The sequence below is a fragment of the Schistocerca cancellata genome, chromosome 2 (genome assembly GCF_023864275.1).
Source record: "Schistocerca cancellata isolate TAMUIC-IGC-003103 chromosome 2, iqSchCanc2.1, whole genome shotgun sequence".
Taxonomy (NCBI): Eukaryota; Metazoa; Arthropoda; class Insecta; order Orthoptera; family Acrididae; genus Schistocerca; species Schistocerca cancellata.
In genome coordinates, this window is record NC_064627.1 from 361,181,408 (window position 1) to 361,253,496 (window position 72,089).

The following is a 72,089-nucleotide window of genomic DNA, read 5'->3' on the forward strand; positions in this document are numbered from 1 at the left end:
TTTTTCCTGTATTGTGCGTTGCTTGGTAGTGGCAATAGTACATCGACTGGAGCCAATGATGACCTCTCAGAATGATCATCTTGTGACACACACAGACCGGCAGCTGAAAATTCTTGAGCTAATGCTATTCGGCTCCCTGGTTCTGTTTCCAATGACAAGGAACTGTGCATAGCTCTTGGAATGAAGCTACCTTTTAAGAAATTCGGGTGATGAAACCAAGGCCAAGTGGAGCTGCATTTCGATGGACTTTTCCCTCGATCCCCGGATCTCATTTTGCCAAGATTTTAAAGTTCGTCTCTGTAACTGTCTCTAAGGTGTTACCATTTCAGTTTCACCATCTGAATTTGAAAAATAATAAACGAATGCAACAAAATATGCCTCTTCAGTTTTCTATTTTTACAGATACTCAAAAATTATTGGACTAAATAAATGTAGATGGTCTGAGTAACTGTGCATGTATCATTACAACATTTGTAGTTTTCATCACTGATTGCGACATGTGAAAAAATCTTCTTGTTTAACACACACATTCTACAATTAGTAAAATATACATTTCGTATTTCGAACTGGGACAGAAGACTAATATAATGTGATAATGTAAGATGAGACTTTGCTGTGATAATAAAAGCCTGAACATTTCACTTAATTGCTTTCTAATTGGAGATGAAAAACACCAAGTGACAAAAGACAGAATTACATTTATAGATGTTTTTACTTCTAAATTGACTAATATGTAAAATGTTTCTTTTCACTTTCATGGTTTGCAAGATGTTCCTTTTCAATTCCATATTTATGTGGGAGTATAGAAACATACGTTATAAAAAGTATTTTGTCGTTTTTGAGTTGCAAAAAATGTTCAATTTCTTCCCCAACATTTTTTTTTCTTTTCTCTTAACGATGTGGTGCTTGGCAGCGGTGATACGTCATCTACGATAACAATGATGACCTCTCAGAACTGTGACACATACAGTTCTGCAAGGTTCGCAAGAGAGCTTCTGTGAAGTTTGGAAGATAGGAGACGAGGTACTGGCGGAATTAAAGCTGTGAGGATGGGGCGTGAGTCGTACTTGGGTAGCTCAGTTGGTAAAGCACTTGCCCGCGAAAGGCGAGGGTCCCGAGTTCGAGTATCGGTCTGGAACACAGTTTTAATCTGCCAGGAAATTTCATATGTTATAAATAATTACGTACTTTAGTTCGACCCTACATTCACTTTCATAGAACTGTGGATAGCTCTTACTAACAATGTTTCTTTTAAGAAATTCATTTGATGAAAACAAGGGCAAGTGGAACTACGTTTCGGTGGACTTTTCTGTGAACTGCTTGATCTCACTTTGTCAAATTTTTAAATTCTCCTCTCTGTCTCTAAGAAGCGTCCAGTCCGATTTTTCAGAGTTAACAGAAGGACGGAAGAAACATTAGGGTTTAAAGTTCCATCGACTTCGAGGACATTAGAAACGATTCACTGAAAGAATAATGGGCAGGTTCAGCATTCTCTCAAACACTGTAAAACAGGTAAACAAATTATTATTGTACCTGCCATTGTTCTTTCTTTTTCTTTTTCCCCTTGGTGGGCTGGTCTGCACCTGCAAGGAAATCTTCTCTCTTCGACAGCTGACGTACAAAGTTATAGATACCACAGGTGAAGCCATCGGTTCTTCACCGCTTGTCAGTTGTGTTATCGTATACAACAATAACTTTATTATTTTATTGGTAATATTTTGACAATGCAGTGACTCGTCTAGTTGTGAAGAGCAGAAGAAACATGTATATATGGACGCATCCCGTAAATAGCGAAGGACATCTAGGAAAGCCTTTTTCTTTTCCTGAAAAACTGTTCATATCACAGAATGAATCACAATACATTTTAGACTGTCTTTCAGAAGATTCAGGACAAAACTTCGAAACAGGACACAAATTTTCGCAGGAGTATAAAAGCAGAAGAAAAATCGTGTGTAATGATAGGGTATTATAAATTTGTGCACATTGATTGTTTTGGAATAGAACTTCGCATAGAGCTCATTGCCTCCAATTCACTACAGTCAGGCTCTTATATTTTCAGTTTTAAAAACGCCTGTCTTTGAAGAAGAAGGAAGTCTATTGGTCGTCTGACGTATCAGAAAGTAACTAGCGTCGTCCTCTTCAACAGTGTCTTGCTGTGCCTTCATCAAAAGCATTTTGTCCTTTTCGAGTTGCAAAAATTCAGTATATTTACTACTAATTTTCTTTCTTTTTCCTTAATGATGCGATGCATGACAATGGCAATAGTTCATCGACTGGAGCCAACGACGACCTCTCAAAATGATCATCTCGTGACACATACGGACTGACAGATGAAAATTCTGGAGATAGTACGTGGCTCACTGGTTCTGTTTCCACTGACAAGGAACTGTGCATAGCTCTTGAAATTAAGATACCTTTTGAGTAAGTCATGTGATGCAACCAAGGCCTAGTGGAGACTTTTCATTGAATCATGTGTCCTCGTTTTGCGGAGTTTTCTTAAGTTTTTCCCTGCAACTATCTCTAAGGTGTTTCTATTCAGATTTCATCAATTTAATTTGGAGCATAATAGAGTATATATTATAGCAGAATTTATGTCAAAATAAGAAAGAATATTCATGTTGACAATAAAGTGCAAGAATAAAACCTATAACAACTGCCATGCTCCAATAAACAATGATAGCAGAAGAAATATGCAGAAAGTAAATCAGTTTTAGCATGTTAGAATGTGAAATCTCTGACATACCTAAACATGCTGTTCAAATGCTTCTCAACAACTTCAGTGTGCAAGATGAGAAATAAAAGAGATTTAGTAATACTGTAGGTGAATGTGCAGAACACTTAAGAACCAACAGAAATGGCGAAAAAATGATTAATAGGTGAAAAATGGCCCATTTAAAACTGATGTCCACACATTTTCGCAAACTACTGAGGAAAGCTAAAACTTGGATATTTCTTCATCTGAACCAAGGGGAATTTCAACTGGATCACTTACCCTTATCTAAAAGGAATACCATGGAAATTATAAATGTTAAAATGATCGGAAATGGGGAATTTATTCACATCATCATCTCTCTAAGATTAAAATACAATTACTCCTTTCTTAAACAAAAATGCAAACAAGAAAGTAATCAGATACAACTCCACTACTGATAATATGATAATAGAAAATATAGAAAAATTTAGAGAAGGAAATGAGACAACAAGAAAGGTGACTGGCATGAACTAACATTTAGAATAATTCAGACAACAAAGAAAAGAAACATCAAATTGCAGAGTATAAAAAGAACATTTGAAATATCTCAATTTACAGAAATACGAGAAAATTTTCCAAAAATAATACTTGAAATTATTACCAAACTTTTAACCATGTACTTACAGGGTACAAACACTAAGTATTTGTTTCAAAGATGAAAAGGGCGAAACAGCATTAAATAACAACGAAAATTGTGAAATACTACCAAAAGTTTTTGACCAGCTCTTAAAGTTAAATTGTAATGCCCAGAAATAACGCAAAATCTGCAGGAAGATCTCCCACCAACAGAGCAAGAAATTCATGAAGCCTTCAAATCACTCAAAAACAATAAAGCAAGTTGTGAGAATACCATTATAGCAGAATTATTTAAATAGTCAGAACCAAAGACAACAGTTTTTTGAGAACATTTGGATATAAAGACGACTCCAGAAGAGTGGAAAATAGCGTTACTTCTCCTGATAAATAAGAAAAGAAGACAAAGAAAATATTAACAATTACAGAGGAGTGTCATTTATGCTAGAAGCATACAAAATATTATCAAGAATTCTCCTGAACAGAATTGTAGAAATTTAAGACATACAACTGGGAGAATATCAGGATGGCTTTCGAAAGAGAAAATCTTGCACAGAACAGATTCTTAACTTAAAAACAATATTTCGGCCCAGAATATTAACCAACAAACCTATAATAGTCTCATTTATTGATTTCAAGGTAACATTTGATTCTGTAGATAGAGAAACAACAGATAAAATCAATAAGAGTTTGGTGTGAAAGCAAAATTTGCCTACTTAATTCCTGAAACTCTGAATACGACATCTGAAGTTCAGTTTATTAAAGAAGTGTTTCAGGCATTTGAAATAAAAACCATTATTAGATAATGTGGTGTTGTATCATCTTTACTGTTTAACTGCATTCTAGAAAAAAACAATGTAAGGATCTGGAATTTGGAGATAAAAAGTCACAAAATTGAACCACTACTTCTAGTAAGCAAATCAAATGGAACTGCCTGGCGTTTGCAGACGATTTTGCAATACTTTCAGAAAATCTAACATATGCAGGTCTTAAAATTTCAGTTGAAAAAAATATTCACCACAAATATAAAAAATACATCAAAATTCATAGAAACACAAACAGGTGAAATAAAGTGAGTAAGTGAATTTAATTATCTTGGAGGAACTATACAACAGAATGGATTAGAAAAATTTGCAGTAGATATAAAAGTTAATAAAATAGAGGGAGAGCATATGCTTTGACAAAAAATATTTACAACAACAAATGCATATCTAGAAAAACTAAACTAAAACACTATACCACAGTGGTACAGCCAAAATATTTGTGTGGATGTGAGTACCTAACGATGAACTATAAGCTGGACAGAACAGAGGTACTTTCCTTTCCGCATGCTCTTTAGTGCTGATTCTACCTCACACCATGTTAATGGTAATCCGTTGGTTTGGACTTCATTAATGACTCTACAGTCGTTCATGGTTGTGTTGTCCCCATTTTCATTTAGCAGCATGTTGGAGTACTTTTTCATGTCATCCCTGATCCGTACCTCTGTTTGTATTAAGTTACCGTCATCTGTTTCCAAGGAAAGGATATTTACATATTCATTTAGTTTTATCTTCAATACTTTGTGCAGTAATTTCCTACTTCCCTGACAGTCTTTCTCTATCCTTGTAGTAAAGTCTTCCCAGCATTTTTGTTTTCTCCTTGGATCAGTCTTTTTACAAGTAATTTCTTTCTCCGGTATTCCTGAGCTAGATTTCAATTGCTAATTCATTTCATCTATCACCTGTTTTCTGTTTTTCATGGTCTAATTTTCTTTTCAGTACATTCCTATCTTTTACTTCTGTCTTTACCCAATCATTCTATTAAGGTGTTTCCTTCTCTTTCGTTTTTCCTCAGATGTCTGTGGCTTTTCTAACAAGGGTTTCTTTGAATAAGGACCATTCTTTTTTTACTCCCACTTTCTCAGTTTTGGTTAATGTGGCTGTTATTCGTGTTTCATAGTTTCTATTCTTTTCCATGTCCTCTAACAACAAGTCTTAATCTTTGGCATTCTCTTTTGTTTTAATTTTGGCAGTCAGCAGTTAATAGCCAGTGGTCGCTATCTAGGCACTCAAAGGGTATGACTAACATCTGTAACTTACTGACCATCTTTTCTATCAGTGATTATGAAGTCTATCATAGTGTTGAGCTTACCATTCCACCTGTATCTCGTTATTTTATGACTTTCCCTCTTCTGATACCGCATGTTCTGTACGGCTGTTTCACACACAGAAATCAATTAGGTTCTCTCCTTCCGGGTTTCTGTTCCCATGACCATGAGGATTGATGATGTTTTCACATCCCAGTCTTTCTTTAGCAACGTGAGCACCGTAACGATGGTGTTCTCTTCTGCTATTCGTTCTTCAAGCTCATTAAGGAAATGCTCTTTCTCCTCCATGGCGCATCCTATCTGTGGTCCGTGTACTTGCAAAGCAGTACGCTGTGTATTACCAGCCCTTAGTCTCATCTTGATGATCCTGTCACTCACGTATTTGATGTGCGCATGTCTATATCTTTATGGAGGACGACACCAACTCCATTTTTGGATTCACTGTTGTTACCACCCCAGTATAGTACATATCCATTTCTCAGTGATTTCTTTGCACAGCTTTTCCACTTTGTCTCACTTAACCAATATCCTGAGCTTACGCCTGCCCATAAGATCTACTAGTTCTTGACATTTGTTGGTGAGTGAAGATATTGAGTGTACCAATTTTCAATCGTTCCTTTTCGGGAGGATTTTGTGAACACGCCCTTAAAGAAAATGCCAGTACGAAGATCTAAGTAACGTTGCAGTTCCACATGATAATGTTACGCATTACTGGTGACTACAGTTTATATTTAAAAAGTGGGTGCTTTCAGTCAGTGAATGGCTGCAGCATGTCGACGAATCGAAAACTATGGCTGACTTTATTACTTAAGCTGCAAGTACTTTCAAAGTCAGGCTAATAATCATGGGTAAGTGAAACGCAGTTTGGCAAGTGTCACACAAGCAAAAAGATAGAAATCATGCAAAACTGCGCCCGATACTCGTGACTGTGTTCTGGAATGTGAAAGATCAATGCTGCAGAAGTCCCAAGTACGTTAAAATACACCTCATCTTCAACCAGAACTGCTACATGTAACACCTACATCGCATTGGCTTGGCCACGTTCTCACTATGTGACTGTGATAAAGAAGAGGATACCAAGCAATCGTAAATCTGACCTACTAGCATAATAAATAGATTCACTTATATCTGTTGCTATGTTTTCCAACATCACGCTTATAAAATTTCATTACAGGTGCAGTAATGGTATTAGTAGTAGCAGCGGTAGTAGTAGTAGCAGTAGTAGTAGTAGTAGTAGCAGTAATAGTAGTAGTAATTTTAAAATTACAAACAGCCGGCCAGTTGCAATGGATAAAGAAATTCTTTACCTAGGTTTCGACAAATATAAGTTTGTCTTCTTCAGAAGGTAGCAATTTTACAACAGTAAGGACTCGTGTTGTGAGCTCTGCAAGATCCATGAGCTATTTTATATTTACGTGACAAACCCTAATTCTATGGCTATATTTTATTTTTGACACATGGATCTATGCCGAAAATTGTAAAAACGGCGATGGTACATTAGTTCTTACAAATGTAAAATTGCCGCCTTCTGAAGAAGATAAATTTATATTTGTCGAAACCTAGGTAAAGAATTTCTTTATCCATTGCAGCTGGTTGGCTGTTTAAATTTTATTACGTGAAACCATTGCTGTTGTGCAGCTATGTTTAAAATATAGTAGTAATTTTATTAATCGGTAGTTCATTTTTACAAGAGTACTGGACATGTTATTGTCTTAAAGTTTTAGAAGAAAAGTTCATACATACAGGCATTTACATTCTTAAAGGTTGATTTGACAGGAATGAAGCAGGTCATCGGCCACTACCTTATGCAAGGAACCATCCCAGTCTTTGAAGTATTTCAAGGAAACCACGAAAAACGAAAATAAAAAAAACTGGAGATTAGAGCCACAGTCATCCCAAAAACAAGGCCAGTCTGCTGAAAACTCCACAATATCAATCTGGTTATCTGATGTGTTAAATACAGTCTTGTTTATACTCTCTTTCGTATAAGTTATTTCGTTATCTAAAAAGTTAATCCTGAACTGTACATTCGTATCACAACACCGCGTACCAGACACACCACCTACAGAAACTGTTTCAACTACAACATGTTATCAATATGTATTGTTCTCTGTTGACTTGTGTAACTGTGCCACTATTCTTAGCAATTACGCTTATTTAAATAGAAGTACAGGTCACCTTTTAATGTGAAGCAACTGTATTTACAATTTTGCTCTTTATCTTGATGTTGAAAACAGTACCTAAAACATGTATGTGCGAGTACATGGGTGAATACGTCCCATGTGTGTGTTTGTGTGTGAGAGAGAGAGAGAGAGAGAGAGAGAGAGAGAGTATGTGTGTCTGTGTATGTAGATGAAGAGGTAGCAGAATGTATATCGATGACTGTGTATGTCCTTACTTAGATGCGAAACAAACAATGAAAAAAGCTTCAAATGGCTCTAAGCACTATGGGACTGGTTGAAATGGCTCTGAGCACTATGGGACTTAACATCTGATGTCATCAGTCCCCCAGACTTAGAACTACTTAAACCTAACTAACCTAAGGACATCACACACATGTATGCGCAAAGCAGAATTCGACCTGCGATCATAGCAGCAGTGCGGTTCCGGACTGAAGCTCCTAGAACCGCTCGGCCAAACTATGAAAGAAGGAAAAAAATTTCGGCGAAGATGTAGTTTGATATTTTTGCATGACATCATGCCTGAAAGTTAAATTAGAGTGACACCTGTTATCTGTAAGGAATCTACAAAATATATGCACATGCCTGATGTGAATTTCAGCATTTTAACTACCGAAATTCATCCCTGATTGTTAAAGGGTTCCAATGGCCACCAAGGCGAACAACACGCAGTCTGCCACACTTCCTCCCCCCCCTCCCTGTCTCCCTCTCTCTCTCTCTCTCTTTCTCTCTCTCTTTCTCTCTGTATGTCTCTCTCTCTTTCTCTCAGCTCTCCCTGACACCCAACAATACCATTTTAGGGACAATAAAGTCTAACAAATGTGACGTCATTGGCCTAGTGACACCATTAGAAGAACTTTTGTCCTGAAATACCCACCTCCCAGCTAATTTATTAATGCGCTGAGGAAGGCTATTGCAACCCGATCGACATCTCAGTTTATTTTATTATTTTAAATATTCTGTGAGACGACGTGGCAGTATGCTCAGAAAGTTTTCACTGAGATTGACAACTGCTGCAGAAACCTTACAGGATGAACATACTTATAAAGTCTTTCTGTGATTACAAAAATTACTTCTAAGGAACTGTATGAGATACAGCTATACGCTTTTTTGCATTTGGCAGTTTAACTCACGAAGCTTTTATGGATACATTTCCACACATGCTCTGTTAGCATATTAGTTGTTTTCTCTCTCCCTCTTGTTACAGGCAGAAGTACATATATGTAGGAGGAAGCGAAACGTATTTTGTGATTTCATGAAACATGCTCATCTATTACAGTTGAGCAACGGTCCCGAAGTGCACGTGGTCGATAGCTTCCTAAGGTGAAGAGCATCAAAGAATGGCATGAAGAGTTAAAAGAGACTGGCAGTGTTGGTGACAAGTCAAATAGCGGCGGACTTGGAGCGAGATACACAGGAGAGAAAGGCCGTGAAGCGTACGCCACAGCACGTAACACTGCAGTTCTTATGAGTGTTATTGGGCAAATACTCAACAAGTTCACACTACACTCCTCTCAAATACTGATACATATGACACAGTCTGTCAGTGGCAATGATAATACACAATACAAATCTTTCACTTTAACGACACTGGGATGTTTTAGACATATGTATGTTATCCAAGGAGCGAGTACCAAACATAATTACGTACATGAAAGATCATCCACAGCATAAGAGACAGGAACTGAAATTGAGGGTAACAAAGCAAAACCTGAAATGCTTAATTCGGTTTTCAAATGTTTCTTTACAAAGGAAAACCCAGGAGCATTGCTCCAGTTTAATCCTTGTACCACTGAAAAGATGAATGACATAATTATTAGTGTCAGTGATGTTGAGGGACAGCTGAAATCATTAAAATTTAACAAGGCTCCAAGCCCCAATGCAATCGCCATCGGATTCTATACTGAATATGCGGCTGACTCAGCCCCTCAGCTAAGTATGAATCTATGGTAGATCCCTCAAAACAAAACAAAAAAGACTGGGCCCAGTTCTTGGAAAAAGTCACAGGTCACACCCATCTACAACAAGGTAGTAGAAGTGATCCACGAAACTATCATCCAGTATCCTTGCCATCGATTTCTTGTAGTATCTTATGACATATTCTGAGCTCAAAGTTAATGAGGTAGCTCGAACAGAATAACCTCTATGGCAACCAGCATGGTCTACGAAAACGTCAATCATGTGAAACACAACTTTCACTTTTCTCACATAACTTACTGAAAGCTTTGGATTAAAGCAACCAGGTGTATGCAGTGTTTCTTGATTTCTGAAAAGCATTTGACTCAGTACTGCACCTACACTTATTGTCAAAAGTACGATCATGTGGGGTATCAAGCGAGATTTGTGACTGGTTTGAGGACTTTTTGCTAAGGAAGGCACGGCATGTTATCTTGGATGGAGAGTCATCGCCAGATGTGGGAGTAGCTTTGGGTGTGCCGCAAGGAAGCCTGTTGCGACTCTTACTGTTCATGTTGTATATTAATGATCTTGCAGACAATATTAACAGTAAAATCAGGCTTTTTGAAGATGATGCAGTTATCTATAACGAAGTACTATCTGAGAGAATCTGCATAAATGTTCAGTCGGATCTTGATAAGATTTCAAGATGGTGCAGAGATTGGCAGCTTGCTCTAAATGTTCAGAAGTGTAAAGTTCTGCGCTTCACAAAACGAAAAAAAACGCAGTATCCTGTGACCATAATATCAATGAGTCACTATTGGAATCAGACAACTAATAGAAATACCTAGGTGTAACACTTTATAGAGATATGAAATGGAATGATCACATAGGTTCAGTCATGGGTAAAACAGGTGGTAGACTTGCTTTTATTGGTAAAATACTGGGGAAGTGCAATCAGTCTACAAAAGAGATTGCTTACAAATAACTTGTGTGACCCATCCTAGAATATTGCTCTGGTGTGTGAGACCCATTCCACCAAAGGACTAACAGGGGATATGGAGTGAATACAGAGAAGGATAGCACATATGTTCACAGGTTTGTCTAATTCATGGAAGAGAAATACTGAAGGAACTGAAATGGCCGACTCTAGAAGACAGATGTAAACTATCCTTAGAAAGTCTATTACCAAGTTTCAAGAACCAGCTTTAAGTGATTACTCAAGGGATATACTACAACCCCCTATGTACTGAACACAGAGGGATCGTATGGGCAAGATTAGAATAATTACTGAATGCACAGAGGCATTCAGACAATCATTCTTCCCATGCTTGATATGCAAGTGGAACAGGAAGAAACCCTAATAACTGGTACAGTGGGATGTACCCTCTGCCATGCACCTCATGATGCTTTGTAGCTTTAGATGTAGATGTAGATAGTAGAAAAAGAATTATGAACAGATTTCGAATGAGTCCCCAGCAATATGACCATATGAACAAATATTCAAGAGAGGACAAGGCACATTTGTTCCAAAAACTGGTGTTAGCTTGCTTCAAGAATTCTCGTTACAGTTTACAGGATGTGCTTGATAGTGACTTACTAAGTTACACTCATCAAACTGCGTGTGACATAGATTACAGTGATTTGAAAGGAAGCAGTGGATGGTTGCATAACTTCAAACATAACTACAGAATTGGAAGACATAAGATAACGAAATTTCAGACAAAGAGGCAAGGGTGATAATGTACAGCAAACTGCGGAATCGGCCCGATAACTTGTAGTGAGATAAACAAGCGTATCCTGTAGTTCAGTAAGGAATTTGTTTTCAACTCCGACCAATCAGGATTTGAAGAGGAAAAGCGTATGCCTGGAACATAGAGGTACCAAGAAAGTACCAACTAACACCAATGCCTCAATCATCATGTACAGTTATGACCACTGATAATGTGGATGGTAAATTGGCTGGAAAGTTGTTTATTGTGCTGTTAGAAGTTGGAGGTGCTCAGCTCCCTACCATTGTTTCTCATGTGCTTGATCTTGCAAGGGCAGTAGGGAATATTTACATCAGGCCAAGCTAGAGTGGTCTGTGTATAAAAATCATATTCCTTTAGAGCAAACTATCCCTCATGAAAAGTGTGACATTGCAGTTCACACCACTGGACAAATTCAGCTTCTGGATATTTGTTTTTTCCTTACCTATAAACCATATTATAACACTATCTGCAGCTACACCTTGAAGGATATGCAGGTTCATGATAAGCTCTACAACAGATTTTTTACATTTGTTTGAATGCCATCATATTCCATCAGTTCTATTCGCCCCATTACGCCAATGTGATTCGATATGCATTCTTTAAGAGTGGATACTAGCTGAACGCCCTGCACAGTTTGTAACTCCTAAGGAGTTCACCTTCGGTCTTGAAAGGAGTTCACCTTCGGTCTTGATGGTGCGAACTTTTCTGTTCACTGTTGCTCACCATTTTTCATTCTGTGTTCATGGCTCAAGATAATGGTTTGTTTGGAACGTTTCTTGTTGTCAACGATGTCCATTTTGTGAAGTGTAATACACACATCCCATAGAAGGTTGATCTCTGCATCTCCTGGACACCCATTTTCTGTCGTCCTCCAGATGTACAGGGTGAGTCATTAGCAGCCAATATTTTTCCTGGCATAGTTGTTGCTGTCTGGTGTGGCTGAGTGGTTCTAGGCGCTTCAGTTTGGAATCGCGCGACCGCAAGGGTTGCAGGTTCGAATCCTGCCTCGGGCATGGATGTGTGTGATGTCCTTAGTTTGGTTAGATTTAAGTAGTTCTAAGTTCTAGGGGACTGATGACCTCAGATGTTAAGTCCCATAGTGCTCAGAGCCGTTTCAACCATTTTTGAACATAATTATTAACACAACACTTTCAAATGAGCCCTGATAAAGATTGAACTTGCGAGCTCACACTCAAGGGGTTTCTTCTTAGTCGAGCGCAAAACAGATTAGTGTATACAGGAAAGCCACCCACATTGATCTGTATCTCCACACTGTCACCACCTTCACAGCTAGTGGCTGTGATATGCAAAGTGGTACACAGAGCCCATACATTATCTGACTAAGAAAGCCAAGCAAGGCAGCTCAATAACATTCAACATGTATTCAAGAGGAACGAATAAGGCCACTGACCAACACGACGTGCTTTCAAGCAAAAGGTACTGGCCCAGCAAATAGATCACGACGAGAAGGGTAAGATAATGGTGTATCTGTCGTATGCTAGCGAAGTATGGAACAAAATCGTCAGAATCCTGGCTCGAAGTAACATTAAATATGTTTTCCGTCCACCTCCGAGAATGCGAGCACTATTAGGTGTGATAAAAGACGAATTGGGGCTCCATGACCAGGTATTTACTCTAGGCCATGTAATTCTGTAAGAGATACATCGGGCCGACTGTGCCGACAATGAAAGAGAGATGGAAGGAACATAGAAGAGCCACCAAACCTAAACTGCGGGTGCAGAACATTCTGGGCTACAAGGGATTGAATGAAGTACCAAGAAGCGGAAGTGTTAAGACAGACCTCGTCGTTTTGGGACTATATTCTGAAGGAGGGCATTGAAATACGAGTGGCCAGTGATTTGACCAATAGAGACAGTGGCTACATCATTAGGGAAGCTTGGGACTTAGCGCTCAGCCAACTAAAACCAAAGCATCAGCCATCACCCACTTCCAATGGACCTACAGAAGCACTGAGGGACAGGAGTTTGCGTGCAGCTTTTGGTGATAACATCGCCCCACCACTCCATCCAACATTCCATTGCCCTAGAACTCGTCCATAGGATACTGATATATGAAACTAAAATATAAAGTCAGCTACCATTTCCTATTAATAGCTGTGACTATTTTATGTCACAGAACATCTTTTATGGTTAGCCAATATTTCTGAAATAATATCAGTAGATCTGGAGAAATCTGATGTTAAAATACTTTTCTACAAAATCCTGTCCTATGCAGTAATTCGGGGAGACAGAATGACAGTGAAGCAAAAAAGGCCGTTTCATGTAGATAAACGTCTGAACTTTAGATTCTGAAAGGGAACTGTACGACCTCCGATATGTGACAGAAGACTAAGAACATATACTTTCCTAGTACCAGTACTGCGGCATTCTGTAGCTCAGCATACTTTCATAATTTGTCTGTAAATGTATTTCCGTTGTTATAACATTCGAAGTGTGCGTATACATCGAAAACTGAACTTAATTGAACTTTCAGCTCATTAATTATTAGAGCAATGGCTAGCAGATGGCTTGCAAGTAATGTCATATGCAGAATGAACTTAGATTCATCCTCCTGACTGCAGTGCTTAATTTCAAAAAATGTTGGTGCCTTATCGCACCTCTTCAACCATACAATTCCCCTCCCCCACCCCAAGCATAAAAAAATCAAGTTTCGATTTTTGAAAACTTTTGATAAAACTTACAATGAGAAATCATTTTTTTTTTACAAAATACTGTCCAAGTTTTTAAAACATAATTTCTTGTAATCAAAACAATGAATGTAAACAACAGGTGTGTCACGTTGGTCACCAGCTGGCGGCAAATTATAAGCAGTTACACTGCGATTTGATACCTATGTACTATTTTGAATCCCCGATGCCGACCTTTTCCAGTCTGTCCAAGAAAAATTTCCTGGGAGGTGCCGGAACGTCATTTCGGTGCTTTCCGACCGAATGTCTTACTGGCACATCGTTGTTTCTTTTTGATCTGAGACAGGAAGCTTTATCCATGTGCAAGTTTTCAATGCCTGTGGAATTGAGCATGAACTGTCAAATTCACGTAGACGTTACGCAAAGAATCAATGCATTCGTCAGAGATTTACGTTGTTGTTGGTGCTTCGGTATGCGATTGTGAAAACCGCCAAAATGTTGGACGAAGAAACGGAAAATTTATATATACAGAATATTGAAGAATTTGTTCTCGATGAAAATAAAGTGGTAAGTTAAGAGGATCGCCAATATTTCAGCCGTATTTTTCGAATTATGTCACTGTATTCTATGAAGTTTATTTTATGGCGAGACTTACAGAATTGTTTATAAACAACTCTTCTTTTTCAGGTTACCTACAAATGGCTTAGTAAGACTTTGGGTGTGCATGTGAACACGGCGAAGCAGTAAGTGTGTTATACTGACACTGATTACGATAATGATGCGAAATTGTTTACTGAAAACTAACATGGAACGCTGCTTGCACATTTTTGTGTGACAGTTCAGCAATTTCTAAATTCAGAATTGTAATTAATTCCCTCAAGAAAGTGGAAAAAAGTGCATTTAAGTTATGAGTTTCTTCACACACTTTGTTGCATGTGTTTTACATCAAGTTTAGTACACATTCAGATCTACGCACCGTTTAGTGAGTTTGCGTTAATGGCAAAATAATTTCCACTGATTTAATGAATCAGTTAGTACCAATGTCTGAGCGTAGTGACTCCGAAACGGATAGTTACGAAAACCGACCAGTGATCAACAGTTTTTTAGATTGTTTACTGTAGGTGCTTCCTGATCAACAGTTTTTTAGATTGTTTACTGTAGATGCTTCCTGATCAGACTTGTTAGAATCGTAAATAACATTTACTGTACATTTTTCCTATTTATTTTAGACAGTTATTGTAACATGCTTGTAATTATCACTAGTTTTCACCATACACTGACCATGTGTTACGGTTTCTGAAGATAGCTGCAACTGGTCATCATTTAATAGTGAAGAGTCAATATTAATTATGTATTGATTTTGGTTTTTTTTTCATTATAAGAAATTGCATAATCTAAAGGTAATAAATATGTGTAATCAAGCAGACTATTAACTGTGTTAAAGTAGATAACCACAACACTTCTATTGAAGGACATTTAACCTTTGTAAATCACAAGTAGTATCACTCCTCTAGATATTGTTCAGCAAATGGCCTTATGTTAACAATGCAGATGGTCTAATTAATAACTCACAAAACAAATGCAACATGTTTCTGCTGTAAGTAGAGACAACTATAAGTTGAGAGTTGAATAGTGTAGTTGAGTTACACCTCTGTGCTTGCTGCTGTTTTGAGTTTTCTGGCTTTGACCGGATGTTTGATCTAGTCTGTTTCAGCAATAGGCTTTCACTTTTATTGTTTGAAATGTGTTCAGTGTGATTCATCATGAGTTACAGTGATGATGACAGTATTGGGGAATGAATTATTTGGGATGGTAATGGATCCAGAGATGAATAACTTCCAGAACATTCAGAGCCATCCAGTTCCAATCAGTATGTTCTATTTTCTTATCACTTGAAGTCAGAAGTAATAGTGCCTTGCATTTGATACTTTTACTAATGTAAAGCACAAGAAGTTAGATGTTACAGATGTAAATGAATCCTACATTGTTATTCAAGATATCTGCTCGTAGAATGAAGTGATCTTAAGGAATTGGTGCTTGTTTGACCATACACTAGAAACAAAAACGAAGTCCGCAGAACTTGTAATGTACAGTGATATTCGCACAGAACGAAAGATGAATTGGAAAATAATCATGAAACTAGTTTTAAATGTATAGAATAACATTGAAATTGTAGACCAAATGTTCATGGAAAGTAGCCCTTCCTATTTCCTTGGTGACGGTGAATTTATGTCAATATGAAACTGCAGAAGACGCAACAGATATTATGTCCAACTGATCGGTACAATATTATTTGTCAATTCAAGGAAAATATCCCTTTCATGTCACTGTAACAGCAAACCATTACTACTTGTCTGTGGAAAGATTGCTAAAAGTTGGTCACTAAGAGGAAGACATTGAATACCATGAGTGTTATGGCTAAAGATGCAGTGGATTCAGTAACAAAAGAGTGACCCATTCACAGTTTTTCAAGAAAATTGTTTCTACTGACGTGGGATTTTGCAAATTGGACTTGAAGACGGTATGTAGAAAAAGGAATAACTATTTCTCTGTCTAATATACCTAAGGGAAACATGTACACAGCCGGTTGCAGAAGAGAAAAAGAACAAGGACATGTAAGAACTTTTGCCCTTCATTCCACCTGTTCATCACCACTGCTGCGAGTCTTCTTTCTTTTCACACCGCTGAAAACATTGGGCCACTGAGAGGAAATGATTTTATTGGTGATGAGTAACAGACATTATGAAAACTTATGTAAATACGGCATTATTGTTTGCCATGTATATTTTCATAGTAAATAAATTCCTTTACCTGTTTGTCACAAGTGGTGTAACTTCATTTGGGCCCTTGTATTAGGTCTATAACTGGCTCAGGTTTATTGTAATTGCTAATTTGAGTTAGAAAAATCGATTCTGACGATGTATATGATCAAAAAGTGACAAAAAGTAATTATAAATTTTGTATCACAATCATGGTACACCATTAAATATCTCAAAACAAGAGTAATGAGAGTTACACCACTTTGCTTTGAGGGGCTCATTTGTTAAGTCATGTTGTTTGAAGGAGGAAAGCTTAGCACACACAGGCCGTCCCAGTTATAGCCATTGACATGTACAGCCTAAAACATGTCATAATTGATTTATGTATTAATAAAGTTGATATTAGACCACTTAATTAATATTATCTTTCAAGTTTGTATAGTTATTGAGATACTTGGATCTAGACATGGTGTCTTGAACTTAATCATTAAATTTGACCAATGTTTGGGGGCAAATATCCAAAAATTGTGACGAGTCAGTAGCTCTATTAAAAACAGCAGATTTTTATCTCCTAGGCACTTGTTTTCACTTATTGGTATCTTTTGTTTTAGGAATAATATTTAGGTCCAAAGGTAAGTTTTTGAGAGAATACATAACCATTTCACTTTACATTAGTGTATTTTTCTTCTGTGCAATCTAGATTTGGGCTGACTTGACCAGATACAGTATGTTAATGGTCTAAGAACTTCTAGATTTGTCCTCAATAATGGTATAAAAACTGAAATTTTGATTATACAAAAGAAAATACTGTATTTTTCTTCGGTACAACCAAAATTCAAATCTTTTAAAAAAATGCCGTATAACTGTGGCTCAGCAGCATCGAAAACTTTGTCGTGGTAAATGCTTATTTGATGTAAATGAATTAATGAGAATCAGTTTATTTTTAAGATTATTGTATAAACTGGAATTTATATAATTCCAGTTTATATGGACTTGAAATATAAATTGTTGGACTTGAAATATAAATTGTTCTGCATTGCGAAGCAACAAAGCCAACACTTGAATATGATCAGGGACAGTTCAAAAATGGGAGAAATTGTTGCTTCAATGGATTTAGCAGAAAACTGTTCATTTGTGGCGCAACCCTTCCACTGGCAAAATAGGCAAGCCACTTAACAGCCATTTGTTGTTTATTATAAAGGTGCTGAAGCTCTCAAAAATTTGAATATTTGCATAATCAGTGATTCCCTCAGTCATAACGTTATTGCTGTGCACGTTTATGTGGAAAGGTTGATCAAACACCTATAAAATACAGCTGGGTGAATCACTGTTGGTTCTGTTGCCCTACAAAAAAATTTAAAGAACTCCATCAACATACGTAATAAAAAAAATGTTGATACTGCAAGAAGAAAGGTTTGAAAATGGCCAAATGATTTTAGGAGTGAGAGATATTCACCAATTTGCGTGGACTGATAAACGAATTCAAATCAGCAAGTTTCAGATGATACAGCATCTTTTATTGCTAACCCTGACCAATATATTGCAAACTGCTTTGATGCAAAGATTTTGAATCTCCAACCTACATACTATGTAGCATGTATTTATGACAATAAATGATGGCTTGGGAATATTTATGACATCTCACTTGAACAGAGTGATGTTTTAATGGACTTCATGCGTGCTGGGGGTCCTGCACGTTCATTCTCTTGGCCATATAGAAAAGACCGTTACAGAGTTCCAGAGCAGCATATTATCACCAACATTCCTGCTCCATCCCTAACATTGTGACAGGACACCGGTATAACTTCTCCTTAGCAAACTTTATCCAGTATTGAGAAAAATTTAAAGTCAGGTCAATTGTAAGGAGCAGCTTGGGCTTGGAAATGTGATAAGAAACCTAGTGTAGGCTTAGGAACGTGCCAGACACATGTGATGCTTGGCAACCTGATTAGAAGCACTGTAACAGGCTTGTGAACCTGGTAAGCAACCCAATTCAGGCTTGGGAACTTCTACGAAGAGACCCACCAGTGGATGTTGCGTGACTATCAGGTGAGGCCCCTTGGTGATGGCATTACCTTTTTTTTTTTTTTAATTGGTAGTAGCATCCCTTAAACAAAAGATACCAACAATCAAAGTCAGGTGCCTAGAAGATAAAAATCTGTTCTCGCCAGCAGAACTAGTTGTAAACAAAATTGATTGGCTAACATTTTGAGATATTTGACCCCAGACATTGGTCAAATTTGATGATTAAGTGTAAGGTACACTAAAATTTGAGTAGAAACATCAGTTTGCAGGTTTCTCACTATAATAGTCAATTCATAAAAAGAGTTGTCAAACATGATGATTTATTTATGATAATACCCTCACTGGCAGAGTGGCCTGGAAGCTGATGGCTGTGGTGACAGAAGTACAACATATCTGAGCTAAAGCTTTACAGGGCTTCATTTGCGTTGTGGCTGCCGCTATGGTAAAAGTTTTAACAAAATTGTAGATGATCAGGTGGGGACCAGTTTTACATTAGACTGATTTGATGTGGAATGACCCAGTTTTGTTCTTTTCCAGATTGCTGTATGCGTTTGCGACACAGAGTGCAGAGGCAAAGACCGCAGGGATTAAGAAAACCTTCCTTATCAGTGGGGTTTTGTTGAATGATGGTGGGTGCAAAGTTGCTGTTGTGCAGGAAGAAAACTTGCAGAAATTAAAAGACCAGTTCAAAACTATAACTTCGGAACACATATACAGTGTGCAGAAAGTGAAGAATGACACAGCCCTTTGTGACCTGTATAAAGTTGATAGTTTCCAGAAGGATGACAGTAGTCCGTAAGTTACTTGAAATATGTGTATCATTGTTGTAACTAATATAATATAGAACATGAAGGAAAGCAAGAGATCTCAAAGCTGAAGTGAGATAGGATTAAGAATTAAACTAAAGTGCACTTACGCTGTACTTGGCTCTTCATTTGCATGCTGCTGTTATCGATTTATCGTTGGTCATAGCCAATCGGGTGATAGTATATGATAGTCAGTGAGAATTGCTCAGTCTCATAACCTCAGTTGTCGTAGTTATTTGTCCCATATATCACAGTTTTTGAGCTTGTAGTTAGTTGGTACTTAATAGCATCTTGAGAATCAGTGAAGTTTATAATCTTGGTTATCTGAAATACTTGGTTGTTTCTTCTGAATATGTTACAATTCTGAGGCTGTGGTTAGGGTGGGGCAAATGCCCCAGCTTAAACAAAATATGAACTAATTTCATTTAAGAAGAAAAGGAAATTACGAATGAGCACTATCATTGGCTACCCACATCCTTGTTCGCTCCCCAACAGTCATTGCGCAGACAGTTACTAATTGCAGCAAGCAAGCATAAGAAAATCCAGGTATGCCATAAGTGCACTTGTACAAGGAATTACCTCATTTCCTGCTGAGAAACTGCTTGTTAATTATTTGCACAAATTATCAGACGGCCTGTTTAAGAAAGTGATAATGTGGGCTGTTGCCTCTATGTCGTGGTTATGTTTAACAGTGTTACATTACTGTTAACATATGATTATCTGTTCCCTACTTTATTTGCTTAATAGAGTGTGATAAGTGCCCATAAATCTGCACATTTATTCTTTGGAGGGTATTTTCCTTATTGTTGTATCAACTAAAATAATCAATTTTTGAAAATATAATATAATGAGGTGATAAAGTCTATGCACAAAGCTATTGCAGGAGAAAATGTATAGAAGTTAAGGAAATGTGCAAGTTTTCGGAACCAGCATCTCCTGGTAGAAAGGGAAGGTAAAGAACCAGAGAGATTTGGGAAATGGGACTGTTGTTCTTTGTACTGCATCACATGAATGAGTCAGTTACACCAAGCATAAAGTTTCTCATTGACGAGATTTGATGCATTCGCCAACTGGAAACTACCATCTAGATTGATCTTGTCATCAGGTGGCTGTATTTCCACAGATTCCTTGATTCTGGAGGCCCAGAAGTTCAATGTGTAGGCTACAACTTTAATTTCATTATAATCCATGCATAGCCAATAGAAATATCTCCCAGGGGGATCACAGCTCTTTTTTGGGTACGTGTGTAGTGTGCATGGGGCTCGAGCTATTGCAGCCTTTCTTCTCTCCTAGGCTACATCCCTTCCCCTTATCCTGTCCTTCCTATCCTTGTGCCTCCCTCTCCACACACACCCCCCCCCCCCCCCCCACACACACACACTTACTCTTTCTACCTCAGTGTTTCCTTTTATGACAACTCGGCCATTCCCTTGGTTCTGCTTTCACTCTTGTATCTCGTGTTTCCACTCTCCCTTTGTTGTCACCTGGGATTTGACCTCCCTTTCTAAATCAATTTTGTAGTGTGAGCCATTTGGGTCTCCAACATGGTTCCTCTTCCCTCCCTTCTTCCTTCCTTGCCTTAGATCCCCCCTCCCCATTGCTAGGTCTCCTGCACACGTAGCCAGTCCGTGTGACGGGGATGTTATGTACCCATCTGGCTCAGCCCTCTGACAACACAGGGATCACACTTCTTGTACCTTAGCTGCCACCACCTTGTATATGCCAAGGAGGGGTTGCTTGCTCTTCATTGGGCATCGGCACTGCCTGCAGCAATCACCCATCACAATCTCATTGGAAAACATATACTACTTAACACATCTGTTGGTTGTTTTATCTACCTGGTGTGTAACAGACATGGGCATAAATTGAACAGAATAGGAAGCCTCAGTTCTAAGTAGATATATCTAGAATGAGCCATATGATGTAATTACAAGCATATACAAGTTTTAGCATTAACTGTCATATCAAACCAGTCTTAGGGCTGAAGACCACACCACCACCACGTATACATTTAATGGACCAAAGATGTGAAGACCATTTCTGAAACGCAATGTAATAAATAGTAATGAAATTTGCACATAGATTACTGTGGTGCCCATTAAAAATAGCATATTGAAGTCTAAATGCCGCAGTAGACATAATGTAGTAGCCGACACATTATCATAGTTTTATTTACTGTGATTGAATGTAGGAATGTTCCCTGATTTCTTTATCTTTTTAAATAATTGTTAATGACTTTTGCATATTTTAGGGTACCTGCCATATCATGTAGCAAGTGCCTGCCAAGAACGGATTCTGAACTATCGAAGTTAAGGATAAAGGCAGAGGCTGCAACAGTGACCTGTGATTCCAAACAGTGGCCAACAGGCCCTACAAAGAAAGCTCCATCATCCAAATCACCAACCAAAAATGTAATTACTTTGACAAAAAATACCTTCCATTAGATCCTCTACATTACTCATGCCACCATGGTGTTTGGTTTTTGATAATATAGTTTTTGTAACTTTGTTATGTTATGCAGGATGTCCCAGGAGGAAAGTTCAGTATTTTGAGAGGCGACAAAAATGATATTTTGAAGCAACTCAGACATACATATATTTTGCTTTGAATGAGCCCTGACTATGTGCTTGTAAATTTTTTTCATTATGAAGTTGTTTTATTTTCTCATTTTTAGATGTTAGTTAACATTTATTTATCAAGTTACAAATTTCTGACAGTTGTAAATAAAATACCACAGCCCCCATATTGTGTTTGCTAGAAAGTGGTTTCTGCACCACAGTCATTCCCCCCCCCCCAGTCCCGATCAAGTTGCAAATGGTTTACAGGAAGAACAATTGTTGATAAATCTCCGTTTGAGCTGGAATCTTTCTAATTTCATCTTCAAGTTCTTTTTTGTGAGATATACATAGGAGAAAGCAGTATTGGTTGACTCTTCTAGGAAAGTACGCTCTCGGAACTTTAACAGTAAACACACCTTGATGCAGGACATGTCTCTTTCAGCATTTGGCACTGAAATTGGCTGTGCTCACTATGATGCTTTTGCACTTACTAAATGAATCTGTATTGAAACCTGCTGCTATTCATTAGATGCTCTGTATTTCCTCTATCAGTCCCGTCTGGTACAGTACCTGCAAAAAAAGCAGTACACATTAGTGAAGTGCCTCCATGAGATAAAGAGGTTTGATGGCTGTCGATTAACAATGAGGGCCAGTGTGCCGGTCAGACTGGATGTTGTCATTAGGTGGTTTCCCAAATCCAAGTACATGAATACCAGGCTGATGCCCACATCCCCCTTCAGTTCCATGATTCGCAAACATTTAGAAAATGTTCACACAGTTGCACATGGGGTAACACTAGACACAGACCATTAAGATAGACAGAATCTGTGCCAGGGAGGGGGTGGGGGGTGATATGAAGAGCATCCAGCCACCCTCTACCACAACTAGATCTGCTCATTAAGATGCCCCATTAATTAATAAGCAGACCTTGTGAAGATAATGTCTTGTACCAACCCCAGACTGATGAGCAGTATTCAAGTGCAGTTTCAACCAGGATTTTGCGAGCTTTGTCCTTTGTGGGCGGACTGCACTTCTTGACAATTCTTCCAATGAATCTCATTCTGGCATCTGCCTTACTGCAGTTAGTTTTATGCTGTTGTTCCATTATAAATCGCTCCATACATGTTAAGGTTGTGACTGTTTCCAGCTATTGCTCTGCAATTGTGTTATCTGCCTATTTATGCACAATACATTACATTTGCTTATGTTGAGGGCCAACTGCCAATCCCTGCACCAGTGTTGATTGTCTGCAAGTCTTACTGCATTTCCCTACAATTTTCTGGTGTTGTGACTTCCGTGCACATAACAGCATAATCCACAGAAAACTCATCTAACTTCTTATGTTGTCTACTATGTCTTTATATTTGTTGTAAAAAAAAAAATAGACTTATAACACTCCTTTAGTATATGCCGAAGTCACTTTTATGTCTGGAGATTTATCTCAATTGAGAATGGCAACCTATGTTATTTTGTTAGGAATGATTCAGTCTAATCACACAGCTGGTTAGACATTCTGTATGCTCATATTTTGTTTATTAGAGGGCAGTATAGAACTGTATTGAATGCCGCTTGGAAGTCAAGGATCATGGCACCATCCTGGGCTCCTGTATCTACTGCTTCCTGGGTTTGGTGGGCAAACAGAGTGAGCTGGGTTTCACACTATCGTTGTCTTTGGAACCCATGTTGATTCTAGAGACGAGATTTTTTGGTCACCAGAAATATCATAAACTGCAAGCTTGAACAGATATAGGCCTATACTTGTTTGTGTGTGTGTGTGTGTGTGTGTGTGTGTGTGTGTGTGTGTGATGACCCTTCTTTAAACTAGGTGTGACGTGTGCTTTTTTCCAATCATTAGGAATGCTTCACTCCTCCAGAGGCTAATGGTACGCTGCTCCTAGAAGAGAGGCAAGTTCTGTCGCATACTCTTGTGTAGAATGGAAGTAGTATCCTACCAGGTTCATGTTGTACATAACTAAATGACAGGCCATACATTATTGTATATGAAATGTAACCAATATATCTAAATTGTATTTTAAGTTGAGACCAGAATGATATATATTTTCATTCTTGAGATATTGGTTGTTATATCTGCGGACGGTTCACACACGGTGCGCCCGAACCTTTCCTGTGCTTCGGGAATCAAGTGGCGTAAAAATTGTTGTATCTCATAAAAAGTTCAAGATACTGAAACGATGAATTTTGGAAATGACAGCATGCAGAAAGGACTATTTTATCATATGATTAACACTAGAAAAGCATGGGGTTTTGTCCAAATTTTCATAGCCAAACAAAGGGAGAGAAACAGGTAAATGGGGTATCAAAGTGACCAGCATGAAGTCTAATTTGGCACAAAAATATTTAAATTCTTGAAAGTAATCAGGGTAATTAATGAAGACTTAATTAATGAGCTGAGGAAAAATTGAAATGTTTCACGAAAAGCTGCTGCAAATGCAATGTCAAAAAGAGTTCATCAGTTCAAGACCTAGCTATTTTGCACATAGAAAGATACATTGGAGCAGTATTTAAATGTCAAAAAGGCTTCCTTTGAATCAAGTACGTTAGGAAGGCAAACGAGGAGTCAGTAAGATCATGCTTTCTGAATAAAACTTGAAAATAAAAAATGAAAGAAATCAGTCAAATATTTTATTAAATGAGTAGATCAGAGAAACGTTCTACGTGCCTTTGAAGGATGTTCAAAATCATGAACAGAAAATTAGGTGCACCAAACGTTTCCCTAATATTTTTTTATTTCATACTTTTAGACAAATCATTACACAAAATGTTTGACTTTCTTTTCAAAAAATTGTTATGCTTTACTTTTACAGACTATTTAGAGTAATTGCAGCGCTTGGCGTTAACATTGACTGCTGATGAATTACGTGCACAACATCAAGTATCTGTAAAATTTCATGGTTCATTGTAATTTATTAGGAATTAAGTGAGTGTGATATACTGGGATAGGTGTGAAGATCAAGTTCTTTGGCAAGATCTTAAAAATATACTTAGCAATGCAGTGTAAACAGTATACATAAAACTTGTATACAGAATTGTTACGGAGTCAGTAAAAATATAAGGACTCGCAATCGAACCCAGGACTATTTCCTACCATGTAATCACAAACTGTATACGCTACCCCTACACCACAGCTAGCTTTTGTTCACTGGTATCAATCTCGTACTTATGTTTGTATTTAGCATAGTCAGTCATGTAGTAGTCATTCCTCCGCATTTATTGGCTGTTAAAAGTTATTGATCATGTAAAAAACATTTGTACTTAATTTATTGATGAGATGGTCAAATACTCCTCTGCTCATTCACGTGTATTTGAAGAATTTGTCTAGTGATCTTCGTAGTTGATGATATTTATGAAATTCTCCATGGAGATTCCTCCCTTTGTAAATTTCATGCAAAGCATTGCTTTTCGCTTAATTTTCTTTGGTAAACCTAATTCTGTAGCCTTACTCTCCAGCTACAGTATTCTACAGGTTAGGAATGCTGTTGTATAGAAACAGCTGGTTGGCTCTAAACAACCATCTTGTAACGGGACATGGTTGCTCGCACGCACGCAGGACACCCGAGCTTTTCGCCTGATGCCGCTGCACTTCTGTTGCTCACATACGACACGGCCTTACTGCAGAACTTCCATGTAAGTGCTTTATGTACATCCCAATTTTCTGCTGTCGCATGTATAGAGGATCATAAAATGTCTAATCACATTAATGTAAACACCTGTCAAAAACCTGAATAACCACCTTTTTGCAGTGTGGCCCAGTGTGAGATGTGCAGGAAGAGAGTCATTGAGGTTCTGGAAGGTACTGACAGAGATTTGGAGCCATGTCAACTCCAGTGCCGAGGCCAGCTGCGCTAGGTTTCTCGGTTGAGGATCCGTGGTGCAGAGAGACCATTTGAGGTGGACCCACAGATTGTCGATTTGGCTTCAATCCAGGGAGTTTTATAGTGAAGGGAGAACAGTAGCTCATCCTGATGCTCTTCGAACCATGCATGTACAAAAACAAACAGCATGCAGATGTGGACATGGTCCCCAAAAATAGATCTGTACATGTGTTGATCCATTGGTTCACCTGGGCAGTCATTTGCTCAATAGTTGCACATCTTTTCAACTGGTACACATTTCCATAGCCGTTCAGCCCTCTCATCTATGACGTGTGATGCACCACAGTTGCCTCGATGTCGGTTTTGGATAACACCATTTTACCATGCACAGTATACCTTATTTCTAAATGAATAAGTTGATTTTTGAATGTGTGTATAGTGTACGTGATGTCTCTGCCACAGGAATTTCTGCCGTGTCTAGAAATAAACTTTGCTGCAGAGAGAAGGGGACAGGGCTATATGAGATGAGCGGAATAAAGCAGAATGGGTGAATGCCAATCGCTGTTTGTGTGGTTGACTGGGTTTGCGAATGATCAGCATTGTTATAATTACTAGCGAAATCCACAGATTCAGACTACCAGAGTGGAAATAAATGACTAACAGGAATAACAGATAAGAAAGGTTACATATTATCTTCTCATTGTATCCAAGAAAATGAAATTTTGGCAGAAAATATTTGGCCAGACCTCTACTCTAGTAAGGGCCAGTTGGACTGTCCCCGGCTAGCAGCTGCTAAAGTTCTGTTCTGGGAGTAGCACGAAAATGCGTTGTGAGAACATGTAACAACACCTAACCAGATAATAAACGCATTATAGCTAAACCAGTGATTGTGGCAGGATTAGTGAAGTTAAACGGAGAATAAGTTTTGACACTGGTAGGAATAGTTCCAGAATTAGTGATGACAATATTGATTGTTAGAACGAGGAAGGAGAAGAAACGGGGACATCACACATATTATGGAAGACTATGACGATTCCAAATTTATATAAAAATTTTGTACTACTGCTTGTCGATCACATGCTTCAGAAACTAGAGCTTATAGATGAAATGTGGAAGTATTTCCAACATAAGACATTTTGCTTGCAGTAGGCCTAATAGGCATTTGATATTGGTACTTCATGAATTATACTCTGTCTTATTATAAAAATGACCATTTGTGCCAAAACAGTCTCGTTTATTTAGTGTGTGTTACGATTGCTGCAATATTAGGCAGGCCTATTTCATTTTATCTAGCAGGCAGTGACAGAATACACGCAGTGAGATCGAGAAACCACACCACACCACACTATTTGTATTAACTGTTTTTTCAGTATTAGAGAGCTGCATTTTGTTTTTTCATGTAGCAAAACATTTGGCGAACTTTGAGGTAACAGATTCTTTCCCAGAAAGGAAAGCACGCCATGTAAAGCTGTAGCAACATCATGGAGAAACAAATGCCAAGACTTAACAATTGAAGAAATGTGTACTGTCCTGTTTCTCTCTTGTCTTTACTGGTTTAATGTATCCTATATTTAATTTTATATCACAAAATGACAAGTTATTAGCTAGTAGGCAATAAAGAGTGCAAATTTTCTAAAGAGTTCTTGTTCTCATGGTTACAAATAATCCCATCCAGTATTAATTGTGAGGTTTTTTGTTTTAAAAAAGAGGGGCAGGACATCAAACTGGCTGACTGGGAGTAGGAGAGGCACCACTGGACATTTTAATTTCTACTGTCCTGAATATAGTTTGATGGCATCCATTACAAAATATTACACGTTTGAATTGCACAAAACTAAATACAGTGACGTGCTATAGAAGAATGCTGTGCGAAAGATGTGGCACTGCACTTTGGCACACTTAAGACCAAGTAACATGTCTTACATTTCTTCCAACACACGTTTTATGTATCGGACTCTTCAGGAAGATGTGCACTACAAAATGAACATATTTTTGAAAAGTTGATTTTTTAAAGTTTTTGGTGTCATGCCTCAAATGCTCGAGGGAGGGGAGGCGCCACTATCTAGTATTGTCCCGGTTCGGACATATAGTAGATCCGTGCCTGATGCACAGAGCTGTCTGAGTTTTAGTGGGAAGGTGCGTAATCTCCACGTGCCCCGTGTTTACGTTTAGTGTTTTTGCTGTTTCCTCTTCGTTTAGTGCTCTCACGTCAAATGGAAACAAAATGGATTTCTGAGGCCGGGAGCTATCAAGTGAATTAAAATACATTCAAATAATTATGGAAAGTGAAAATATGTTACTAGTTTAAGATTTTATTTTATTTCCACCATTCTGACAGTCGAGCATTAATCACCTTGCAGAACAATGAAGTTATTTTTGTCGATTTGTTAAAGACATTTAGCTCTTATTAATCTTTCCCGCTCAGGCAGTCAATTTACTTGAAACAAAATGTTTAATTCCACACTATTGGCTAGTTTCACCTGTTCGCTGTATTTCAAGTGCACATTTTCATCTTCTAGCAACTATGGCATTATGCCATAATAAAGAACCAAACATGAAGTAATATAGTACTGATACTCCAAAAAAATTTACAACTGAATCTGGACATACGAATGTGCACTTTAAGCCCAATTGTGTATTTTCGCATGCTTCATGAAATTCCAATGCTCCTGAAGTATCCTCTAATATCTTGTTTCTTTTATGAAATAATGGGAGATCTTTTAATGTTTTACACAAGGGCTTCCTGCGTCGTCGTAGATGCGCAAGTGTGGCAATGCCTGTTATGTGGTGCTCTCTGGCAACTACTGAAACGAACCTATTTCTAACAGGTCGTGGGAAAATATTACGAATGGTTGTTTGAAAAGTGTTACTTTCAAAGTAAATTTCCTTTTACACAAGGTGAACTATGTGTGAGAATGTACAATGAATTTCTTAAATCACAGAGTGTTTGACTCTCATTTAAAAATCAACTATTTGAGGACAACTATTTAGAATAATTTCAAGCCCAGAAGATCAGACATTTATGTCATTGTTAAAAATTTTACTGGCACATTTGTGTGATGTATCTTAATGTGTAACACACGTAAAACGATCAAAATTATATGTGAAAGCTTAGCTTCTCTTGCAGCTTATTATTCTTCGAGACCAATATCATATGTGAAAGCTTTTCTTTTCTTGTAGCAACACTATGTATATTAATTTAAACGGTTAACTTTTCCTATTTGTGTGTTCACACTACTTAATAGTTATGTTGCTATTGGGTGACTACATCACATGTCCTATGCTCTGAATATCCGCTGTCATTGGCTGGTGAGATCACATGACATGAACTATGGCTGGCTTACAAAAGTGCATCACAATCTTGATTTCAGTGCTTTGGAAAGTAACATGCGGTATTTGGTGAATTCGAATTTAAACTTTCTTAATACGAAAATATGCAGTGTACATGTTGCTGAACAACAGACATCTTTCCAAAACGTGTTTCTTCCCCTGAGTTTTGCTTTAAAGTGTCGAGGATTTCTATGTCAGTGTATAAAACCATAACCATTCAAAGTATTGATAAGTTTCACAGTTCTGAAGAAAAGTATACTGTTACTTAATACGGAGAAAGTGTATTTTCATCCAGAAAGTTTTTTCCTCATCCCCATATACACCCTGAGAGGGAGTGACCTGCTCATCAGTTTGCAAACCTACGGAGGAGGAAAGTGTTTGAACACAATCCAGTTACCTACCTTCCTTAGTGCTTTTACCCCACACACCTCCCCATTCCATCCTGTTAAACCCCTGGAAAACAATTTATCCCTTAATATGGATCTACTGCACTTACAAGGGGAGGCCACGATGTTTGAAGCGCGGATTTACTGCAAATTTCGTACACTCGTAGTACTCCATGAGGACAACAAAATGTGCAAACAGTAGCGCGTACTTCTCAAGCGTTATTGAGAAAATTGCAAGATAATTTCGGTCGTCAAATATGTACCAGTGCATTTCGTTACTATTTATATTACAGTTGATATAACGGGAAAAATACGTGTAGTCAGATGAACTTTTATTAAATTTACAATGTTATTTGGCAGTCTACAAATATTTATCACAAATAATATAATACTCATAACTGCCAACTAGTAAATGACCAAACGCATAAAGTTATACTGAAAATGTTTGCTTGCCCATGATTTGAGAAATCCCTTGTGCCTGAAAGGAGCCCGAAACTACTTGTTACCTGCAAGTTTTAACCGCCACAGACGGCTTTTGAAAGATGTACAACTATGTGTTGCTTTCGACATTACGAGTACAAGTTGCAGGATGGTATTTTTCATAAAAACATGGAAAACATAAAGTTAAATGGTACCAACTGCATTGAGTAAATGCTATGTTTACGTCTAGGCAAGGTGTTTTGAGATTTTCCATGGAAAAACAAACCTTGCTAACATTTTTAAAAACCTCCCTTTCATCCGATAATTTGTAAGCAAACCATGCATAACGCAGCATTTCCTTAAATATCAGTGCTGGTAATTGGTCATGCAGTATCGAGCGTATTTTAATATGTCTTAACAAGAAGCAATTTCTCATTCTCTTTCTATTAAATAAGAACAATTTTGAAGACGCTTAAGGAGATGTTTAACTTGCCTGTAGAAATAAACATTGCACGGTTGGCAAACTGGCGTGCATTTCAGAGGTACGACTTGAACCGTACATGTTCCAAGTCCTTCGTCATCGGTGAAAATTCCGTTGTACAAACCAGGATTCGTTTGACCCCTGCAAGAATCTGTTATTAATCAGAATTTTTTCTTTCTTCACGTAGGGAAGCATGGCACTAGGCAAAAATGAACAATATAATTGTGTGGTAAGTTTCCCGGATTTCGAACTCGCTGTGATGACATTCAGAAGATCTTTAGTTAATTTGTCAAAAGTGTTCTGAACCTTTGGTCCAAAGTTCCTCGTGGCTTTTCGCAAACAAAGAAACACGTGCGGCAATAATTCGCCACACAATGTTGTTGCATATTGGGCCATGTACGAGTGCGTCACCTTATTCATATTGCGCCTTCTGACAAACACAGTCTTCGAATTTCTTTCGGCGAGAGTTCTGTTGTATGTGGACTGGTACGGGCAACCTGTCTGGTCTGTATTGATAACAAATTATTTTTTGAAATTCCGGATGATTGCCTTCGTCTGCAATTGAAACTTTCTTGCGGCTTCCAGCGTTTCTTCTGCACACACACATTCCCTCAAACTCACATACTGCGTGATCTTCCTCTGCCGAATTCTGTGCCTTAGTCTGACTTTTTTTGTCCATGAAAGCAATGCTTTGAAGATGAAGTCCTCCGATTGGAATTGGCCTGCAGCAGCCAAAGCCCACTGCTGTAGGTTTCTGGTTGTTACCTGAAAAGTAAAATCAAAGTTTCATTTTATTAATATAATTATTTCTTCGCATGAGGTTTTTGAAGATATAGAAAATTAGATGTAGAGTGATAAAAATGAACACTTACTTGCAAATAATTTTGGCGAGACTCCACGAAACGGTCATACGTCCATGAATTAATTATCGAATATTTATCAATCGTTAATCCTCTAGATTTTATGTTTTCTTCCCATCTCTTCAATTCTACTTTTCTTGTCATCTCTTCAATTCTACTGTTCTTGTCAAACTTCTAGACCCTTTTATCTGGAGAGTTTGAAGACTCCATTTGGGGTGTTCTTTCGCCAGTTTAACAACTTTTATTTTGGTCTGCAACGGAACATAATTGCCGTTTGATGCCTTTTCTGCTGGCTCATAATCTTCATCGTTGGACGAATTTTCTTCGACTTTACGGAATTGATCTTCTTTGTCTACTTCATCAAAATGAATAAGGTCCTCGTCAGTGATGAGTATTTTTTCTCCTAACATTTCCATAGTAGCCCAATACAGTTCTTCTCCAATTACCATAGAATTGGCAGAAATCATTGCTGATGCTTCTGTTTCAATGACATCTGCTTCTTGAAGAAGACTCTCACAATATACGAACGCATCTTTCAATTCGCAACTGCCCTATGGATTCAATATTCATGATATTCCTTGTCCGCAGTTCTCGACGAACCGGCTGTCACTTCCATTTTTCTAGTCACGATGTAAGGTTTTATACTTCATGAACAGTTTGCACGTATGTTATTTCTTCGTGCTACATAAGCAAGGTCTCACCGCTATGCGAGTTAACCGTCGAATGAGCCCCATTCTACCCCATTTCGAGCATGGCCTTCCCCTCGTTGGTCGTTTACTAGTCGGTAGTTATGAATATTATATTATTTGTGATAATAAAACTTTGTAGACTGCCAAATAACATTGTAAATTTAATAGAAGTTCATCTGATTACACGTATTTTTCCCATTATATCAATTGTAATATAAATAGTAAAGAATATGACTGAGTTTGAAAACAAGAAAAAATGACGAACGGGACTCGATCCAGCGACCAACGATTACAGGGCTTGGACGTTAACCACTTGGCTGCCACCGCTTGATGATGATAACGCCCACGCACAGGTGCATATTTGACAACCAAAACGATCTTGCAATTTTCTCAATAACCCTCGAGAAGTACGCGCTACTGCTTACACTTTTTGTTGTCCTCATGGAGTACTGTACGAAGTTTGCAGTAAATCCGAATTCCAAATGTCGTTACGTTAGACGTCGTACACACATTTAAAATTTGTTTTTACCGCACTGCATTTAAAGACAAATATTAATCTTGTACTGTTAGAACAATATTTTTAATAATCTGCAATTTTCCGTCCCCTACAGTGGATAAATAATGAGTCTTAGTGGGGGAAAAAAAAATTAATGTAGTTTAGTTTTGTATGGGAAACATTTTTCACTAGAAGCTACAGTTTTTGAGTTATTACGAGAAAAACATAAAGTGACCTTAAAACGTCTGCATCCCCATCCTGCACCCACCCCAACGGTCACACCCCACCGGACAGGATTCTTAGCATTCTGTTCTGGACACTGCCTCCTTGCAGTGTGCAAAAACTTGTGACTATGTCTTCATTGATTGAGCTAGTAGCTATAAATTATTGTTCATGTCAAGTCGGAAGGTGACCCTGTTTTAGCCATTTTGTCTCTCTTCCTTCATTAATCAGTATCAGCCAATAAGTCTTAGTCCCCTTCCAATCACATCGGCATTAGCTGCCCTAGATGGCGGTAGCAGCTCTCCTTCAGACAGTGCTGTTGCAGGCCACAGTTTCATTCGTAGAGCAACAACATTATTTGTTGGAGCTGAACTGTCACTGATTTGTGGTAATGATGTAGTTGTGGATCTGCAACTGTAAGCACTCAAGTGTGATCTATATATAAATATGTCACATGAGGGCAATGAATATGAAGTGCTTCACAATCAGGCAAGTGGGTTTATTCACTGTTTTCATTGACTTTTTGTAATGTGAATCTGAAAGCAGGACTTCTGTTAATTTTTTTGAAGTTAAAAATGGACTGCAGAAGCTTGCAACATCATCGAAAGAACTGTATACTGGATTGTAAATGAAATTATCAGAGTTGTAAAAATTTAGGAAACATTAATTTTCTGTTGCCAGGAAAGCACTCAAATCACAAGAAAGTGAATGTTACTGTGTTCCATCCCTGTCTCTGTGATAACAGTAATCCATGGTTTTCAAAATGCACAGTTTAATAAAAAGTTGCTGTTTGTTAAAGTAATTGATTGGATAATCACTGTATGAGAACTTATTACCTTTTATTGAATTTGTTTCATTATTTCCAATTTGAGATCACAGAAAATTGCCTTCAGACTATCAGTTTCCATATTTATTGAATTTTTACCCCAATAAATTTGCAGGTATAGACATTTATGAGTGGCATTTCTATCGTTTTGGGAAAATTGCTCAAATAGAAACAGCAATTTTGTATTACTGTAATACAGTCCACATGGCACTAAAACTAAAAAGTAGTAACTGGTTTAGATAACTTTGTCATCAGGCAACCGTCTACTTGGGAAAAATCATGTCTTCATAATACCATGTCAACTATTCAGTGTCTCCTGTTAAGCTCAGTGTAAAGCATCTAGTCCTATAACTGTGCAGCATCTAATGCAGCACCATAAATACAAGAAGTACCTGAAAATTTGTTTGAAACAATTTCCATCATTTGTAATTTTCTCCTAAACTTGAATATAAACATGATGTAACATATCCATTTGAATCTGATTGTTGACTACAATAACATGTTGTATTATTTGGCAATGTGGAAGGTGTCTTTCTCTTCCTGTACATGGCAGCTTACCAATATCACATGCATTATTGTTCACCATGGTATGTCCTTTAGGAAATAATGAGTTATTGTACTGAAAATAATCATACAGTTATAAATGTCCCCGTTCATAGTCTCTAATTATAATAATAATAGGTTTACTTTTGTGCTGTAAAATATAGCTATAATCAGCGGTGTAAATATATTTGTGAATGCAGACCGTATGCGGCTGTTTCTTGTTGGATCGTCTGATCAGTCAGAAGTTGCATTGCAGAGGAGAGTAAATGCCTATTCAAAATATAATTATTTTTGGATAGCTCAACATGAATTTCCTAAGGGACCATAGTTTATCATGCATTTATCAGTAGAATATGGCACGGAGAAAATATTTCGCCGCATGCAACTTCCGTCAGATTTTGACGAAAGAATTCGTGGCTGTGAACTCTCTATTTGGCAGAAACATAAAGAAAATTAAATAACTTCATGAAGGAGTGAGACATAGATTCTATACTAAATAAATAGTCCATACACCAGTTCCATTTAACTCTGAATTTATGCCAATTAATAGATGAACTTACACTGCAATCAAGGATTTAACATGGATGCCGTTTTGACTGGCACTTCCCTTCTCGTAATGAAAATAATTATTTTTAACAATAATAATACGGCGGCAAGACATGCGCGTCCAACACAAATTACAAGAGACAAGAGAAAATGAGTTACTGAGAAACTGTTCATCGAGAATATCTCGCACACCAAAAGAGTGTGTAAAAGTGTTCTTCTTCTGTCCGTTTTTCGAGCCGCTGTTTTGAAAGTCATTAACTTGCTGCATCTCTGACAGTGCTTCGACAATAAACACATTACGTCACAGGACGTTCACCTTTTACATTCTCGCAACATTATTTGCTAACTGTAGCTGTTGCCGAGTGACTGCTCAATTAGTGAATGATTTAAAATGATAAGGCAATCGCATAATGTTACAATCTATTCTGTAACATGGTTGTTGAACAGAAAAAAAACAGCAGATTAGCTGATTAGTCTGCAGAAAAGAGAATGGAAGTTTAGAAAATATTACAGGAATAAATGTAGTAATATTGAGTATTTTGTATGTGCTTTGGGAAAGTCTTTCTAACTGTTCCATTGATTTTAAAGAAGCAATGTTAGGCACTTCCCTTAAGGGGAACAGGAGAGGAAAAAATAAATGTCTGGAAACTGAAAGAAGAAGAAGAAACCAGAGTAAAGTATTAGGAAATAAGATACTTGTAAGTGAACATGGGCCAATGGAACAGGAATAGGGGAAGATTAAGACAAAAAATTGCCCTGCAATTTGTTTTTGGAAAAACAAGCAACCTTAAAAGATGTAAACTAATACTTCAGTGAAGCGATAGAGTTAAAGGAGCACTTCAGGAAATGAACAGAGCATGTAGCATGTAGTTTTAGCAAAGGAAACCGGATGCAAAGGATGAATACAATACCAAGAAGATAGTAGCAGAGGTGGGGAGGAAATTGGTGGTAAAATGGACAGGTGTGATGAAGGAAAACAGCAAGGGCAACAGGAAAGTACTATATGGGTTGTGAAGACAGTGAGAAAATGTGTGAATGAAAACTCCACTATAATTATGTAAATGGGAAAGAAATAAACGATGATAAAAAATTTAAGTATTGTGGAAAGAGCTCCTGCAAGCCCTTTTAAATCCACATTAGATAGTTGAGGAGGAGACCAAATGAAGAGATGGATAAACCAAGGAAAATATACTGAAAAGGATTTGACTTGGGCAGAAGTAGAATCAGCACAGGAAAGTATGAAACGAGGGAAGGCACCAAATGTAAATGAGGTGTCAACACAAATGGTAGAAGCAGCTGGAGTTACAGGGAAGCAGTGGCTATACTAGTTGATGAGGAAAGTTCAGAGGGAAAGTGATTTACTAACAGTAAACATAAGTATAGTGCACACATTGTGATTTGACTGATTTTAAATGGGAGTGCTGGGTGTGGTTGAAGAAAGTGTTGCTAGAGAGAGGAATGTTGGATAGAAAGCATGTTTTCTACGGAGTGTCTACCCTCATTGTAGATAGTTAGCTTTCTTTTCTGAGAAGTAGTTTTAGGTAACATTCGGAATGCACTGAGGATTACATCATTCTAGAAAAAGGCTGTTAAAAATGAGCTGTATTAGTTGTCTCATTGACTCATTAGTCTGTGGTTTAACAGAACACGTACAAAAGCTAAATTTCATTTATTTTTTGTCATTTTGAAAATGAAATTGTTCAAAGAATATTCTGTATTATCCTGCAGTGTAGTTAGCTTTTAATGTTTTTGAGTTTTTGATGATTTGTATGGGGGGGGGGGGGGGGTGGAGGAAACTCGCTAATATTTGATTGCACTCAGGGGTAATGGTTTCAGGATGTTTGGGAACCACTCTGTTAAACTGTGGCATTTTCTGGTCACATTGGGCTCTACTATCACAGAATATAAACATGGAGTGAGTGTATAGGCCAAAGAGTCTGTATTACAGATCTGTTTTTATCCCAGGAATCATATCTAGATACATCTGTGCCACGCACTCACATATGTATTAAATACAATGTTTGCACAACTAGTATAAAAGGGCAGAATATATACAGTATGTCAGTTTACACACAATCTGCTGCTCGACTCGTTGTGGCTCACTTCACTATCGTCACTCGCCTACATCACTAGCTGAACGATATGGCTGGACACAGAAAGGGAAGCAAGCTTGTTGCTGCACTGGAACTCCTCATAGATGTTGTGAGGAAGGACCGCGGCCGCAAAGCGCAGCTGAGGCAGAAGCGCATCGTGCTGTAGTGCTACAAATTTCAGCAGCTGGGGCATGTTGCCAAAACATGCAAGGCACCGTTTCGTGCCTCAGTGCACAGAGGCGCATGATGCGCGCAATTGCCCCAAGCCACATGGTGTGGCTGCCAGGTGCGTGAACTGCGGTGGAGCCCACGCCACCAATTTGCACGGCTGCAGATTCTTGAAGGAGTACGGATAGCTGCTTGAAGGAGCACGGAAGCCTGAATGCCGTGAGACGCCCTGTGGCGGTGTCTGGCGACAAGACAGCCACCACATCCCCCCACTCTGGCGAAGGATTACAGGCCGCAATGAAAGAAGAACTCTCAGCTGTTCATCATCAGCTCCAGCAGCTGTGTGATAAACTGCAAGTGCTGAAGAAGACATCTGTCCCCGCCGCTGCCTCCCCGGCGAGGCGGCCGGAGGTGGGGACACTGTCACACAGACATCCACAGCCCTGCCCCCTGCAGAAATGCAGGAGACAGAGCATCTGCTGATGGATGTGGAGTTGTCTGCTCTCCGCTCCTGCTGTGGAGGCAGACTTGTGAGCCAAGGAAGAGATGCCAACCACTTCCTCACAAGACGAGGAAGAGTCAGAAGAGGAAGACCTGCCCCAGTGCCTGCCACTCCCAAACGAGCACAGCATGCAGCCCTTTCGGAAGAAGATTGCAGCGCCTCTCAGGGATGGATTGTACCCCCATTGGGGCAGTTCATACCCCTTCTTGCCACTGGATTTGTCCAATCCTCCCCTTCCCCACCAACAGTATGACCTTAGCCACATCCATGGCTTGTTGAATGAAGTGATGTCCCGGAAGGATTTGCGACTCATCAACGCCCACCCTATCTTCATCCCCCAGGACTGGGAGCACGTCTACCGTGTCTCGGAGAAGTGGGTGAAGGAAGAGTGGTGCTCCGGCAGGAAAAAGCCTGCTCCAGATCAGGCTCCCATCGAGTACTTCGCCAACCGTAGGAAGTAGCGCTATGCCCATCCAAACGTGAGGTCACCTCATCACCAAAGCAGATAAAGGAGGAACAGCAGCCATGCTGCTTACCCTTCGCCATACTACGACTATATGCCAGTCCTTTCGTTAGTGCAGTGCAGTATGTCAGTGTGCAATAAAGAGAGAAAAACTGATGTTACCTGTCACGAACAACATATAGAGTAAGTAGGACATAGTGGAAAATGTGTGTCTGTCATATAAGTTGTCATCTAGGGCCTTGATGTAATGGTGAGCAAATGTTTCATATCAAATTAGTTAGTTTTACACACAGGAAATGGAGGAAACTCAAAGCTGAACCTGTTTAACCAAGACACTGTTAACATCCTGTATGTACATTGTAACTGTCGGTTCATTAAGGATGTTGTCAGGATGTCTCATCATGTGAGTGTATATCTCAATTTCTTCTTGTATGTTCAGTAATTTACATTTTTTTGCCTTGTGAAGACTGATGATGTTTTTAGTGATGTCATTAACAGATGCTCGCATTCTCTTAAATGAGCACTAAATGCTGAAGCATGGGAGTCGCTAACATTAATATGTTCTCTAAACATCTCCTTGAAGGTTCTCCTTATTTGCCCAACATAAAACTTATCACACCTACATTTCCATCAATACTCTGCAAACCACTGTGAAGTGCATGACAGAGGGCACATCCCATTATAAAAGTTATTAGGGCTTCTTCCTGTTCCATTCACATACAGAGCATGGGAAGAATGATTGATTTCCTCTGTGTATGCTGTAATTAATTTAACCTTGTCCTCATGATCCCTATGAGAGCGATGTGTAGGGCATCACAGTATATACACCTAGAGTTATAATTTAAAGCTGGTTCTTGAAACTTTGTCATTAGGCTTTCTCCGGAGTAGTTTACGCCTATCTTCAAGAGACTTTCTGTGACACTCTCCCAAGGGTCAAACAAACTTGTGACCATTTATCCTGCCCTTCTCTGTATACCTTCAGTGTCTTGGGTCCCACACCCTTGAGCAATATTCTAGTACGGGCTGTGAGTCAAATGCTTTTCGTCTATCAAGAAATACTGCGTCTGCTGACTGCCTTGATCCAAAGCTTTCAGTTTTGTAATGTGAGAAAAGTGTGAGCAGGGCATAATTGATGTTTTCAAAATCCATGCTGGTTGGCCTGGGAGAGGCTATTCTGTTCAAGATACCTCATTGTGTTTGAACTCAGAATATGTTCTAAGATTCTACAACAAATCATTGTTAAGAATATTGGATGTTAGTTTTGTGGATAACTGTTGTTACCCTACTTGTAGACGTGTTTGACCGGTGCTTTCTTCAAACTATTGGGCACGGTTTTTTGTTTGAAGGACCTACGATAGATTATGTTTGGAAGAGGGGCTAGTTTAGCCACAAATTCAGTGTAGAATCTGAAAGGAATTCTGTCGGGCCCTCGAGCTTTCTTCAATTTTAACGATTTTAGCTGTTTCACAACACCACTAACACAGTCACTATATACTAATGTATATGCTCTGGATATGTTATATGCCTGGCTCTTATCCTGTATTGCATATAATGCATTATTCTACAGTGTCTGCTGTCTTCAAGCCAATTCCCAGCCTAGTTTTTTGGAACGTACATGTATTTTTTCAGAAATGTGACCCCAGTACAGTAAAATCGTAGACAAATTGTTTTCTTTTTGCTTGCTCATTTCTCTTGTGACCCAGTCTCTATTCCTAGTTTTTTCGTGCTGTTTCTTGGTGTATAACCTCGTAATTAGTGTTGGGTCACATTTCTGATAAGATGAGTAGTTTGTTTTGAAAAACTAGGCTGCAGTTCGACTTAAGGTAATCATTTTTTTGAAGTTAAATCCATTTGCCTGTTGAGGGCCTGTAGACTACTCGGACTTATCTTGTGTGTATACTGAAGTAAAAACACTGAAAGAGCTGTTTGACACTGCACTCGTTTAGTTCTGTAGTTAGGAACTTTATTCTACTTTATATATACAATCAGCCCCCAGGATGCATGGATTCTTACTCCAGCAAGAGGACCCTCCAATGTGTGGTGCTCGTGGCGTGCAGATCATGGTGCACACATTTTATTGGACTGCATTTCATTTGCCAACCAGCGGACTGCAACAAAATTGCTGGCAGATCTACTGTCTATTTTATGTAATGTTCAAACGAATGTGGTTCAAGTTTTAAAGTTTTGTGAATTGTCGAACATTTTTAACAGTATGAATATAATAGAGGGAAATATTCCACGTGGGAAAAATATATCTAAAAACCAAAATGATGTGACTTACCAAACGAAAGTGCTGGCAGGTTGATAAACACACAAACAAACACAAACATACACACAAAATTTAAGCTTTCCCAACCAACGGTTGCTTCATCAGGAAAGTGGGAAGGAGAGGGAAAGACAAAAGGATGTGGGTTTTAAGGGAGAGTGTAAGGAGTCATTCCAATCCCGGGAGCGGAAAGACTTACCTTAGGGGGAAAAAAGGACAGGTAAAGGCAAATGTCTGCTTGTGTCTGTATATGTGCGGATGGATGTGTGTGTGTTTGTGTGTGTGTGCGTGTGTGTGTGTGTGTGTGCGCGCGCGCGCGCGAGTGAGTGTATACCTGTCCTTTTTTCCCCCTAAGGTAAGTCTTTCCGCTCCCGGGATTGGAATGACTCCTTACCCTCTCCCTTAAAACCCACATCCTTTTGTCTTTCCCTCTCTTTCCCTCTTTCCTGATGAAGCAACCATTGGTGCGAAAGCTTGAATTTTGTGTGTATGTTTGTCTTTGTTTGTGTGTCTATCAACCTGCCAGCGCTTTCATTTGGTAAGTCACATCATCTTTGTTTTTAGATATATTTTTAACAGTATTTTAGAGAGATGTTTTTAATTTGTCGACATGGTCGCTGGCTCACCAAAGTTTTTTGTAGGTGGTCAGCCAGTCACATTTCCCTGTGCTTTTCTTTTAGCTCATCTGCATTTTGTTTTCTCTGTGTTTTAATTTCTTGATTGGCTATCTTCCCTCCTAACTGGTTTTAATTCATGTGATTGTGCATGTGAGATAGAATGGCTGTGTGGTCATTTCGAGTGCATGCTTGTACAACAGTTTTAGTTCATCTCCACATTTGTTTGTTTTAATAAGTGTAAGGGCACTGATGACTCTGCCATTGGGTGCCCATAACACACACACACACACACACACACACACACACACACTTCAACTTCAGGCCAGAGAATGCTGCAGTATCGCTGGTCTACCAATTAAATATTTTACTTGCATTAAATGTGTTAATAAGAAATACTTACAAGCTGCAGAGCACAGCAAGAAGGTTTTCACATGAATTTAATTGCTGCTCATTTTGCGTGCAGCAGTTTAAGCTGCGCTCTTTTCTTGCCTCCCATTGGCTATGCACAACTGATGCATTGCCACCATTGATCATTAGAGACGCACCGTCTTGACTGGTGCTGCCCCTGATCTAGACTTCAGCCATAAAATGCAGTTCTTTTTGCCCCCCTATAGATTATCAATGATCTTTGTATCTGTACATGTGACCTATAGCTGCTCATGCCAGTCTCACTGTGTGGGGCTGGAAGTATCCTTTTTTCCTGAAGACCGACTGTGGAATTCAATTTGCAGTTTAAATGACCTATTGCTGTAAAGCTGACAATTATCTCTTGCTTCTTGAAAAAGTGAGAAAGCAATTATTTAGTCATCCACCATCATTAATATACTAATGGGTGTCCACTTTCGAAAGATAGTAATAATCAGTGCTTTCTGAGGTAATAAATGTGCTGAATGAAATATTTGTTCATTCTTTATGTGTGTGAGCGTATTCTGTTAATGTTTAAGTATTTCGTTATACACTTCAGCGAATTAGAACTTTTCCATTAATCACATTCATATTTTGTGTGTGGTTTTTCAGACAGAAAATTCCAACAAGCGTGTAACCAATGGTGAAGCAGACACAGCAGAAAAAACTGTAGAAGGTAACAGTGCAGTTGTAAAAAATGGTCCAAAACCGGGAAGTATTGCTGCAATGTTTGCAGCTCGAGGTAGCAAGGTCCAGAAGTCATCTGAAAGTGTAAGTATTTTTACATTTTGCTTCATTTAAAACTGCTAAAAACAGTGAAATAGGTTAATGCCGAAGTATGTAAAGAAAAAAAAATCAATTCAAACAGTGTCCAAAGTGACATAAATTGAAGAGAACAATATTTGAGCATTTGCTTTCTATACAATATCTTTTTGAGTAACAACAGATTGCTACTTGCCATGTAGAGGAGAGATGAGTCACAGGCAGGCACAACAAAAAAGAAAGCGAGAAATATTTAAGCTTTCAGACAAAGTCCTCCTCAGAAGTAGAACTCTTGTTCTGTCCTGGACTTTTCATTGTTCAATTTCCTTTTCTTAATGAAAATAACAATCTTAGTTTCATTAAAATAGCAATCATTTCTTTTCTCTCGAGTTATTTAGAAAAACCTCTGAGAAGCGGTCAGTATTCCTTCACTCAGATTTGATGGCTGCCAAACTTGCCTAGATGTACAGCTCTAATATTTAGTTTTGGAAAGTACATTATAGTTTTCTTACATCATGTATCATATTAAGTAAATGAGAATTTGCTACTTTCTTCATATATTGGCTATTGCAATGAGTACAATAGTGGAACATCAATCCAGCACTTTCTGAGAGGTCTAGCTTAGTACTCATGTTTTCTGCCACAGCTCCTTTCTCTTTGTTCAAGTAAAGCTTGTCCAGTTGTTGTGTCCATGTAAAAATTATTTTTTCCTCTTCATGATGCTCATATGTTTTTAGTATTAGTTTAAAAGAATCTGTATTATTTCAGTCAAAGGCACCCGCAAAATCCACTGCAAAGGGAAAGAGTGGAGGTATTGCAACATTTTTCAATAAAAATGTTGGAGAAACAAATGCTAACAATGAAAAACTTCTTAAAAACCAAACAAAAGAAGCAGCACCTGATGGAGAGAAGCCAAAAAGTGAGGAGAATGGCCATTGCCCATCACCTAAAGGGAATGATAGTCCTCCAGAAAAGAAGCGTAAGTCAGTTCCTGAAATATCAGAGCAAGAAGCAACTTCAAGTAAAAGAAGAAAGATTTCAGAGGATAAAATTGATTCAGAAGAAGTAAATATAAAGTCAAAAAAAGTTGTTGAAACCAAATCAAATAAAAGCAAGAAACCAAATAAAAGGAAAGAAAAAGGCAATGATAACAGTGAAAAGTCAGTCAAGAAACGGAAGAGAATCATTGTCGCTGACTCTGATAGTGATGATGGTAAGTTCAACTGATCTATACTATAAACTGTAATTTTTTCTTGTCAATGATTAATATTTATTGCCAGAATTTGCAAACATTAATGATGCTCTAAAGTGCCAAAGGCTGTGCTCAGTTATTATTATGTGGGAACTTACCAGGAATGTTGAAAATTACTAGAGGTATAAAAGGTGAAAGAGAGAAGTCAGTAACTCATGTGAGCTATTCTTTCTGAAACAAATATGTCTTTATATGAATATTTAAAATAAGTGAAAGACAACCACTGACCTATAGAGGACTGGTGTGTGGTGCACACAAACATGTAGTAGAATACCATTAATGCTTTGGAGCTCTTGCTCTTTTTTTAGTAGGAACACACACACACACTCTCTCTCTCTCTCTCTCTCTCTCTCTCTCTCTCTCTCTCTCTCTCCCCCTCTCCCCCTCCCCCCTCTCCCCCTCCCCCCCCCCCCTCTGTGTGTGTGTGTGTGTGTGTGTGTGTGTGTGTGTGTGTGTGTGTGTGTGTGTGTGTACTACTAGAAAGAGAGCTAGAGATCAAATACTGGTGTTAACTGTTTTCTATGTGCTTTGCACAATTCCTCTTTAGATAACTGGATGCCTTTCTCGTATTTTATATATTTTTCCAGACAGGAATATCCATTATCTTTATATATGTAAGTCTGTCTGATCAGTGATGTACATGTTCTACCATAGTAGCTCCTAGTAAATATATGGAGATATATGGAGACCACTGATGATATGTCATTTCCTCTCAGGGCTTCCTACACCTTATAATTGTGTGCTGCTGTATTGTAGCAAAAGTTCTTTTGTTTGCTGTCAAGTAATTTTCAAAATGTTTCTCAACTAAAACAGAACCTTAGTTGCTCTAATTCTTTTACAGAAACATGACCATATGAGCAATACCAAGTTTCATAATTTGTATTTTCTTCATCTCTTGCCAGTTGCTTGATTTCTGAGTGGCTTGCTTCTTTCCTTTGCTTTCTGAATGTTCACATTTCTCATCTTTATCTTCCAGTTTGTGCAAAATCAGCATTACATTACTGACTCACTGTTAATGATTTATGTAGAAACACAGTTGATATCCTTTTTGGACTGAAAGATCTAACACTGTTGTCTTGATATTTTCAATTGTTTTGCATGAAAAATTGCTGTCAAATCAGGTGAGACAGATGAGCCTTTAGACGTTATTTGCTTCTTACTTCTTAAATTATTGCACTGCCAGTGAAGCATGTTATGTGTCACGAATTGGTGTGAAAAATATATAAGTTGTGTGATTGACTGTCAGCTTGCACTCAATTAGATGTGGAGACTTACCCAGATTATTTATTTTTAGTACAGTTATTGAAGTCGTCTTGAAACAGTAAATTAGTTAAGTATGAGGTCTGTTCAAAAAATTCCAGAACATTCATAATTTTGCGCCATTGATTTGTGGGAGTGAAATGCAGTTGACACCCCAGCACATGCCTGTGTTTAATGTGTAACTGCCTGAAGTTTCTGTTGTTGTATGTCTTTTAGTTATTGTTCAGTGTTGTATTGAGTAGAATGTTTTGTTGCATAGTTTGCAAATTTTGAGATGGCAGAGTTACAGGAGCTACGTATCTGCATTAAATTTTGTGAGAAACTCAAGACACACCAAATGAGGTGGGAAACTTATGGTAGCGAGTGCTTAGGCCATAATCGGTGTTCCAAATGGTTCACAAAAGATGACCCTCATTCAGAACACCCTTCGGTGTCTAGCGACCCTGATGTTAGGAATGTCTGTGAAATTGTGCATGCCAATCAAAGACTGACTGTCTGAAAGATTGCAGAATAATGTAACATTTCAGTTGGATCATGTCTTGAAATCCTGTCACAGCATCTTGTGGAATGAATTGTGTTGGCACCAATTTCATCCCACAGCTCATGAGGCAAGACCAGAAAGACCCTCACCTCACAATCTGTGAAGAGCTTTTGGATCGCACAGATTAGAACGAGATGTCCTTTAAGATAATCATAACTGGTGATGAGATGTGGGTCTGCGGTTATGATGTTGAGACCAAGATTCAATCTTCCCAATGGGTCGAGAAAGGTTCTCCAAGACCAAAAAGAGCTCATTAGGGCAGGTCAAAAGTCAAAGCCATACTGACAGTTTTCTTTGACTCTGAAGGATTAGTTCATCATGATTTCGGACCACAGGGACAAACTGTTAATTGATGATATTATCAGGACAGGTTGTGATGCCTGTGAGAAAGAAACGGCCTGAAATGTGGTGAGACAACTCATGGCTCTTGCATCACGATAACTCACCCACATGTTCATCCTTGTTGGTGCATGACTATTGCACAAAAAACAAAATCACTGTGCTGCCTCATCCTCCGTACTCTCCATACATAGCCTCTGCAGACATTCTTTTTATTTCCGAAGTTGCAAACGCCATTGAAAAGACAAAGATTTGCAGCGATAGATGAGATAAAAGAAAATTTGCAGGCAGCACTTTGTGTGACCCAGAAAGAGGTGTACCAAGACTGCTTCCGGAAGTGGAAACAGCATTAGAAGCAGTGTATCAATTGTGGAGGAGAGTATTTCGAAGGAGACCATGCACAATAAGTAAAAGGTAAGCATAGAGAAACTTTGTGGACAAAGTTCCAGGATCTTTGGAACAGACGTTGTATATCCCCAGATTGCCTTAGTAATAAGTATGATGATTGTAAGTGCGGAGGGGAAATACTATATTGCATAGCATGTGGACACAGGCAGTTTTGAAAGCTGAATTGTGTAATGCTTACTAATTGGTGGTGATTTAGCCATGCTTGTATACAGCTATCTGTCAGAAGACTGCTTTAATAAAATGCAGTGTTTTATTAAAATAGGCTTTTGTACTTGGGCTATCATATTAACTAGTAATTCATTTGTATTAGTGCAGCACATATTTTTATAGCTTTCTTTCCACTATCTTTTTGAATACTACGGTAAACAGAAGAGAAAAATTAATTATAAAAAAATATATTCTCTCACCAGCTGATACTGTGCAGGTGGTGTATAAATTCCATGCTTGTAGAAACTTACTGGTTCAGAACTAACAATGCCATCAAGCCAGGTTTGAAGTGCATTTTGATAACTTCTTTTGTGAAATCAACCAAGTGCAAGCAGGCACTATTGTGCTGGAGCAACATGCAATGTACTTTTCAAGATAATTCTACCAACACTGAGACCAAAAGATGTCTCAGTTGTTGGCAAAAAATGCCAGCTTCGATGAACACACTTGGCGAGCAGTTTGTAGCAGATAGCACCCTTTTTGTACCAACAGTTGCAAAATATTTGTGTGCACATGGCCGCTTGCTTGAGGAGATGCCTTCTGTTTGGGCTTAGCCGTAAACTCCCTCTCATGAAATTAACATAAAGACACTATAATTCGTCACTAATAGCAGCGTTGCATAGGATTACCAGATGGATGAATTGAGGATGTTCAAGCAAAAATGAAGATAGAGCACCCCTTTGAGTTTTATTGTTTCGAATCAGACCTTGTCGTACTCCTGCACATAACTTCTGAACCTTGCCCGTTGAATGAAAATGTTACAGGAAGGCTAAGTGGTAACAGTTCATTATACAGGGTGATTAAAAAAGAATACCACAACTTTAGGAATTTAAAACTCTGCAACGACAAAAGGCAGAGCTAAGCACTATCTGTCGGCGAATTAAGGGAGCTATAAAGTTTCATTTAGTTGTACATTTGTTCGCTTGAGGCGCTGTTGACTAGGTGTCAGCGTCAGTTGATGCTAAGATGGCGACCGCTCAACAGAAAGCTTTTTGTATTATTGAGTACGGCGGAAGTGAATCGACGACAGTTGTTCGGCGTGCATTTCGAATGAAGTATGGTGTTAAACCTCCTGGTAGGTGGTGTATTAAACGTTGGTATAAACAGTTTACAGAGAATGGGTGTTTGTGCAAAGGGAAAAGTTCTGGACGGCCGAGAACAAGTGATGAAAATGTAGCACGCATCCAGCAAGCATTTGTTCGCAGCCCAGGAAAATCGACTCGCAGAGCTAGCAGAGAGCTCGAACAAGAAGCACAACAATTCATATTTCAGCAGGATGGAGCGCCACCACATTGGCACTTATCTGTCCGTAACTACCCGAGGCGATGGATCGACCGCCAGACAGAGCACTTCATCACTGGCCTCCAAGAAGCCCTGATCCTACCCCTGCGATTTTTTCTTATGGGGGTATGTTAAGGATATTGTGTTTTGGCCACCTCTCCCAGCCACCATTGATGATTTGAAACGAGAAATAACAGCAGCTATCCAAACTGTTACGCCTGATATGCTACAGAGAGTGTGGAATGAGTTGGAGTTGCGGGTTGATATTGCTCGAATTGAACATCTCTGAACTTGTTTTTGAGTGAAAAAAAACCTTTTTAAATACTCTTTGTAATGATGTATAACAGAAGGTTATATTATGTTTCTTTCATTAAATACACATTTTTAAAGTTGTGGTATTCTTTTTGAATCACCCTGTATTTTCCAATTATTGAGACTTCTCTGAATGTGGTAAATCATTCATACCATAACAGTCTTTCCTTAATAGAAAAAGTCATTTTCTGACATGATTTCTCTGATAGCGCTTGCCCCACACATGGCACAAATGTCTTGAATGACTTCCGCTGTCATCGTTACTCTAACAAGCTGAAAGTGAACAATAAGTCTCAATTGAAACTGTTTTTGTAACACTCAAACAACGTTTGTAAGATTCAAGTATGAAAACTCCACTATGTAACTGCCAAGCATATACATGCTAGAACTCCAAATAAAAATTGACGATTGCTAAGTGCACTAATCATAACATATGCTCAAGCACTCAGAACATAAATATTTTGATATGTCAACACATTTTGTTTTAGGTAACTTTTAATTATGATGTACACACTTCAATGTTCCTCACAGTGTGTGCTGCATTAGCAATGCCTGCAATGTAGTTTATAGCAAAGTGCAACAGTAAACAGTATTATGTTTGCCAATGCTAGAACAGAAATGTGCACAAGATGCACTATGTTGCAATCATTTGAGCAGACATTAGCTGGTGTAAGACAGACTATATAATAATAAAGATTTTATTGTCTTTAAGCCATTACAGCAATTGACAATGTCAAATGAAGATAAAATTTATAATACATTGTGATAAGGTATTGACTACTGAAATATTTTAGCTTATATTACAATAAATGTACAATGGGTCATCTGTTGGATTACTGCATTTTACAGTTGAAGAATTCATTGATATCATAGAATGGGTGGGCAATAAACCATTCATGCAGTCTTTCTTAGAATGTGTGTTCAGGAAGATCCTGTATAGCATGTGGCAGCTTATTAAATAGTTTGTGCCCTGTGACTTCATAGCTATTTATTGATTTTGATAATCTGTGGTAAGGCGTGTATTGTGTTTGATGCTTCTTGTGTTGTAACAATGTACGTTTTCTCTACGTTTCACATCTTGTAGGTTCTTCTTCGTAAAGATTAAGACATTGTATATATAGAGGTTTATTACTGTCATAATTTTTTGTTTAGTAAATAAGGGTTTTTCAGTGAGCCTTATGTGAAGAATTTTTAATTATCCCAATGGCTTTCTTCTGCAATAATAGGATGTCACGTGTATGACTACCCCACAAGATAATGCCATAAGATATTATACTTTGGAGAAATGCAAAATAAGATGATCTGATGTATGTTTCAGGCACACAATTTCTGAGTTGTCGTAATAAATAAATTACTCTAGATAGCTTACTACTAAAATAGTTTACATGTTGGCCCCAGGATAACTTTTCGTCTAAATAAACTCCCAGGAATTTAACAGAACTAGGGTCATCAGATAGTGGCTTGTCTCTTAGAGTGAAGATTATCTGCTTAGTTTTATTTTCATTTAGCAGGAAACCATTTGCTCTCAACCAATATGCTGCATGAGTGAGTGTATTGGTGAACTAAACTCAATAATTGATTTTCATCAGTGGGTGGAGAAACTTAAATGATGGTATGGACCAAAGCTGTTTTCAATTGGGAGGATGAGAGTCTGAGGTTTAACATTCCATCCACGATGAGATCATCAGACTAAACAGCCTTTGTACTTGACTTTCAACATTTAACTCCTTGAATGTATGATTGCAGTGATCATGATTTGGATCCCATTTTGGCCATTCTAAAAGAAGCTTTCTGTAATTACACTTTTAACCCCAGTACCTATTTTTGTAATAATTTCACAAACTTTGTGATGTCATTAAGCTTAAAATTATTGCATTAACAATGACTTCAATATCCTTGCTATTATTGGTAGATATACATGTTACTGAACCAAAGAAAGGAAAAAAAACACATTGACAATTTGACACACATTGGGTGTGATGCTTCATATTCAGGTCTTAAAAGAGGTGTACAGAAGCTATTCAGCCATTCATAAGATAATATTTTTACTCAAAGTTGGCAAAATTTTAAACTTTTAAATGCAGTTTTCTGTATTCACATATAAAACAGAGATGAAGAAAAATTATCTGAAAGATGAAGTGAATTGTCAAGCTGTTCTCCTGAAGTGAAAATGACATCTGTGTTGGCTTCTGGGATTTACACCCATTTTCCATACTTTTGTCATTCGACTACATTATCAGTTCTCAAGTTGCAATTCATCCCCTGTGTAACAGCTGATACATATAAGCCACTTACTTATCAAGAAATCAGAGTTACCTAAGGATTTCATGCAAGTATTTTCTTGCAGATATATTTGAGAAAGAAGAAATTCCCGAATCACCACCACCATTAGAAGAACATGAACCTGAATTGCCGTCCCAGCGAAGTGACATGGAAGACATAATACCATGCACTCCTCAGCAAGAACTCAATAAAGGTCGGAAACTCATACGGAAGTTGGTTGATAAAACATTTATGGATGAGGATGGCTATATGAGTAAGTATCTACTCAGAGTTTCTTTTGTGGATGTGTGTTTCCTTCGTCTCTTTACTCTGTGTGCTATTTTCTGATAATATCCGACCTAATACTGTCCCCTTACTACATATTTTTCACTTGTAAGTAGTAGTGATATTTAAATTTTATGTGTAGTGAACAACTTACTTTTTTCCTGTTTGTTTCATATTGATTCACACAACATTCAAAGCATTCAGGGAAGTGCCTAGAGGTTTGTGCAAATGGCTGTTTTAGAGGTCAGTTATTTTTCATTTAAGCTCAGTGTGAAATGAGAATTAGTTGTTTGTTGATGAATATCCTATTGTGAATTGTGTGTGTCAGTTTTGAAACGCTGTGAATAATTGGTCACCTCATTCCGTGCTCAGTCGTAGATCTGCTGATTTGGAATAACAACATTTTTGTATCCAGAATGAAGAGGTAGGTGATGTGGTCCTTAATACTTCTCACTGAACCGTTCTACCACTGATAACTGTGCCATGTTGGAGAATTTCCTACTGATGACATGGTGGCTAAGGCATTGGATTTGCATGTGGATCTAAATCTACATACATACTCTACAAGTCACCGTTATGTGGATGGCGAAGAATACTCTGTACCCCTATTAGTTATTTCCTTTCCTGTTCCACTCACATATAGAGAGAAGGAAAAACAATTATCTATGCATCCGAATGAACCCTAATCTGTCTAATTTGTCCAAGACACATGTAGTTTTAGTCCATATCTGACCATCCAGATTTAAGGTTTTTGTGATTTCCTAATGTACTTAAAGCTAATGCTGGAGTGGTTCATTTGAAGAGGATGTGGGTAATTTCCTTCCCTATCTTTCCCCAATCAAGCTTGTTGTCCATATCTAATGACCCACTCACTGACTGGATGTTACACCCTTATCTTCCTTCTTTTTCCTTTCTTCTTCTCAGATTTCATGAGGCCAATAGTACTACTATCTGTATATTATTCAGAAACAGCTTTATGAATTTTACTTCTTTGAAAATCTTCCTTTCCCTCATGTTGCTGTTTTAGGTAGTGAGCAGGTGAGGTGCTGTCAAAACAGATCGAACAAGATACTGATGTATGTGTAGCCATCATTGCCATTCTCAAAATGATAAAATATCCATTCTCATCACAATCGTAATTTGTGTTACTTGCGAGTAAATGACGTCGTCATCTGTACTAGTCGAGCAGCCGGTGTGTGGTGGAGGGTACATGACATATCAGAAGTTTCCCCCATATTATTGCATAAAGTCTCTACTGAAGTTTTTTGTGATTTCTATAACATTCATGAACTGAATAAACAAATTTTATGATGAAACATGCAGCTCATTTGTGAATACTCTTTATCTAACAATGGAAAGTCAGTGATAGAATATTGACAGTATTAGAGTGCTACTCACCATATAGTGGAAGTGCTGAATCGCAGACAGGCATAAACAAAGACTGCTAAACAAGTAAGCTTTCAGGGGCTTTTTCTGGAATATATGCAACATGCACAAACAAAATTCACACACATGTGACCTCTGTCCCTGACTGCCAAGGCCAAACTGCAAGCAACTGTGCATGATGGGTGAAGCAATTAGGGTGGTTGGGGCAAGGAGGAAGTTGAGGCAGTGAGGTGAGGGGATGGTGAAGAGATTGAAGAAATGTATAATGAAGTAAAATGAAGTGTTCATATAGGTAAAGGCGGCGAAAATTTAATTGTGATGGGGGACTGGAACTTGATAGTAGGAAAAGGAAGAGAGAGAAAAATAGTAGGCGGATGTGGACTGGGCAAAAGGAATGAAAGAGCAAACCACCTGGTAGAGTTTTGCACAAAGCATAATTTAATCATCACTCACACTTCGTTTAAGAATCATAAAAGAAGTTTGTATATGTGGAGGGGACTGGAGACACCAGAAGGTTTCAGATTGATTATATAGTGGTTAGAAAGAGATTTGGGATCCAGATTTTAAATTTTAAGACATTCCCAGGGGCAGATGTGGACTCTGATCATGATTTATTGGTTATGAACTGTAGATTAAAGCTGAAGAAATTGGAAAAAAGATAAGAAATTAAGGAGAGAGGATCTGGATAAGTTGAAAGAACCAGAGGTTGTTGAGAGCATTAGGTTGTTGAGAGCATTAGGCAATGGTTGACAAGAACGGGGGAAAGGTATGCAGTAGAAGATGAATGGTAGCTTTAAGAGACGAAATAGTGAAAGCAGCAAAAGATCAAATAGGTAAAAAGAGAAGGCCTAGTATGAATCCTTGGGTGACACAAGAGATGTTGAATTTAATTGATGAAAGGAGGAAATTTAAAAATGCAGCAAACAAACCAGGCAAAAGGGAATACAAACGTCTAAAACATGAGAGTGGCAGGAAGTGCAAAATTGTGAAGCAGCAATGCTAGAGGACAAGTGTAAGGATTTAGAAGCATATTTCCTAGTGTAAAGATATATACTGCCTGCAGAAAAATGAAAGAAGCCTTTGGAGGGAAGAGAAGCATGTGCATGAATATCAAAAACTTGGATGGAAAACCAGTCCTAAGCAAAGAAGGGAAAGCTAAAAAGTGAAAAGAGTATGTAGAGGGTATATACAAGGAAGATGAAGTTGAAAGCAATGTTATAGAAATGGAAGAGGATGAAGATGAGACGGGAGATATGAAATGAGATACTATGAGAATTTGGCACAGCTGTGAAAGATCTAAGTCGAAACAAGGCCGTGGGAGTAAATGACATCAGTACTACTGATAGCCTTGGGAGAGCCAAACATTACACAATTCTTCCATCTCGTGTGCAAGATATTTGAGACAGGTGAAATAACCTCAGACTTCAAGAAGAATGTAATAATTCTGATACCAAAGGAAGCAGTTGCTGACAGGTGTGAAAATAACTGAACCATCAGTTTAATAAGTCATGGTTGCAAAATACTAACAAGGATTCTTTACAGAAGAATGGAAAAATTGGTAGAAGCAAACTTTGGGTATTGGGGAAGATCAGTTTTGATTCCGGAGAAATGTAGAAACGCGCAAGGCAAATTCTGACCGTACGACTTACCTTAGAAGATTGGTTAAGGAAATACTCGAAGAGATTTTGGGATTGCAGCCAGTCTTCGTAAACTTCACTCCACCATATTTCAACTGGACACCTGCCAGTGATCTTTGGGTGAGCCATCAAAGACTGACGAAGACGTTCTCCATTCCACCTTATATGGCATGCTGATAGTATTCCTGCGTGTGTATCGGAGTAACGGAGATGATGTATGACATACTTAGTGATACTGTGTACAGGAAGATTGATCACAACCCTACAGCATGTGTGCAACAGAAAATGTGTACACTCCTGAATTCTTACTCTTAACCTCCAGAGACCATCAAGCGGTTAAGACCACAAGGCAGCGTACCGCCAAGACTGTATGGTCTTCTTAAAGTGCACAAAGAAGATCTTCCTTTATGATGTGGAGTGAGTAATATTGATGCCCCACATATGATTTAGCCAAACATCTTGCTTTCTTGCTGAGACCATTGGTTGGCAAATGTCCACATCATATATGGAACTCTGCCGATTTTATCAACAGACTGGGAGTTCTCCAGCTAAGTAGTTTGGAACTTCAAGTGAGTTTTGATGTTGTATCTCTTTTTAAAAAGGTACCACTTGCTGATTCCTAGGCACTAATTGGTAAACAGTTTCAGTTGGACATCACTGCTTTGTTTCGCATGCTCTTTCCTGAATCTATTTTATGTTTAACCAAGAATATTGTGAACAGACCAACAGTGTCGCCATGTGCATCTCCTTGTCTCCCCTGGTGACTAACTTTCTTGTGGAGGATTTAGAGGGAAGAGCACTTAAATCAGCGGTTCTAAAACCAACTGTTTTTTGGAGGTACGTGGGTGATACTTTCATAGTGTGGCCCCGCAGAGAAGATAAGGTAGTGGAGTTTTTACATCCTCTTAACTCCGTACATGAGAACATTCAATTTATGTGGAAGTGAAGGAAGATGGTTGCTACCCATTCCTGGATGTTTTGGTTGGATGAAAGAGTGATGGCTCTCCGGGACATTTTGTTTACTGTAGGCCCACTCACACTGATTTGTACTTGCACTCTTCAACTTGTCACCACCCACCCCAAACCATGAGTGTGCTTAAAACCCTTGTACATAGGGCTCATACAGTGTTGGATGTAGATAGTTTACCTAAAGGGCTTGCACATTTAAGGACAGTGTTCAGAGACAATGAATACTTGACCTGGCAAATTAACAGGGCATTCTCGGCCAAAACCAAGAACCAGGAGTGGATAAAAAGGAGAATGCGCTAGCAAAGTACCTGGCTTTTCTTCCCATTGTTGGAAATATTTCCTTCAAAATTGCAAGAATCCTTAGTAATTTTCAGGTGAAAGTGATTTTCCGCCCATCATCTAAGATTTTGTACCTGCTGGGATCAGTAAAGGATAAATTGTTATTGTGGAAGGCAGGAATATACAGAATACCTTGCCAGGGTGGTATGGCCTACATGGGACAAGCAACACACACAGTGGAAGAATGTTGCGCAGAACATAAATGTTGCACTCACCTTCTGCAACCCAGTAAGTCTGCAGTTGTGAAGCATTGTATCTCCAATGGACATTCAGTGGAATATGACAAAACATTAATTTTGGGCACAGCAACATCTTTTTGGGACTTTGTTATAAAAGAATCCATTGAAATAAGCATCGCGGAAAATCTAATTAACCATGACAGTGGCTACCAGTAGATAATATGTCAAATTCGCTCATCTACGAGATTTGCTCCAGACAAAGACGCCAGAGTACTCCGATGACTGCGGCGAGTGTCAATACTGAAGACAGCTGATCATTGCAATTCCAACAACGAGGGTGCTGCCACAGGTCAGTGTGGTACTTCTGTCACCATTACTCTGACGCATGAGTGGCAGTATTATCAGTCCGGTATGTAAGGCGGAGCAGAGAACACCTTCCTCAATCTTCGATGGCTCACCTGATGATGACTGGCAGTTGTCCAGTTGAAATAAGCTGAAGCACCAAAGAAACTGATACAGGCATACATAATCAAATACAGAGATACGTAAACAGGCAGAATATGGTGCCACGGTCAGCAATGCCTATATAAGACAACAAGTGTCTGGTGCAGTTGTTACAACAGTTACTACTGCTACAATGGCAGGTTATCAAGATTTAAGTGACTTTGAACGTGATGTTATATAGTCAGCACTTGAGCAATGGGACACAGCATCTCCAAGGTAACTGGGACACAGCATCTCCAAGGTAGCGATGTGATGAAGTGGGGAGTTTCCTGTATGACCATTTCACGAGTGTACAGTGAATATCAGGAATACAGTAAAACGTGACATCGCTGCAGTTGGAAAAAGATCCTGCAAGAACAGGATCAATGACGATGGAAGAGAAACATTTAACGTGAGAGAAGTGCAGCCTTTTTGCAAATTGCTGCAGATTTCAATGCTAGGCCATCTGTCAGCGTGCAAACAATTCACTGAAACATCATCGATATGGAACATTTGGAGCCGAAGGCCCTTTCGTGTACCCTTGATGACTGCATGACACTAAGCTTTACACCTCTCCTGGGCCCATCAACACCTACAATGGATTGTTGATGACTGGGAACATGTTTTCGGACGAGTCTCGTTTCAAATTGTATCAAGTGGATGCATGTGTACGTGTATGTTCATAACTTCATGAATCCATGGACCCTGCATGTCAATAGGGGACTGTTCAACCTGGTGGAGGCTCTGTAATGGTGTGGGGCATGTGCAGTTGGAGTGTCGGACACATGATATGTCTGGATATGGCTCTAACAGGTGACACATACATAAGCATCCTGTCTGATCACCTGCATCCATTCATGCCCATTGTGCATTCCGATGCACTTGGACAATTTCAGCAGGACAATGCGACACACCACACATCCAGTATTGCTACACAGTGGCTGCAGGAACACTCTTCTGAGTTCAAACACTTCTTCTGGCCACCAAACTCCCCAGACATGAACATTATTGAGTATATCTGAGATGCCTTGCAACATGCTGTTCAGAAGAGATCTCCACCCCCTCGTGCTCTTATGGATTTGTGGACAGCCCTGCAGGATTTATGGTGTGAATTCCCTTCAGCACTGCTTCAGACATTAGCCAAGTCCATGCCATGTCATGCTGTCGCATTTCCAGCCCACTATCGTTCCCACCCTTCCCACAGTGGTATTCCGCTGTCCACTGAACCTACACAACATACTTGTCCCTTCTTACACAACTCCTGCTTCCAATCCCTTACCTCTTGGCTCACATCCCTGTAATAGGCCTAGATGCAAGACCTGTCCCATATGTCCTCCCACCATCACCTACCCCAGTTCGATCACAAACATCACCTATCCCATCAAAAGCAGGGCTACCTGTGAAACTAGTCATGTGGTCTATGAGCTACGCTGCAACCACTGTGCTGCATTCTATGTAGGCATGACAACCAACAAGCTTTGTCTCTGCATGAATGGCCACCGACAAACTGTGGCCAAGAAACAAGTGGACCACCATGTTGCTGAACACTCTGCCAAACATGATATCCTTCATTTCAATGACTACTTCACAGCCTGTGCCATATGGATCCTTCCCACCAACACCAGCTTTTCTGAATTGCGCAGGTGGGAACTTTCCCTGTAATACGCCCTACATTCCTGTAGCGTTCCTGGCCTCAACCTTCATTAGTCACTGTCCTCACCCAACCAGTGCCTTCCCTGTTCTCATTCCAGCACTACACAGCCATCATTCCACCACCACACCCAGTCTTTTTATCTCTCTCCTTTTCCGCTACTTTGCACCCACCTCCCCTCCCCACTGCCCTCAGTCTAACGTACAGCACTTTGCTGTCTGCCATTCCTACCATACTATCCCTAACCCTCCCCTTTCCAGCCTCCTCCTTACCCCTTCCCAATTGCCACTCCTATCATGCACTGCTGCTGCTGCTCGCAGTGTGGTTTCAGTTGCCTGAGACTACAGTTGTGTGTGTGTGTGTGTGTGTGTGTGTGTGTGTGTGTGTGTGTGTGTTTGTTGTTGTTGTTGTTGTTGACAAAGGCCTTAATGGCCAAAAGCTATAATTGTGAGAGTAGTTTTGTTGTGCCTATCTGTGATTCAGTATTTCTTGCTATATGGTGAGTAGCAACTTTCCTTCTCATAATATTGTTGCATTCCATTTGGATTTTCCATTGTTTGATTTCATATTGGACCTACTTTTAGATGAGGTAAAGTGTTTCTAACATGCCACTTTCTTTGGCAAGAGGATGTACCAGATGGTGATGCTTGTGGTGTATGTGTATAGATATTTTGGATGAGTGCTCCTTCCTTGCTGATGGTGGCCTTTGGATGTGTGAGACTCTGCCCTTTAGAAAATTGCAGAGACTCATATCAGTTGTGACAGCTGCATTTTAATTTAATTATGTTCCCCTTAATGTAGGTATCAAGTGTTGTCATTACACCATTGAAATCTATATCTTTTATACATTTACATGATACATTCATTTTTATGAATGACTTCAATGTGTAATCGTCGTGTGATCATATATCATTTTTATATATTATGATAAAGTAGATTAGTCCATCAGTGGAACTCATGTCCTACAGCTGTGGTGTTTTCTTAGGCAGTGCTTTTTATCTTACTTTAACGGACCCCCAGGGTACAATGCTGCTTATACAGTAAAACTTACTGTTACAGTGACAGTTTTTGTGTTTTCCCACTGCTGAGTAATAAGACTGCTTGCATATGTCACTCAGCTGTTGGCAGCAAATACCAAATAAATTTATTTCTGATTTTTCATTCTCACGCATCCCTGCCTTGAGCATAGCTGGCATGTTCTCAATTTTTCTGTTGCACAGAAACTTTTTGAAGTTCTCTATAGGCACCAAAGTCATACCTACATTTTTAGAGAGGAGAATTTGTTTGTTTATCATGATAGTTATAACCGCACAAGTAATACAATATTTTCCACTATCAAGATCATACATATTTGTACAGCATTTTCATTTATTTTAAGTTATGTAATTTTATTTCTTACTTGCTGAGACTACCTTCTTTTTTTAAGTCATTGTACCTTATTTGACTCTTGTATAGGTTTTAGTGGTCAGACTGTCATACATAGTATTCCAAGCACTTAGATGTCATACATCCCCTGAGATGCACTTCTCTGTCTATCTACTTTTCTCTTTATTTTATTCCACATATACCACAAGGAATGAATAATTGGGCATAAATAAGAGATTTGGTGTTTATTACCATGAGTAATTGATTTTGTAGCATGTAGTGCTCCTTTCATTCTGTTTTATACTAGGTTTTAAAGTTCCAAACTTTTATGGACACACTCTGTGTTCATTAGTGTCTGCTAAATTTTCATCAGTGTAGAAAAAAGGAATTTTACTTATTGCAGGAATTGCTTAAAAACATAATTTTATTAAGTCTCACTATAATTTAGCAATAATTTTAGTCTCTTAATAGTAATAACACTATACTGCTTTGTTTCAGTTACAAAGAAGGAATTTGTGTATGAAAGCTGCAGTGAAAGTGATCATGAAGAAGGGAAAGAAAATGAAGTGAAGACAGAAAATGAATCCACACCAAAAAATACCAAAAAAGAGACTCAGAATAATGTTAAAGAGAGCCCAAAGAAAAAGGTTTCACCTCCTCAGAAATCAAAACAGGCAACACTTATGAACTTTTTTAAAAAGAGTTAAGTTTTATAAATATATTTTAATTGGAGCCCTGTGAAACAGTAGTGTAAGATATATGTGTATTTTTAATTGTATTCAAGGAACGTATTTTCAGGTTTTTTGCTATTATTATTAGTGACCCGAGATGTATATGAACATGTTTATTTTGTTATTCTGCATGTATATACATCCTGAAAGAAATTTGTAATGTAATGTGCCTTTCATTGATGGATTGATTATTGAGTTATTTGTGTTCTGAGAGAATTGTACACAAAAACATATGATTATTAAAAACACTACACTTAAAATTTTATAATTGGATGTCATATTTTGGAATGCAGTTACATATTGTCTGCTGCTTTACCAAAGCACATGAAAATAACTCACTTTCAGGGCTTTAAACAAGAACGTGAGTTCATTGTGAGACACTTGTTGTTGTTGTTGTTGTTTTCAGTCCAGAGAATGGTTTGATGCAGCTCCCCTTGCTACTCTATCCTGTGCAAGCTTCATCATCTCCCAATACCTGCTGAAACCTACATCCTTCTGAATCTGCTTAGTGTATTCATCTGTTGGTCTCCCTCTACGAATTTTACCCTTCACGCTTCCCTCCAGTACTAAATTGGTGATCCCTTGATGCCTCAGAACATGTGCTACCAACCGATCTCTTCTTCTGGTCAAGTTGTGCCACAAATTTCTCTTCTCCCCAATTCTATTCGATACCTCCTCATTAGTTATGTGGTCTACCCACCTAATCTTTCAGCGTTCTTCTGTAGCACCACATTTCAAAAGCTTCTATTCTCTTCTTGTCCAAACACACACTACTATCTCAGATTTGTATCTACATCAGTACTCCAAAAGCCACTTGATGGTGTGGGGCGAAGAGTACTTCTGGTATTCTGGTACCACTATCTTACCCCCCCTCTCCCCCCTCCCCCCTCTGTTTCCCCGTTCCACTCACGAATGGCACATGGTGAGAATGAGTGTCAGTAAGCCTCTGTATTAACTCTAAGTTCTTACATTTTCTCATTGTCATCATTTCACGAGATGTATGTGGGAAGAAGTAATATGTTGTCTAACTCTTCCTGGAAAGTAATGTGTCTGAATTTTAATTGTAGACTTCTCCATGATGCACAATGCCTCTTCTGCAGGATCTGCCTCTGGAGTTTGTTAAGCATACCTGTAACATTCTTGCACCATTTAAACGATTATGTGACAAAATGCACCACTCTTCACTGGATCTTCCCTTGTCTTCTGTCAGTCCTAACTGGTAATGGTCCTATATTGATTCAGAATACTCAAGAATTGGTCGAACATTTGCATTGTAAGGCACTTCTTTCATGGATAAGTTATAACTTAAGATTCTTCCTATGAATCTCAGTCTGGCATCTGCTTTTCCTGCTATTTGTTTTATGTGGTCATTCCGCATAGGGTCTCAGGATTGTTACTCCTAAATATTTTATGGTAGATACTGTTTCCAGCAATTTGTCATCAATAGTGTAGTTGTACAATAGTAGATTTTTTTTTCACGTATGTAAGCACAATATGTTACATTTATTTATGTTCAGGGTCAGCTGCCAGAGTCCGCACCATTCATCAGTCCTCTGTAGATTAGTCTGCAAAATGATACTCTCTTCTGGCATTGCTACTTTCTTATACACAACTGCATCTTCTGCAAACAGTATGAAAGATCTTCTGATGCTGTCTACTAGATGATGTACACAAATTGTCAACAGTAATGATCCTATCATACTTCCTTGCAGTACTTTATAACTGTCGATTTAGTTTCATAATGAGCGACATGTTGAGTTCTCTCTGCATGGAAGTCTTGAATCCAGTCACAGATTTGGTCCAAAACTCGGTAAGCTCATATTTTTTCACTAAATAGCATTGCGCGATGGAGTCAAATGCATTCATGAAGTCAAGAAACATTGAATCAAGCTGAGTGCTCTTGTCTATAGTACTATGCATCTCATGGAGGATCAGAGCAAGCTGAGCTTCACGAGATCTGTGTTTGAGAAATCCATGTTGATCTTTGTGGAGAAGATTTTTGTACTCCAGAAACTTCTCAATTCTTGAGCATGTTTCATAATTCTATAACGGATTGATGTAAGTGAAATTGGCCTAGAATTATGTGCATCTGTCCTGTGACTCTTCTTGAAGATGGGTATGAGTGCACATTCCTTTTCCACTAGGTGCCCTTTGGTGCTCCAGTGATCTATGATAAACTGCTGGTAGAAAGGGAGCAAATTCTTTGGCATGGTCTTTGTAGAATCGTACATGTACTGATGCCTTTCCACTACTAAGCAACTGTAGTTGCTTTTCTATTCCACAATCAGTTATTTCAATATCTGCCATTTTGACATTCATACAATGAATGAAAGGAGGGGCCATATTATGATTTTCCACAGTGAAACAATTTCAGAAACCCGAATTCAGTTTTACGAACTTCTCTCTGTTATGTTCCATTTCAGTGCCAATATGGTCACTGAGTGATTGAATAGTTAATTTTGAACAGTTTACCAATTTCATGTAAGACTGGAACCTCTTAGGGACTTAAGTCAGATCGGTTGACAAAATTTTACTTTCAAAGTCGCTGAACGCTTCTCATTTTTCTCCTTACACTCACTGTGCTTCCTTCAGCTTTCATTTGTCAGGTACATTTTGACTTCATTTGAGTCTGTGATGAAGCTCTCTCTTTTATGTAGCAGTTTTGTAACAAGACTATTAAACAACAGTGAATCTTTCCTGTCCTTAAGGAGTTGCTTGGTACATGCTTGTCTGAGACATATTGAATGATGCTTTTGAATTTTTTCCATTTGTGCTCCACATCTTCATCCTCGGTACTGATTATTTGACATTGGGTACTCAGATACTCTGCAATTTGTATCCTGTCACTCTTGCTAAGCAAAAGTTTTTTCACTACCTCCCTTAATGTTCCTTGTTATACCTGTAATGATAGTTGCTCTCACAGCCTTATGATCATTGACATCTTCCTGCGCATTAAGTGTTGGTTGCTAGGAGGTCTAAGATGTTATCTTCTTGAGATGGTTCTCTAAATTATGTGCTCAAAGTAATTTTTGGACAAGACATTCAGAATAATGTCGCACAAATACCTGTCTCTGGCACCAGTTTTGATAGTATGACTCTCACAATCTGTGCCTGGCAATTTGAAGTCATCTATGACAACAGCATGATCAGGAAAGATATTAACAGTATTCTTCAATTTCTCTCTGAATTGCCCTATAACTACAGCTCCTGACTCAGGCTGTCTATTAAAGTTTCCAATTACTATTTTTCACCCACCTTTGATGCTTAGCATCACCCAGATTAATTCACTTTCAGATTCCACGATAACCTTGCTAGATATTATTGAATTCTGTACTGCAAGAAATATATAGTCACCATTGACGACTAACTTATCCCTACGATAAATATGCCAATCTGATCTTAGGATTTTGTTGCTATTCACTTCTGGTTTCCAGCAGTGTTCTGTTCCTAATACTATCTGGGCATTATAAATATCATTAAGTGGTACTAATTGTGGGACCTCTTCTTGGGCGCTCTGAGAGTTTACTCATATTTTAATCTTTTCTATACCCAGTCTGAGAACAAAGATCTTGGGCAGTAGTTTGTCTCTGATTCCAAGGAGGGTTCAACGTAAAAAATCCTCCTGTGCATACCACACAGAATCCAATACCCTAGTTGGCACTTTGCATGTAGTGCACACGTGACCTATTAAGGGGAACTGTACAGTTCTCTACCCAACAGCAGAGGTTGAGAAATTTGCATCTGATACTCTCTCAGAATCGTTTGAGACTGATTTAGATTTTCCACTCTGTTCCAAGCCAGATGACTCTGATCAATTGTAGGTACAATGCTACAAATCGTGAGCTTAGCCTGCACCATGCGTGCAATGCTAGCTGCCTTCACCAAATCAGTATCAATCGAAAAGAACTGAAGATGTCCTCAGAAACCATGCAGCAGGTGTCATTCATGCCTACATGTGCCACTATTTTTAGATGCAGTGTGTTTTGACTTCCAAAATGCATTTCAGAAGTATCTCACCAGTTAACAAAAGTACTATCGTATGAGTATGAAATTATACTTGTGACTGGGCTGAGAATTTCATGGTAGGAAGATTGCAGTGTGTCATCTCGCATCAAGAAAACATTTTATTAACTTAATAATTACACCCTGGATACGAAAAAAAAAAACATGTACTAAAAAACACTGAAGTTACACAAAAGCAAAGAATAAAGATATTTACAGCAGAGTCATGGAGCAGCACATAAACATAGACCTCAACGAATTTTTTTTCTTTTCTTTCAACACTTCCTTGAAAAGAAAAAAAAATCATCCATTGACTGTGACCTTTCGCCGTAGGACCCAGCGGTTTTACAATACTTTGGCATTCTTTGGACGGTCAATCAGCACCCAGGTATTGGTTTTCTTTAGTGATTGAAGTTCTTCACTGATAGCTTGCATCCATTCTTCCTTCTCGTTTGACTGCAATATTTCTGAAAAACAGTTTGGATCTTTGTATTCAAGTGCACCAACTTTTGTTGCCATACAAAATTCACCATTTTCCATCCAGGTTGGTTTTCTTTGTTGTCTTTTATTCTTCTGTTTCTCTTCATTAGAAGATTCAGCAGCTTCTGCTTTTAGAAATTCTGTTAATTCTTTATTTTCATCAGATTCACTCGAATCTTGGCTTTCTCTAGAATCGAGAGTGTCAATTTTTTTTTTAGTTTGACTTCATCCAGAAGTGTACAGCCTAGAAGATTTACATTGGTCTTCTTTAGATGAATTCGGATCATTAAATTCTTCCTGAGGGACTTCAAATTCAACATGATCACTATGTAAATCACAAACAATTTCTGGTTTACATTTCACATCGTGACTCAACACCACTTTTCTTTTAGATGGAATCCAAACTCTAAACCCATCCGTGTCATTAACATATCCAACAAGTCTTCCAAAAACTGCCTTATCATCAAAGTTGGAACGGAATTGTTTGTTAATGTGAACATAGCAGCCTGTGCCAAAATTTCTGAGATGATCAAGTCGTCCTACTGGTCGATTAAACCATAGTTCATAAGGGGTTTTATTTTCAACTGAAGATTTTCCCGTACAATTTATTAGGTAGACTGCTGTGTTACATGCCTCTGGCCACATCCCTTTAGGTAATTTACTCATGTGTGCTCAGGGAAGTGTATTAGGACTGTTGCTGTTCATGTTTCACATTAATGACCAGGGAGACTTTTTGCAGATGACGCAATTAGGTATAGTGAAGTGATTCCTTAAAAAAGGGGGGGGGGGATATTAAGTCACATACTGTAATATTTGTTGGATGTCCCCAAAACAGCTGAAGTGGGTCCCACTGGCTCAGTTTCAGCTTCAATGAAAGACAGCACCTCAAACTTGTTGGCTAGGGGGTTCAGTATAACACCCTAGTCCTCCCTGGTCCCCATCGACACTGAACTGGATGCCTAGATCTGAAATTGAAATGCCACTCGAAATCAAATGGACATGTAATGAAAGATCCTGTACTTTCTACAGAGGGGACAAGATCCACAGGACAGGTTAGACTTAAGGTGCCTTTGGTACTGGTACCAGGGATACATGACTCTCAGGAGCTCTTTCAACACATTGATTTGCAGCAGCTGCCAGTCGCTTGACAATAGTCAGGGTGATCTCCATCTGATTAAGAATGTCAACCAACTCACCCCCTGTACAAGAACAGCAGTCACAGTGGGGCTGCATTTTGGCTGGTACATTGTATTACAGGGCAGTGAACTAATAACTTTAAACTAAGCCTGTTGATTATTTTTTATGTCTGTTAAGCTAAAAAAACCTACTAATTCCCTATTAGAATCAAAGCAAATACACAAAGTGAGATTTTTGTTAAGGCAATGAAAAACTTTTGGTAAAAATTACTAAATTCCTAAAACTCTTTAAGGTTATTTATAGTAATTATCAAAATCAAAAATATACTTAATTAACAATAAATGTAAATAATGTATCCTCCTCTTTAAGGGAGTATATCTGGTAATCCGTATGACTGTACCACAAAAGTGTGGGCATTCATCTGTTTCCTGTCACAGCTACTGACCGTGCCACTGATGTATGGTGGTTTGATATCCGACTGACTGTGCCACTGTATATGGGTGAACAAATCTGTCATGATTGGGTTCTGGAGCACTGCTACGGAATTAATTAGTACATTGTAATTGAACATTTATTTATTGCAATGCACACATAAACTGTAACATTGAGGTAGACACGTGTATTAGTCTGTCCAGGCTGAGAACTAAGTTCCATAAGAAACAGTCAGGTCCAGAAGTAAGCACCATTCCAAGGACTATGTTCATTGCCTAAGTCGCTGCAGTACAGGCTGCGGCAGACCCTATCCTTGTGGGCTGTTTACTTTTAGTGACTGGTTCCAGACTGGTGGCCATTCTCTTCAGACTGCTGCTAAGTGCAAACTCCGGACTGCATAGCTGATGACTAACTCCGGGTGAACTCTGACTGAACTTTGCTGTTGTTAAGTGAAGAACTCGTGTAGATTCACTGGGGTGCGAGTTATAAAGCCATGCGGTTAGATACCACTGGCGATAAAGCACATCCCACTCATTGACTCCCCAAGTGGGGTGATGTCATCATCTTGCCTGACTGGTACACATGATGAATTATGATGAAAGAGTGTGGCCACAACAACAACAACAACAACATGAACATGAAATTCATTGATCATATAGACTCAGTCGTAGGTAAAGCAGGTGGCATGCATCAGTTGATTGGTAGGATGCTCAGAAAATGCAGTCAGCCTTCAAAAAAGATCATTTACAAAACACTTGTGTGACTCATCCTAGAATATTGCTCAAGTTTTTGGAACTCGTAACAAATAGGACTAACGAAGGATATTTATTGGAACTTATGCTGGTTTACATATATGGATAAATGTTTTATTTTTTCTGTCTATTTTTATCCATTCATCCAGCTAAGTAGTTTACGGGAAAGATTAAAATGTGGTATGCCCGCAGCAGTGAGGCCTGTGGAGCTATTGAGAAAAGATGAACAACATCTTTTTTCTTATGTTTGTAAAAACTCTTATTGGATGTTTCATTGGTCTTGTACTGTTGTGTCTTTTCCCATCCATGATAGAGAGAAGACGTGGATTTCTGTTTAATTTACTAATAATGTGAAATTCATTAATTTTTGTAGTACCAAGTCAATTTCATTTACCAGTTCCTTATTTCACCTGATCTATCTATCTGCGTTACTGATATCTGTAATGCTTCAGAGAAGCAATAAATTAAAGCAGAGCAAGATGGATGCTGTAACATTGTCTTCAAAGAAGTGGTGGTAAATAGCTTCAAGGCTTGAAGAACTATCATCTAATGATACAATATTATTTTTCTCTTATACAAAAATTCATAATCCTGACTGTCTGGTGTGTGTGTCGCTGCATGTAAATTAGCCGAGACATGTGCTCCCGAGTGAACTCACTATTGTTGCACCTCTTATGCAGCGCCAGCAAATTTTCATTGTAATTATTATTCTTAAAATTATTAATTGATCAGTAGAGGTATGAATGAATACAAAAAAGGCAGCATGAATGGTCATATTTCTCTCTGACCCACATGTAGTGTGACAGATGCTGAAAAACCTGAACTGGCCGACACTTGAAGATAGACTGTCCCGCTACTTACAAAGCTACAGGACCAGCTTTAAATAAGGGATCTAGTAATATTCTAAACTTAAAAGCTCGCATCGGGATTGTGAGGGCAAGCTTTAAACTAGTTAACAGCATGCACAAAGGCATTCAAGCATACATTTTTTTCTGTACTCCATACGCAACTTGAACTGGGAAAAACTTTAATAAGTGGTACAGTAGGAAACACCTTCTGCCATGTGTTTCACAGTGGTTTACCGAGCACAGATGTAGAAGCAATTGCAGTATTAGCACAACTCGATTTGATCTGGAGGCTCTCAAGATGGAATCCATCTGTCAGTATAAATTGGAACACACGAAGGGGTCGCAGTGACAGTGGTACATGATCTGCCACACAGACAAATGTAGCTTGGGGAAAGTAGTTATAGAAGCCTATACCAAGGGGTTTTGAGATACAGTAAAAATATGCACTTTTTTGAGTATGGAAATGAGATAATGCTGGAGAAATACGAGGGGTGTTTGAAAAGTCCGTTCAAAAATAAAAACTACTTATGTGTTTGGGATAAGCCTTTTTTTATTTTTCGACAGTCTCCTTTTAGATTTATACACTTCGTTCAATGCTGTTCTAATTTGTTTATCTCTTCCGAATAATAGAAATTGTCCAAGTCCACAAAATAGCTATTAGTTGCTGCAGTCACCTCCTCGTTTGAATAAAATCTTTGTCCCGCCAGCCATTTCTTCAAATTTGGGAACAAATTGTAGTCTGAGGGAGCCAATTCTGGAGAATAGGGGGAATGTGAAACAAGTTGGAATCCTATTTCTATTAATTTTGCGACCACAACTGCAGAAGTTTGTGCTGCTGCATTGTCGTGATGGAAAAGTACTTTTTTGTGGTCCAATTGCTGGTGTTTTCCTTGCAGCTCAATTCCAAATGGTCCAATAACAATGAATAATATTCACCTGTAATAGTTTTACCCTTTTCCAGATAGTCAATGAGAATTATCCCTTGCGAATCCCAAAAGACAGTTGCCACAATCTTTCTGGCCGAAGAAATGGTGCCGGCCAGTGTGGCCGTGCGGTTCTAAGCGCTTCAGTTTGGAACCGCGTGACCGCTACGGTCGCAGGTTCGAATCCTGCCTCGGGCATGGATGTGTGTGATGTCCTTAGGTTAGTTAGGTTTAAGTAGTTCTAAGTTCTAGGGGACTGATGACCTCAGATGTTAAGTCCCATAGTGCTCAGAGACATTTTTGAAGAAATGGTCTTCACCTTTTTTGGTGCAGATTCTCCCTTGGTAACCCATTGTTTAGATTGTTCTTTGGTCTCAGGAGTATAGTAATGTATCCATGTTTCATCCACAGTGACGAAACGACACTTAGTCCTGAAAATTCTTCTTGAACAGCTGCAACCATCCTTGCAACGCTTCACACGATTCCGGTTTTGGTCAAGTGTGAGCAATCGTGGAACCCATCTTGCGGATAGCTTTCTCATGTCCAAATGTTTATGCAAAGTATTATGTACCTGTTCATTCAAGATGCCCACAGCACAATCATTTTCACGCACCTTAACTCTTTTGTAATCCATCATCATATCATGGATTTTATCACTGATTTCTGGAGTCGCAATCTCCACAGGGTGTGCGCATTAGTGTCAAGTTTCAGGCTACACTTAACCAACTTATATTCAAAGCCTCCTCGTCCACCCAGCCCCCACCGCCCCCGCACTCCCCACCAGGGAATCACTGGTAATTGATCAAGGTCACCCAGGAGAACCCCAACCCCCCACCCTCTCATCCCCCTCCGATCCCGTGGAGCAATGAGAATCAAGCACCCCTTCCCATCTTCATCTTTTATATCTGGGACACATAAGTGGGAGGAGTTAACTCAGGAGCTGAGAAATATAGGAAGGATATCAGGTTGTGTCTTTTTGTTAATAACAAATTATGTTGTCATGTCACTCGAGGTCTATTTGTCAATTTACTATTTTGTCATTTAAGGCACCAACAGAGACCACACCCAGGCAGGTATGTAACAACTCTCATTGTACCCCAGTTTTATCCAATTACAAGAGCCCCATCCCACTGTTCCCAACTTTGTGTTGACGTCATGATGCTCTCAGCCAGTCACAATGCAGCACATACCTAATCTGTTTATCATTGCTGAGACAGCACTACCTTACCTTACTAGTGTGTGTGACACATCATAATCTATGTGTTAAAAACAAACACATTGATTGTGTGTGTGTGTGTGTGTGTGTGTGTGTGTGTGTGTGTGTGAGAGAGAGAGAGGGGGGGGGGGAGGGGGGGAGCAGTATCTGCCACCCCAGTAAAAAGTATGCTGCCTGTTGTGTTAGATCCATCCCTCTATTACTGATATATGGTGTATAGCCATGAAAACTGCTCCAACCCAGCAGTGGCCAAGAAAGTTGCATTATTATAGGTGTAATCCTCTCCAACCTGGTTGCTGGCACAAAAGGCCAAGGGATCTCCCCCCCACCCACCCACCCCCCCTCCGCCGTAGTAATAATGGCAAGCAGATCCTGACATATCAGAATAAATATCAGAGACTGCTACAAATACACACCTAGATTATGAGGAACTCCACCCCCACCCCCTCCCCCATATTTGCTGGATAATGCAGGTCAAATGAACCAAGTGAAGTGTTGGTAGGACATGGAACTTCTTGAGTCGCAGTGGTCGCTACTGAATCCTTGGCCGTGGTTGAGCAATCTCAACATATCTGCCCAACACTGCGCCAGACCATTGCTCCAGGAATGGTAAAGAAATTTAAATTATTTAAACAATGTGTGTGTGAAATTGTCTCCAACATGGCCAACCTGGTGACTGGCACAAAAGGCACTGCTAGGAAATCTGGCGTCCTGCCACAGTAAACCAGCTATAATTGCTGAATCTACGCATTCACCAGTGGAAATATGTGGATGCCTTTGCAGATAAGTGTTTCTAACAGTTAAGTGCCAAGCACTCCCTTCCATTTTCTCCTGTCTCTCTGGACCAATTAGAATGAATCTTACAAAACTAGTAATTATGAATGGGCAGTGTCGGTGTCAGTCAGCAAGAGTTCCCATGTGAAATGGAGACATGCAACACAATATAAACTATTGCATAATTATTATTGTGTGTGTGTGTGTGTGTGTGTGTGTGTGTGTGTGTGTGCTAGAAGACGTAAAAAAAATTCAGGTAGGATAGCCACCATCCTTCAGTGACCATCCCATTGGTAAGTATGGTTTGGAGTTTTCTTCAAACATGGACATGACTAGTGCAAATGCTATATTCACCACCCCTACACATGAACCATACAGCATGTATCAGGAAAAATTTAGCGACGAAATACAGTTCTGCGAGAACACTGACTGTGGATGAGATCTGCCAGAGCTCCCAGACAAAACGGACAGATACGTAACTCTCACAATATTTGTCTGTACAATCACTACAAGATGCTTCAATATAGAGGGAGTCTATATACATATCTCTGCCATCCAAATGAGACTAAGCAGTGGTCCCAGTAGTCATTGACTCAAAGAGTGATAAAATGTAGTGGTAGAGAGCAGTAGTTATCGTGTGCTGTCTATCGATAAGCATTTTCGGACAACGTGCCGAATGTCTTTCTGCAGGAGACTCCAACACCACTGACACAACAGGGGACCAAGGGAACCAGTGGTGTTGACTGGTGGAGCTAACCCTGTGAATACTGGTCAAATGTGAACCATGGGAAATCATCCTGTGCATTAGAAAATCCTTGACCTACTTGACCGTCTAGTTAATGGTCCACAATTCCATCTCCCACTGCTCATGAATCTCCATCACACTGTCCAGAGGCCAGTCAATGACCAGTAAAATGAAGGATAATCTGAACAGTGGCCAGCCCATGCGCGGCCGGCATCAGGAAGCCAGCACTTGATAATAAAGAGAAGCCAGCACTTGATAATAAAGAATGTGTGTGTGTGTGTGTGTGTGTGTGTGTGTGTGTGTGTGTGTGTGTGTCTGTCTGTCTGTCTGTCTCAAAAACGTTCTGCAGCCAGTGGAAGATGTATGAATTAAAACATTCTAAAAAGTTCATTTATTGTACATCCGTATAAATACTGAGAATAAACCCAGTAATGACATTCTGCGCACGGTAGCACACTTTACCTGCACTGTGAGAAGTTAATATGATGTCAGTTGCAATAAGAAAAAAATTATTCTGAGACAAATGTGCAGTAACTTGTATGGTGTTTATCATTGTTACGGAACCACTAATTATGCGTTTTGGATGCATACGCAGTGGTAAATTAAGATCGATGTATCGCAAGACAGACTTACACACTGCTTCCCATGAAGATGAAAAATGAGTTATGATCAACCCATTTGTTTTATAAGGTCTGATACATTTTCTAGGAAATGTATCACACAGAATAAGTACACTGTTAAATAAGAAATATGGCTGTAAAGTTGCTTTCTCTTTAAGCAATAGCCCACAACAAAAATTATTCTATTCTACTGGAACACAAGAGGGTTGTTTCACAACTCTGGTGTTTATAAAATTACATGTAATGACTGCCCTGAACTATTGCACAGGTCAGACAGGGAGATTGTTTAAAGTAAGATATAAAGAGCATCTACTAAGTAAAAGTGTGTGAACTATATACATTTCCACTTTTGCTGAACATATGCTGGCTGCTTCTTCAACATGCACCACAGAGACCAGAAGACAACTTTTTCATAGAGAAAGTAAAGCTTACAGGCTTGACATACTAGGAGAATTAAGAGATTTCTAAACATTTTGCTCAAAAGGATGGATCCATTTTAAATGAACAGGTGCAACCGAGATACGGTTTCAGCCACCTACTTTTGTTCAAGAAGCAGAGAAATTGCTTGATCTTCCATATGACTACAGGTTATGACATTTTCCTCACCTGTTAATGCTAGTGGTACTTGTGTTTCTTCTTTTTTATGATGTAACTTGTATTTCTAGAGGTTTCACATTCATAGTTTTCCAGATATGTTGTATTTAAGAATTACATATGTTTCACCATCTTCTCTCCCCCCCCCCCTTTCTTTCCCTCCCCCTACCTCCTCCATTCCTCTCCCCTTTCACCATCTCTCCCCTCCCCCCTTCCCCACCCTGGTTCCTTTTTCTGTTGTTTCTGTTTGCACTGTTCACAGTTTTACGTCACTTGTTTTACCACAGTGACCTTTTTTAGATGTTAACTTTTTATTTGTTGCCATTTTATTGATTTTAAATACGTACAAAGCTAAATATGATCTGGTTTTTAATGTCATGATTTTAATTTTAATCTTTGAAGTAAGTTTGGCATGATAAAGTTTCATTCACTGTCGCACACACTCCTTGCACATACTATTAATGCCCTCTCTTGCCAGAAGCTTTCATTAGTGCAAGCACTGCATATGTGACACTAGTGCACTAGCTGTATGTGGTGTGGAAATACCGTCTATATGTGCTTGTGAAGAAGATGTATAACGTTGAAATTATGGTAAAGGGGTTTTAAAAAACCTTCCAATTTGTAACTGATTGGCTGCTTAGTATTTCTACGAGAAGATCTCATTCTACAATTGCTGCTCCAGCCACGTACAAAATTTTAAAATCCATTTTATTTGTTCACAACACACCGCAA

General features: G+C 38.7%; 1 protein-coding gene across 1 annotated transcript; it reads left to right on the plus strand.

The window, feature by feature from the left end:
* The first annotated feature begins 14,247 nt into the window (after window positions 1–14,247).
* Window positions 14,248–59,093, plus strand: LOC126161751 (DNA polymerase delta subunit 3-like). Its single transcript, XM_049917801.1, has 8 exons — window positions 14,248–14,458; window positions 14,579–14,634; window positions 19,213–19,470; window positions 21,733–21,892; window positions 41,798–41,956; window positions 42,716–43,160; window positions 49,895–50,083; window positions 58,602–59,093. The coding sequence occupies exons 1-8, from the start codon at window positions 14,387–14,389 to the stop codon at window positions 58,808–58,810; spliced, it is 1,548 nt and encodes a 515-aa protein (XP_049773758.1). The 5' UTR covers window positions 14,248–14,386; the 3' UTR covers window positions 58,811–59,093.
* Window positions 59,094–72,089: the final 12,996 nt, after the last annotated feature.

What these genes read in the sequence shown, in the direction of transcription:
- LOC126161751 (XM_049917801.1), top strand. Translation starts at nt 14,387, where the DNA reads ATGTTGGACGAAGAAACGGAAAATTTATATATACAGAATATTGAAGAA. An exon ending in CAGAAGGATGACAGTAGTCC is followed by an intron (nt 19,471 to 21,732) that starts GTAAGTTACTTG and finishes TGCATATTTTAG; the next exon opens with GGTACCTGCCATATCATGTA. An exon ending in CCAAATCACCAACCAAAAAT is followed by an intron (nt 21,893 to 41,797) that starts GTAATTACTTTG and finishes GTGGTTTTTCAG; the next exon opens with ACAGAAAATTCCAACAAGCG.